The 72,089-nt window shown below is 44.5% G+C and overlaps 1 protein-coding gene across 1 annotated transcript; it reads left to right on the top strand.

Annotated features, from left to right (window-relative positions):
- Positions 1-29,459: 29,459 nt before the first annotated feature.
- LOC146177988 (dermonecrotic toxin SPH-like) lies at positions 29,460-61,897 on the top strand. The gene is made up of 6 exons (XM_084580690.1): positions 29,460-29,625; positions 33,609-33,852; positions 40,716-40,850; positions 50,411-50,536; positions 53,533-53,773; positions 61,534-61,897. The coding sequence occupies exons 1-6, from the start codon at positions 29,581-29,583 to the stop codon at positions 61,658-61,660; spliced, it is 918 nt and encodes a 305-aa protein (XP_084436816.1). The 5' UTR covers positions 29,460-29,580; the 3' UTR covers positions 61,661-61,897.
- Positions 61,898-72,089: the final 10,192 nt, after the last annotated feature.

Genomic DNA, 72,089 nt, shown 5'->3' with positions numbered 1-72,089 from the left:
GAATCAAGCGTCTTTCCTTTCTTTAGATCACTATCTTCACTCACCCGCTTCTCCCCTTCGGGCCGCGGGGTTACCGGTGCGAGGATGCCCCAATACCCTTGCGTTTAATAAGTTTTCTCGACGAGGTGCAATAATGCTATCGCGTTCCACTCTTCAAGGCGAAGCCTAAGCGTCCTCCAATTTTTTTTTTAATTGAGTGCGTGGGTACCTGGCTTACACATAGTGTCTTTGTCACTTTCTTTAGTTGTTTTATAGCGGCTAAGGAGTCTGTATAGATGTGGCTTCTTTTATGGCATTGAATATATACTCCAGAAGGAGACTGCAGCTATGAAATTAGGAGACGTCTGCTTCTGGGAAAGAGAGCCATGGTTAGCCTTGACCGCCTAGTAAAGAGCAGACATTAGTCTGCCAAACAAGATCCGTATAACTCGTGCTATGGGCTTTCCAGTTGTGATGTATGGATGCGAGAGTTGGACTGTGAAGAAGGCTGACCGCCGAAGAATTGACGCGTTAGAATTGTGGTGCTGGCGGAGACTCTTGAGAGTTCCTTTTACTGCCAGAAGATCAAATCAGTCGATATTGTCGACCATAAACCCTGAGTGCTCATTGGAGGGTCACAGTCTAAAGTTAAAGCTCAGCTACTTTGGTCATCTGAAGAGAAGATAGGAGTCGCTGGTGAAAGATTTGGTGTTTTGAAAGGTTGAGGGTCGCCGGAGAAGGGGTGGGCAGTGAACGCGATGGTTAGATGGCATCCTCCAGGCGCTGCAGATGAAGTTATGTGATGTTAGGAAGATAGAGACTTGAAAGCGTGGCGTGACATGGTCCCTGGGGTCACGAAGAGTCGGACACGACTGAACGACTGAACTGAATATATTTATGGCCTCCATAGCATCGCGGATTGCATAAATGTCCATCGCAAGTTGGTGCGGGTATTCTGATATATATTTATTATGTACTTCACTTTTAGTTCACTGTGTGTTGACCTAGTTGCTGTTCTACTGCCATTGTTTATAATTGAGGCGTCCGTACCTGGTACCTGGAAGTGCATCAACCAGAGGTCGAGATGCTAGCTTTTCTTTACGACGAAGCCGAGTAGTCTCTTTTGTCGTAATAGTCGTGAATTCCCACGGAGGGGGTTAGCCATTGTTGGTGTTTGCACTGTCACTTCGTCATACAATAATGATATGGACATAGCGTAGTTTCGTTTCATATTACTTGTTGCCTCTCGTTGTTCAATTAATTCTGTCAAGGTATTCAGCTGTGCAAACTCTTGGAGAATAGGAATAGGGGTAATTTTTTGTGAGGCCGTGATTGTGCGCATTGCGTTTCTATTTATTTTTTTCAATTCCACCCACTGCCGCCTCGTGAGTCTAATTGGGCTTGGGGCCGAATTACGGACTCCGCTCACAAGTTTGTGAGCGTGACGTCAAAATTACGGAGCTGTGACGCAGCCTTGAGACGTCAATCGTGACGAGTATGCGAAATCGTCCAATTACCAGTGACTTTTGGCGTGGCTCCGCCCCGGTAGTTCTGAATCCTCGGCAAACGCTGTTGCCACAGTGTGGCACAAAACTGAGCAGGGTCCATCTCCTAACTTTTTCTAACACGACGCAACTAACACGCAATAAACAAAACAAACAAAGATTTATTTTGGCAAGATACTATTTTTAGTATTGATTAACATTGAGCTTAAGTACAAGCGTTCTTATTTATGCAATAATACTTGTTATTAGATAACTTTGGTTGCCGCGAGGGTGTGCCGGCGGCGTCAAGGCGTGCACATGGCGGCCTGCAGAAAACAGCTGATTCCCAAGCAAGGTGCTGTATTTTTTTAGCGTCGTCTGAAATTGAAGCACTGCGCGAGTGCCATAAGCATGCTAAATATCTAATAAAAAGTAGCCGAAGTTCAGGGCCTACAGTGATAAAATGTCATGGAGCGCTTGACACATAAATGGACGAAGACAACTTGTGGAGGTGAGTGTTTTTCATTGCCGCTTACTATTGAAAGAAAAGAACTCATATTAGAGCGTGACTGCGGCTTTGCTAGCTTACCTTAAAGAAATAAAAGAGGACCGTAAAGCATGTAGCGTGTGTAAGAAGTGTGAACGCGTACTCACTTCTTGTTTGTATGTACGAGTACCTGTGCAGCTGGGTAGTTAGGAACAAACACGATCGCGTTAAGAAACAAGGACGAGCAGAAAAGAAATACACATTGGCAACAGTCTTTATCGTTCTTATTCGGTCCTAACTGTGATCTCCTTCAGTGCAAAGAATGCCTATGCACCTCCTTATGGTGTACCAACCAGCCAGAACCCAACCTAGTGAAATCAACTCCTATAAATCCCCGTTATTAGACCTAATTCCCCGTAGTTCCCTGATGCAGTTTCAAATCTGCTATAAATATGAGGAAAATAACGGACAAATTAGTTATTCGGTCAAAACAATGTCTGGCAAGGCACTCCGCATGTCCCGCGCCCAAGAGGAGCTGCTGGTCCAGTTCATGGAACAGCATCCCATCTTGGCGCGGGCCTCTACGGAGCTGACGCCGCAGCAGACAGCGGCCAAGAAGCGAGAGCTGTGGCAGCAGCTTACCGCAGCTCTCAACAGAGAGGGCCCGGCTGTAAAAACTGAGAAGTGGCGCCACACTTGGCACATGATGTGTAGCCGAAAAAGAGCTGAGGCGGCGCGCCTCAGAGCCGAGGCGAGGTTTGTCTTTCAGTATGTGACCGTATAGTGCAAATTATTCATGCTACTTTTTATTCTGTCGCATGGGAACCGGTGGTGGCGAGCTGTCCGGGCTGTCTGGCAGGGTCGTGGCTCTGCTTGGGGCAGCCAGCGCGACTGGCGTGGGGCCCACGGAATTCTTCCCGAGGACCCGCCAGGAGGTGGGTACACATTGCCATTTATAAACTGTGGTCACATTGTAGGTAGTTGAAAATATTCCTTCATGCAAATAATGAACAGATCTATAATGAGCGCCGTGCGCTGTGTCACTGTGTCCCAACCTGGCCCGCTAGAGGAAGCTGGCCCGTCACAGCAGCCCGGACCAGCAGCAGTTCCTGGGCCAAGCGGAATTCAGATGGAGGCGAGCTCGGCAGCGGGTAGGTAGACCATTTACCCAGGCGATTTGTGTGTCTTAAAATTTGTACACTTTGTTATGTTCGTTTATGGTTTATTTGGAAGGTAAAGGAATGCTCCCTGACAATGCAGCCTGTACTTGCGTACATCCCCTTTTCTTGCCAAGTAATAGCCGTGATGGTTCTCTTTACATTGTCTCTCACCTATAATCCTGCTGTAATGCATACTTATTGCAGTTAACTAAGTAGTCATGTCCTGTGAAGTAATTCCATCCAGAGGACACCCTGACGAGCCCCTCTGTCGGAAGCCCCTTCAGTGAGGAGCAGGAGGAGCTACAGGAGAGTGCCAGTGTCGCGACCCGTGAGTGTGCATTTGATTACCTATGCTCCGCTTCACTCTTTTGCAAGGTGCAAAAAGAATATAAAAACATTTCAAAGAGGGACAGTAGAGTGACAAGCAGTTTACAGTGGCCATGAAACTATTCATCCCTGGCGTTTGCACCGTGTTTCAGTTTTTTCTCTTGCAGTAGGGTTAGTGTTGTGTCTAAATGGTTCAATGAATTGCCACAATGAACATTCTAGAAGAATTGTACTATTGTTTCGTCACTAATTGTGTCTGTGTGTTGCTACTGTCCTTACGCACTTCACTAATTATCAAAGATATTACAACAAACAGTTTGCTGATTGCATTGTAAGTGCACTTTCCCCTATGTTAGCTGAGGAGCAGCCTACTGTTGCGGCCCCTCCGTACCCAAGCCCTGTTGACGACGCTGAGATACTGGACCAGCTGCTGAAAGAAGCCGAGTGATCGGCTTCCCTCACCGAGGCCAGGACCCAGCGGGAGGCTCATTTTCAACAGCAGGTGCTGGCCGCACTTCAGACGGTGATCACGGAGAACAGGCAGGCACGTACAGACAGTGCACACCAATAATTCATATAGTAGGGCATTACATATGAAATGTGCATGTACTTCTATTGGTTGTCTTGCATACTACACCTCTGTACAACAGTCTCTTGTGAGAAGTGATCCCAGTACACCTCACTGTCCCAAAGCGAGCATTGTCCCCTTAAAGGCACTTGTAAACATCCGCATAAGAAAGTATGTTTGCAAGCAGGCATGACTTGTGAAGTACCATTTACTGCTTGTCCTATTCTGAGGCTTTCAACTGTTAGGATTATGAGTAAATAGAGAAGAGCTCAGTAGTCTGTTATTCTGAGATGACAATGCCTTGCTAAGCATATCGGGGAATTCATTGCAATGGGTGAATATTGACCTAGGCAGGGAAAGCAAAATGTTCGTAATTTGTATTATGCAGAAGAGTAAGGAATGGCTAATAGCATCATCAAGGAACTGAAATTAAGGATGAGTTGCGAGGTTGTGGAAATGATAAAAAAATAAATGTTTTTGAAAAAGGTAGTGATCACAAATCTGTATCACGGAAGGGAATTGCATACAATTATATATTGCAACGGACCTCAGTTGGCTTGCACTATGATGTCATGAATGGTTGGTTGCTAGTATAGCTCAAGGATGATATCGGCGTAAACCTAAGGGAGAGAAGCATGGACACTTAACAAACAACGATGTACTTAAATTCATGACAGCATGGCAAGCTATGAGAAAGGACAACATAGCTATGAAGTTACAAGACCATAACCAGGGTCAGTGTTATTTGGAGGGAAATGTAAGGAGCCTTTGTAATGTGATGGGTACATTCAGGCTAACGATGATGACACAGCACCTGTCCTTAAGAATAAAAGCAAAGAAATTCTTCTGCAAGACTTTGCAGGTCTGGTTTTAACTTCAGCATCTTTTTCTATGCAGGAACATCAAGCTGCGGCTGCATCCAGGAATGAAACATGTGAAGCCCTGCGTGGCATTGAGGCTGCCATGCGGGAGGTGGCGGCAGCTATTCGCGAAGCCAGGGGCGACTCTTCCCGCTTCCATGAACTGCTTGTACAGCTCTTGGGGGCAGTCACCCTGCTTCTTCGAAATCAGCTGCAGCCACCTTCCACATCTTCGTATTTTTTTTCATGTAATTTTTTAAAGGTTTTAAATTTACATTTCTATGTACATTACCTGCCAGTTGCAGAATTGTTTTTGTTCAGTATCTTTTACATTAGTTACCCTCTGCCAGGTGCAGAAACATTTATGTCAACTTTTTTGTATGTTTTAATCTTTTTGCCAGGTGCTCAAACTTGATTACACTTTTATGATTTGGTTTGTGCTGTTTAACATCTCAAAGCAACTCAGGATGTGCAGGTCACTGTAGTGTAGGGCTCCGTAAATTTGCACCGGCTGATTTCTTGATGTGTGCACAGACATCGCACACTGAATGATCGTCTTGCTTTCACCTACATCGAAAAGCAGCCACCACAGCCTGGAATGGCTGAGTCTTTGGGTTTAGTAGTCGAGCGCTCCCTAATATTGAATTATTGCGGTGGGCCTTTATGTGTAGTGTTCTTTGCGTGCATTGGAATGCGTGTGTCGTGTTTGCAACCAATCTTCTTGGGTGTTTGCTTTTCTTTTGATTGGCAAAGCCTGTGCACATGTAACCTCGTTGCATCGGTGATATTTATGACGATTTGTACAACGGTGACAATTTTAAACTCGTTAGTCGCTGCGAGCTGTAAACCTCACACTGCATACTATGTATACATTTGTGGAGCCTTATCCTCGATTTGTTACAGTGTTTGGCATCAAGCAAGGCTTGCATTCTGTGCATAATACAGGTTTTGCAGGTGTGCAGAAATGTGGCCACTGATTAGCGTAGCATTTGTACACAGTGCCAGGTCATCTTATTGCATTATTCACCTCAGCTTACCTGGTCCTGGAGTGTGCTCAAGCTGTGATAACTGTCCTTGTGACCTCTAGTCATTTTTTTTTTCTCTTGGAATATGTGCCGCTCCTTCTCAAGTATGTATGACCGGTGATGTATATCATGCGAGCTTACAATGCACATATTCCCGTGACCACTGAAGTGTTGCGAAGTGCAGTAGTGTGAAAGCATTTTTTTATGTGATCTTGTTTTTGTTTTTTTCATTTTTATTTGCTCGCTTTCCATGTGTTTTCCAGTAGGAGTGTGGAGCAAAACTGTTTTGTTGTATCAAAAGCATATAAGTGATATGAGCAGAGCAGACAGGCATGTGATAGAGCCAAGAGAACTCAGTGTCTTCGTGTACCTTCTTACATGGCGACGTTGAGCTACACGAATGTAGAGCGAAATGTGATTCTCAAGCTACACATAAATACAGGAGGTGACCATAGTGTGACACACAGTTGGAACGCCAGTACCACAACACACAACTAGTACCTGCCGCGCTCGGCTTGGGCAAGGAATTATGTGGTTTTGGTTGGTGGGAAATGTTTTCTTGCACAATTTTGTTTTGCAAGGTGTCACTTATGTGGCCGTGCTGTGATAACTTTGTCCACACAGTGTAGTGATGCAATGCGCGGGGAATGCTTTTGTAATAGTAACCATCTAATTTGCGAACTCTATGCTCTGCGTTGCGTATTTCCACGTGTAATGCTTCTTGTCCTGCTTTAGAAGTGTAACGAACACGTTAGTGTGGCCTTGTAGTCATTTTCCGGTATCCTTGCATCATTTGCTCCTCTCAATCCAGAATATGCGCAAACTATTGAGTGCTGTTACGGGTTGTAATAATGAGAGCTATTTTTAATATCTGTGTCTGTGCAATACATTTTGTGTACAATTTATTAAGGTTTATAGGATTTACTGCCAATGTTACAGTTAACAGTTTGTTTTACTGCAGAATATTCAGATTTACGAAATGCAGCCAAATAAAGCTGCATACTGATTGCTTATCAACCATGCATTACAAGCAGTTGCTACCTCCTTGCGATTTGTTCATTTATTCATCCTCTCATTCATTATTCATTCCATCACACACACAGTTCACGCCGATACAGTTTGCACCAACACCGAAGCAGGATGTACGAAGACCCCTTTGACTTGCCCGACAAGGTGTTTCGACGGATGTTATGTCTCGAGAAGGAGGACGTCCACCGACTGTACAACGAACTCGTCGATGAAATGGGAGGAGTCCAGCCGCGTGCACTGCCAGTGAAGCAGCTGGTGAGGACGTGTGCTTCTTCGCCACGGCAGGCTTCCTTGCACGCACATGACATTGAGGCAAAGTTGACGACGAGTTGGCCAGCTACACGAGGCGGTCATGACCGGCTGCTATGCTGCACTTGGCGCCGCAGTTGTTGACGTACCGCGCGCAGGTGTGCAAGCCTTTGAAGAGGTGTTCTCGTGAACAGGCTTACAACACGACTGTGCTCGACTTAACCTTGCAGGTACGTATGGCGCGACCGTGAGCCCACCAAGTAGCCGGCACGTAGAGGCGGCCCATTGTCGTCGGAGCCAGCTGCCTCCTCCTCATCCAAGGGAACGGGGCAATCCAAGCAGACGTTATGCAGTGCGGCACACGCTGCAATGATGTATGTTGCACGGTCTGGCTGGTAGTGGAGGCACCTTTGCAGGCACCGGAAGCGGCTTTTAAGCACGCCTATGCAACGCTCCACCACCGACCGCATGGAGCCGTGTGCCGCGTTGCATAACCCCTCGGGAGAGCTCGGACTGGGATGCCCTGGAACTGGAGTGAGCAACCATGGCTCCAACGGGTAGCCGCTGTCTCCTGCATATTGAAATATGGCATGCAGTTAAGTACACCCTACGCCCACAACAGTCTCGCACCATGCTGCAGTATACAGCGCAAGGTTCATAAGAAGTACCCCACATTAAGGAATTGCCAAACAAGACATCCATGGATATGCTGACAATGCATGAATGTCATATTTATGCGAACACCGTATCAAGGCCAACCTTGCAACTTTTAATTTGCTGTAAGCGATGTGGCACTTTCGTACTAAAACAAGTACCACACAAACGCTTTCAAATGTTTTCTCTTTAACTAGACATGCATTTCTACAATGTAGTATGTCCTGTCCCACTGAGCACAGAATATCTTGTAGCTGTCTTGATATGTCTATATTGGTCACATATATCTTGAGCTATCAAAGACATCTACAAGACGTCGCTTGTTGCTAGTCTAGAAGACATCATCGGCAAGATGTCTGGAATCTGTCTTGTGAAGAATTTTTATGTCTTCAGCTACGCAAGACAGTTATTAGCCGGCTTACGACAGATGTCTTCTAGAGTTCTGCTTCAGAAGTCTACCATACTTCCTCATAAGACGTTTCAGGGTCACATATGCGCCTATAGTGCAATATGTACACAATTTAGCTGGACGACACTGTTCTACATACTCTAAGTATAAATTGTCGAAGGTTTCTTCTAGCAATTTTTCAGCTTGCAAAATGCTGTATCCAAAGTACCTGCGCTTTTGAATTAAGCATGCAATCTGGGTTGTTTCCAGCATGCAGGACCAATATGGCACCAAGAAATGCTGTTTAGGCGATGGGTATCTGAACATAATGTACAAAAGCCGCTGACACCTTCATTTCTGCATCGTTTAATTGGTGCAGCCCATAGCCACACGCGTACTGTGTTCGACCTCGCTGGGCGCAGTCCAGTCCGCCGGAAGACTCCAAACTCCGAGTGTTCACTACGACAAAGTAAGCTAGCGATGTATCCGTGTGTGATAAAAGCCAGTAGTTCGCACAGAGGAACGATTTGCTGCGCCGATGTTAATACGGAACGCCAGCCTATTCACGATCCGCCATCCCAAACTTCGCGCGCCGTGACCTTTTTGCACCCCTCCTCTTTACAGCGAGATAGAAAATAGTGCGCCAAAACAATTACGCAAGGCGCAGGTTGTATTTACCGTTTTGAAACAAATACGTCATAAGCAACAGTTACATTTTACTTGTATAGCTTGTTTTATGAAATATATTTCAGATTTCTATTGTTTTTAAAGTTATTGTATCAATGCGCTGCTCGGCCAGCTCGGCTGCTGGCCATTTCGTCGTGTCTAGTCGTGTCTGCACGTTAGTCCGTTGGTTCGTGACTGCGTTGAAAATCTATCCCGCACAGAGGCTGCTACTTCTGGCTGCAAGGCAAGCTTCGCTGGGTGAGTAAGAAATTGGTTCTTCTAAATGAGTGACTTAATGGAGCAGTAAAGTGACTGAGTGTTTTCTTTTTCCGATAAAAATGCTGCAAGGACCGTTGTGACCGTTTGCATCCGCCGGCGCAGGCTGTATGGGCGCGCAAGAAAGCGCGCGCGGGCCTTAGTACGAAAGGCGGTGTTTTATGGCGCATCTATAGTTTAGTGCATGCAGGAAGCTTTTGCGCTTGTAATTCCACTCGCCACGTTTCGTGAACTGCCATTGGCGGCGGAACCTCGCGATGTAATTCTTCAAAATGAGCTTGGCGATCCGACGTCTTTCGTTGATTGCCGCTGGTTTTAACACTTAACCTCGGTAGTGGCGAGGTCGCGCGACTACCAGTCGCGCGACAGAGGAGAGGAGCTCGCCACTACCGGTGTTCACACTTGCGACTGTCGCCTTCTCGTTCTGTTCTAGTTCCGAACGAGTTGGGAGTAGGAGAGCTGCTGGGCGATGACAGCGAACGTCGGTATACATGCCGCTTGCCAGACACTTAAGCTTTTTTAGGCGAGCCCGTGCGGATGCCGCGCTCTCGTGTTTCCAGGAGAACGCCGACCTGTCAATGTAAAATGTTGCGCCTGCGTGAAAAACCCATTTCTCAAACTCCTCCCAGGCCATATCCTGCTCCCTGCCTTTGAATTCCGGGTGCCGTTTGTTGAAAAGGTAGGGGTATTCTTTAATTGCATTGAGAAGGTGCTCGATCGAGTCCTCCGGGACCTCGCTGATTGGTGAAATGGTTTGCGACTAGTAGTCGCGCGACTGAAAATTCGAGCAGTGCCCGATCGGCCCGCGGCAGTCGCTTTTCGACCTATGCGACCATTTGCGACTGTCGCTTTTCGACCAAAACGGTCGCGCGACCGCTGCTAGTCGCAAGTGTGAACGGGCCTTTAGTGTGGCCTTCACTCTGCAGCAAGATACAGAAAATACGCACCGTCGAGTGGAAGCCGTGCATTGTGGCCACAGCGACTCTCCCAACTGCTAGCAAAATACTCTCGGCCTGTTCACAGGCACAAGATAGGAACGGCGTACAAACATTCTGCAGTGATTTAATTTTAATAGTTCATAAAATGTTTACAGTCAGCCATTATATTGCCACAACAATGCTATAGTCCATATATATTCAGTGATTAAGTGATTTTACATTTTCATATAGTCAGAAAGCACAATTTAGTTCTTTTTAAGTTCCTGGACTGCATGCTGTGTGATGTGCTAGTGCTCTATTTGCTTTGGTCCCCAGGCTTTTTTTTTTTTATTGGCGGAAATGTTTTAAGAAATTAAGCTTCAGTTCAATTGGCACAGAAAGAAGTCGAAAGCAAATCTTTCGGAGAGACCTCGTATAACGAAAAGCCTATTATTAATACACAAAAACATATCAATTTCATTTGTTTTCTTGCTTCAGGGCCAATAGACTCTTCCTATCCAGAACTGGGAGAAGAAAAGAGAGTACTGAATCTTAACTTACTTTTAAGGCGTATAGAATGTAGCCATGTTATAATATGGGTTCAGTGTATGCCTTCTGGCTGTCCTCAACAACAAAGCTGTGACTCCACGCAAACCTTTTGATAGCATATGGACTCTTCCCGAAGTGAAGGTGTTTGGCATTAAAGGTGAAATGCCTTCATTTAATTTAATGCTCTTTTTCACATTATGCTGTTGTGTCGGTGCTCTTGTTATTTTGTGTCTGCGCGAATTTTCATGTAAACAAAACACCCAACAGCTCAAGCAAGTGAGCTATGCATTCTTTTTTTTTTGCTCTGGGTGCATGCTCACTGTTTAAAATATTGCTTTCATTTGTTCTAGGAAAAACTGGTGATGCATACATACATAGGTACCTACATATATACATGCATAGATACATACATAGGTAATGCATCCATACATAGATACATGATACATAGATTTATTTCTTCTCTACATATGTCGAATGAAACACTTGGCAAACTCAGAGGCAGAAACCTTACCCAGCATAGAAAGTGACTCTCAATAAAAAAAAAAAAGAATGTATAAATCAGGAAAATGGTGGTTCTCTTCAGGTGTGTCTGTGGGTGAAGACAAGGAAATGTTTTAGCTTTCGAGGTCATAAAGGAGTTATTAATATACATATAATATACTCAGTACTATTTTGTGCTGCTAGTGCGTGTCTTGGTTAAACATATTTCTATTGTGTACTCAGTACTCTCAACCTTATGTGACATATTTTGAGGTTAAATTCTTATCCTATAGTGGAATTTGTGCCAGTGTTTTGTAGTCAGTGATTTGCTTTATTAAACTTCACAAGAAATCTTTAAAGCATTGGAACACCTTGCAGGTTGCCACCACCTCCCCGGCTGCCTAGCAACTATCCTTTTCCTGTCTGTGCTGCAGACACAACTTAGCGATGAGGGCCACAGGACTGACATCTCACTGGGCAATTGCGGGCTACTGACTAAATACACAGGTATGGTTTGACTGTGCCAAAAACTTAATTGCCAACAGTGGGACTTTTTCCTTCTGTTTGGGAGCTCATATATCTAAATCGTGCTTTTGATTTTAACCCTGGCAGGTGTGACATGGAAAGCCTTCAACACCAATGAAACTTAGTTTTGCCGACGTCACAAAAAAGTGGTTGGTGTTTGCCTTGTGACAAAGACCAAGTCTACATCTAAAGGCGCTGCACCGCCACCATGAACAGTGCCACAATAGCAAGCAGCTGGGATCAAGGCACCTTCTGTGCTCATTTACAACTCAAGTTGAAGCTTTGTAATTTTGCAAAGGTAGGCCTCCAACAATTGACAGAGAGGAGCCTCCCAATCAGTTGAGCCACAAAGGAATTCCCCCTTTCATGGCAGTAGGTGACAAAAAAGAGGCAGTGCAGCTGGTGTTCAGTACCGATAAATAAACAACTGCCCAGCCTAGTTAGCTGTGGACAAGGGCTGGAGTGGTACCAGTGTAGAGAACGATCTGATTATCAGAAAAGCCTCCTTTGAGGAATATTCGCCCCTTCAGTCTTAATTTGTAACTGACTGCAGTGGATCTGATAGCCCCGGAAGTTTTTTTTTTTTTTTCAATTTTCTCTGCCCTCTAGGGGTTGTACAGAATAACAGATGCACAACCCATGCCAGCTCCCTCATTTTACAATGCTTTCATGCCAGAATGTTGGCAGTGGTATTCAGACCTTGTTTGTTTGTTTTTTTTTTCAATGCCTTTTCTCCATGCATAATAACAGGCTATTTAGCATAACACAGTCGCACACAAGACAGAGGACACCATCAGCACTTGCAACTGTTCAGCGGAAAGCAGCCGATATACATAGCCTACTCAGGTGATGCGCACGGGTACAAGGCAACATGGAAACAGCACCAATTTTGTCAAACTATGCGTGAGGAATGTTTCTTCAGTCTCATAAGAAAAACCAATTTGCTGCTGACACAGCTGTAACCTGCTTTTTTATATGAAGGGCTTCTAGTGTTTCATGAGCCGTTACCCATAGTTTTCACAATTGGTGCAAACCCTACAGTATTGTCAATGTGTTTTGCATGTTCCCTAAGTTGGCCATTGATGCAGAATCCTGCCTGTGCAAAATAAGATTTTTCTACATGACAGTAGAATTTTATAGACAGTGGTGCTCTTTACGAAATGCTGGCCATGTCTCTTCTGACAGCCGACCTGTTTGCTTTCGTAGCTTATGTGATGGCTTAGCTGAGCAAGCTTTCAGGGAGCAGAGGATACCATCTATACTTTAAACAGCTTTGAGCTGTGTCAGCAACACTCCAGCTTTTCTTTGAGGCTGAACAGATATTCTCATACCTGCTTTGATAAGATTGGTGCTGTTTTCTTGTTGCCTTGTACATGTGCACATCAGCAGTGAAAGCTATGCATCGACTGCTTTCCCCTAAATAAACAGTTGTAGTAAGTACACGTGTCTTCTTTCTGTGTGTGTGTGTGTGTGTGTGTGTTATGCTAAATACCTTTTTTATTTCTCAAAACCAACTATCTCAGCAGTTAACTTCCTTCTTTTTATACCAGCAGAATGTGAAGAGCAGTACCGTGTGCAACACTGAATTTTATTCTCTTTTTTTTTTTTTTGCTGTGCCTTCTGTACTCCTCGCAAGCTGTTTGCTGCACTACAAAAGGTAAGGGCAGTTGGTGCCATCATGGCTGGTTCATGCTGCCCTTATCTTTTGTAGTGCTGCAAACAGCTTTTGAGATGGAATATAGTAGGTTGGTATGTACAATGACAGGGATGCAAACCTTTTACTCCTTCCTTTTTTTTTCGTTATGGTGCCTTCTAGTGTTTCTTGTAGAGTGATGTATGACCCTTACCTGCTACCTTTTCCTTAGTGCTTTTTAGTTATGATAGTAGAATGTAACTATAACAGGCATGCAGCCATTGCATTTTTTTTTCAGTGCATTCTAGTCATGCTAACAGGAACAGAAGCAGTGAAGCAGTCTTGGCTTTTTTTTTGCAGTGTAGATTTTTTAATAGATTTGATGTCGTGCCTAATGCTCAAGTGTTTATGCAGTTTCTACAAGATGTATGTATGACCAGCATTCAGTTGGCGACATGCATGCACATATAGTATTATGAAATGCAACACTGGTGATGATGGTCCTTTGTGAAAGCACCTTTTTCTGTATACTGAAGCTTTTTCATTCGAATTTTTTGCTTTGTTTTATTTTGTACAAACATTATGCAGATAGTTCGTTCAACCACTCAACCAGTTTTGTACACTTTTGCATACCTTTCCCTGTTTATTTCTAGTTATTTCCTGTTCTTGTTTGGAGTATGGATGTTTTCATTGTTTTTATAAACAGATCATTTTAAGCTTGGAGAGAACTGCATTATTATTTTGTCATTTTCATACCACTTGTAGTGTCTAGTTTCTGTGCTTTTAACTTCGTAGTGCATTGTTGAAAAAAATCAAATATATGATTTACACATTTTGTTTCCTAGCACCTTTTGCAGTTATTGCCGAATCACCCAAAGAGCACCTAACCATGGCTGTCCGCCGTGCAGTGTGGCATGTTTTGTAACAGAGAATGTGTACAGATCTCACTTACTGTTCGCAGTTTCAATGTCGGTGAGAATGAATGACAATGTGCATCATTCTTTACATGTCATGTGTTCATGAGTTGGCTCTTTCTGGTGTTTTCTTCCTTGGTACAATATTAGGCTTCAGAGACATTTTTTCATTTGCATACTGTTGCTTGTGGCTTTCCTTGCTTTTAACATGCGTGAGATTGTTTAAGTTGCCTATTTGCAATGTATAATGTTGAGGAAATTAAAGAGTTCTGTAGTTTACTGATGTCATTTTCTAGCATTGGGTGCAGTTACAACCAAACTTTCCAAAGAGCACCTGATGGCCATTAACAGTGAAATGTGGCATGCTTTGTAGTAAAAACATACAGTTCTCATTATTCGACAACAGTTGTAGTGCGTGAGAATTAATGATTTACAATTGTACATCAGTTTAGCTTGCATCATAACTGAATGTGTGAAAGAGCACTGTGGGTGTGTGACGGAAATGCAGCTTTAGTTGTAGCATCTGATGAGACTATATTTAATGTCTGGCAGTGGTGTTGAAAACCTCTGAAAATACATAAGCATTTCACAGTTTTGCGAGAAATAGCAGGGAATAAATAGTTTAGAGCATTCCAGGAGATTCTAGAGCTCATTTTAGACATTCAGAATCTATTTTAATGATTTCTAGATGATGACTTGCAAGACGTCTTGCAGCTTAAAAAAGTGGGTGCATTAGCTGAGCTAGAAGGCAGCTACAAGATGTACCAAGACGTATAAAAACGTCTTTCATATCTTGTCAAAGCATCTTTTAAATGTCTATCAGCTGTTTTGCGTGCCACTTCAGATGTCCATAAGGTGACTTGTTTATCTTGGGCAAGATGCCTTATAGCTATCTGCTAGACTGACTTACGTTTAGTATGTTATTTGTCTTCCAGATTTCTAGGAGATATCTTGCAAGACGTCTTGTAGCCTAAAAAAGGTGGGTGCATTAGCTGAGCTACAAGATCACTACAAGAAATATCAAGATATCTGGCAATGTCTTGCATATCTTGTCGAGACATATTATATACGTTTAGTAGCCATCTCAGAGGTCTACTGAGACATCTATCAGGCATCTTGCTTGTCTTGGCAAGACAGCTTATAGCCGTCTCATAGATGGGTTGGTGTTTACTGGGGTGTTTCAACTGTAATAGAAGCAATCCAAAGACGTCGTTGCACGTGAGATATGCTGCTCGTAATTTAATATGCATTTGCTTATTATAGCTTCACAGGAAGTGAGTTACTTTTCACATTAGCCAATGCATCGTCCGAAGACCGACAGGTTCTTTTACTGCTTACCCAAAAGAAACTCGCTGTCACGCAGCAGGCCTGCGTCGACCTCTTTATGAAGCGATGAGTAGCGCCACGAGAAAGCGTCGTGGCACGATCCGGGGCAGCGGGGGTCTACTGCGGTGATCCTCATGTTGGCGTCACAGATCTGAAAACAAGTACAACAGAAGCGTACTACTCGTTAGCTTCTACTATCGGGGTGCACACTACCTTAGCAGTGCATCAAGAAAAGTACTCACTATCATTGTGTTAAGGGCGTAGTACCCCTTGCGGCTCCAGAAAGCGGCTTTGTGTGCAGCATTGCCCTGGGGCGCTCTGATGGCAATGAGCGTGCCGTCGGCACAGCCGACGACGCCGGGGATGCTGCCGTGGCGAAGGAAGGCTTCCTTCGCCGCCACCTTCTCCTCGTTGTATAGAGGGAACCGCACCCAATTCCTCTGCGCGCCAACCTTACAAATAGCCTCCGCCACCCGTCGCACACACTTGCTCACCGTCGGCTGCGCGAGGCCGATATACGCCTCATTGCCAACGGCGGCTTGGTAGCCTCCCGTGGCGAAAAAACGTAGCGCACACAGTACCTGCCTCCGCACTGACAGCGCACCCGGCCGCACACTTGTCAGTTCATCACCGAGTTCGTTGCACAGCCACTGCACTCTCTCCTTCTCGAGGCGGAACATTCGTCGAAACACTTCGTCGGCCAAGTCAAAGGGGTCTTCGTACACCCTCCTTCGTCGTCGTTCGCGTCGACGCCGTCGCGACCGCCTCGACCGCCGCACAACCACGCCGGCCGCTGCATAAAGGATGGCGTCCATTTTCACTTTGTGAGCGCGCTCACAAACGAATTGTGAGCGGATCGCGTCGCTCACAACCCCCGCTCACAATTGGCCCGTAGTCGACGTCACCACTTCAAGTGTGTTCATGACGTAAAAAGCAGACGTCGATGACGTGTAGAAAGGCCACTCCCGCCGTTTTGCCGCTGGCCAATAGGAAGATTGTGAGTGTGATTGTGAGTGTGAGCCGTCTGTAATACGGCCCCTGGTATAGTATCCTCGGCTGTAACACCGATTGTACAAGACGTCTTGCCATGTCCGATCACGCCTCTCCTCCCATATATGAAATGCGTTTTGTCAAGTTTAAGGAAGTCGCAGCTGCTTTTTGCATCTTATCGAGCCATTTTGTTCCTTTGCTGGATTTGTGAATTTCTAGGCCATGAACTTTCAACTCATCCACCTGTTGCAATGCTTGATTCCCAACCTTTAGGGTGACTCTTTGCGTTACCAATTGTTTTCTTCCATTCTTGTTTGCAACATGAATGTAGCTGGGGTTTTGAGAAATGCATTTTGGTCGTACTCATCTATGGAATTTAAAGCCTCTTGCAGATAAAGATTCTGTCCCTAAAGTTGTTTATGAGCAAAGAGACCAAATCGTGGCATCCTCTGCGTATATCGTGAACCACACTTCTTGTATTTCAGCTAATTTCCACGCCAATGGGATCAGTGTGATATGAAATAGCGAAGGTGCTAACACTGACCCTTGTGGTGGTGGTGGTAAAACATTTATTGTGGGAACCAGGGTACATTACAAGGAATGAGGTGGTTCCTGATCCCGGCTGGTGTCTGTCAGGTCGTGCCTGGCAGCGAAAGCTTCAGGACTGTCAAGCAGCATCTTTTGCGCTGCTGGGTCCGAGCTGGAGACCGCTATCTCCCAACTCTCTTGGTTCGTGAGGCCCCATTGGGGCGGTGGCCTTAAATCTTCGCAAAAAAAAAAAAAGCATGTGATCGAAGGTGGCTCTAGGTGGCACGCCTCTGTTCAAGGTGTAATTGCCAATTTGTTTTCCGTTTATCCGGATAAGAGAAACAAATCACTTTATTTGCACCCGTCAGAGAGTATGGATGATCGGGTGAGACGCGGATCCCCCTTTCACCGTCTATAGCCCCCCCCCCCCCCCCTAGACGTCGGCCGGAATCAGTTGGCTTCCGGCGGTGGCCAAGGCTAAACGGGATACATGGAATTAAAGTCATGGGAATCCTCCCTTCACAGTCAGGAAGAACTACCTATAAAAAAAAAGCTCATCCGTCAGACGTTTTTTTTTTTTTTTTTTTTGGGGAGGGGGGGGGGCTTGCTCATCCTCGCTGTGAAGGAAGGATTCCCATGACTTCAATTCCATGTATCCTGTTTACCATTAGGCAAGTCCAGAGCATGTGATTTAAAGTCGCTATGCCTTCACAATTTTTGCATTTGGAAGAGTGCACAAGGATACCATTTGGGTAGGATATACGGGTTTGGGAAGGTGCGCGTCTGCAGTTTTCGCCAGATTACTTCTTGTTTTGTGGGAGATTTATGGGGTTGGGAGGGGAGGGGGGGAGGGAGGGTTCTTCTGGCCAATCTGTAGTGTTCTAGAATTCCTCTGTATGTGGTTAAGTCTCATTCTTTGGACAGGGAGCAATCTGCCCGCGCTGGGGCCCGGTGTGTGAGTCCTCGGGCGACCTCGTTGGCGATCTCGTTCCCTGTGAGTTCACTATGGGCGGGTGCCCATATTTTAATTAGGTAGTTGATTACGTTCTCCTTGCCTGCTTGCAGAATTTTTCCGGCCTCTTTGAACACCTTACCGTTGTCTGGACCGAAAACATCCTGTTCTTAAGCAGATTATGTACTGCTTTTATGACTTGCAAGGGAATGCCGATACATTCCATGTTGCTAAGACCCTTGGCACGTAACACGTTGTCGTATGCCTTCGCCACGTCAGTAGCCACTACAGGCGCACAAGGTGGCTATTTCCCCGTAATTTTGCAGACGCTCTTCTTATGCTCAGTGTTCGGGCATGGGGGTCTTGACGGCTACCCGGAAGTAGAGAGCTCGGGCTAGCTCGTGAGCCGCCTCTTTACCAGAGACGGCAGCGTGAGCGGGTGTCCAATTTAACTGAATTTTCCTATTCAGCGTTCTTTGGGTGAGGATTTTGGCTGCCACCGGCGATATCATCCGCTTTCCAAAATTGTGGATAGCAGTTTTGCTGTCACTAATTATTAACATGGCTTCCGTTCCGACGCAAGCTAGCGCTATCGCAACTTCCTCCGCAGTCAATTTTGCGGCTTATGATGGCTGCCGCGGATACCGGCGCCCTTCAGTCATCGATTACCCAAGCTACCGCCGCACCTGTTCTTCCGCTCGCCGCATCGAAATAGGCTACTTCCTTCGCTTCCATGATTTTGAATCGTAGTTCTAGAGCTTCGGCTCGTGTCGCCTTTCTTTCGACATTAAATTTTGGATACATGTTTCTAGAGCGAGGAGGGGGTGGGGCGGGTTGACTACTAGGGCATTTTTGCTTTCCCTACTAATTGTGACTTTTTTTGGATTCCTCTGCCTGGGCTAAGTCTTACTTTTGCAAAGATCACCCTCCCCGTCTCGGTCGTGCTTAGTCTCTCTAACTGGGAGGCTCGCACTGCCTCCGTCATTTCTGCCCACGTTTCGTGCACCCCGAGTTCGGGACGTCGTTCGGTCGAGGTACTCATGGACAGTCCTAGCACCTTGTTAATGCATCTTTGGATCAGCCAGTGTAAATTCTTCTTTTCTCCGGAGACAATGCCGATGTAGGGCGTGGCGTAACTGATTTTTACTAAGACCCTCTCCTTGAGGCCCCTTCCTTTAGTGGCGACCTTCCTCAAGAGCCCGAGGATTTGCATCGAGCAACTTTCTTATTTCTTTAGGACTTCTCCGTTACGCCCGTGAGATTGGATGACCATCTCCAGAATCCTGATCTGATCTACTTTTGGCACCGGTTCGCCCTCGACCTGAATATAAAACTCCCCTCTATTCTTGCAGCGGAAGTACTTTGGGTTATATATGAACTGCGATTTTTTCAGGAAGCATGAAAGTCCCCTTTCCGCCGCGTATTCGACAGTGATGATCGCTGCCTGCAGGCTTTCCTCCGCACTCTCATCGCTCCCCTGCTTAATCCAGAGGTTGATGCCTTCCGCATACATGCTAAAATGTACCGTCACGACTGATCATGACATCACCAGGCGATTAATGCATATAAATAGTGGAGAAGCCTGGGATCTTTAGTCGCGGAGGCCTCGGCTTCCGTCCCATAGGTGTGCGCGCCGGCGGGGTGCCTCCTACATCGGTGGGAAAAAAAAGTTCTTAACAACAACATGCATATACAAAACAGCACACAGCAAATAGTAGCACTCAGATGTCTAGGAGGCGCTAGTACAGCAGGCATTGCGTTTGAAATTGATTTACATATAGAAAAGGCGCAGTATCTGTCACATATCTCCACGGACACATGTACTACGCCGTAAAGGAAGGGACGAAAGTCGGAGTGAGAGAACAGACGGAAATAGGGGTGCAGTAGCGGAGGGCTACGATCGACCGCGCTATAATGGCTTCGCCTCATCGCACTTTAGCGGTGCAAAGTGCCCAGTAAAAGTTTTTTTTTTGGCCATGGGAAGAGGCGCTTCTGAAATGAGCGCTTCTTGAGAAATACGGTGGGAGTTCGCTCATAGCGGCATAACTTGCATAATTGTCAGCTTCATGACGCTATTCTTTGCCGCGAGTGTGCTGAACGGGAACTGCCAAGGCTTGGGCTGTAAATAGCGAGCGGCAAAGTGACGGCTTTTAGGGTTCCGTTGTCTGCTAACGCCTGCAGCCAGGATCTGGAGTCGACCCTACTCCCGAAGTCCAAGTGCCGCTTTGCCCACCTCAACCTTGACGTCAAGTGGGGTTCAAGGGATCGAGCCTTCCCTTGACTGTATCGCTTGCCTCGAGACGCGGCCGCCACAGCCGGGATCCAGCCCGGGAGAATTGAAAACCCAAACTTCGAAAGTTCGTGCACCTATAGATGTCGAGATGTAAAAACATCTGACTATTGCTACCAAATTCCGGCTTTCTTTGACAAAGTGGATGGTCGTACATAATATTATATTATCTGATACACATGCTAGCAGTTGCTGTCAAAACTGGCCGGATTTTCGTGGATATGTTGTTTGAGTTTTTTTGCGAGTTGCGTAGGTCATCCGAAAATAGCTGTTTCAAATAACTTGAAGAAATGCAATTAATTAAGCAAATAACATTGTTCTTCTGATATTAACACGCTTCACCCGTTCCGAAAAAAAAAGGAAAATAAGTGTGTCTCGTTGTGGGTGCTTTTCTTAAAAAGTTTTACGTTCAATAAAATCCGTTGATTATTTGGAAAGGGTATATCGGCACGTCAAAAGCCATCCAGCGCGGTCATATGCTCCGCGCCGAGACCCTCGCTGCGCCCCCCCCCCCCCCCCCCCCCCACACACACACACCTTTCCGTCAGAGATCGTAGTTAGGCGAAATAAATGACATAACTTTAAAACTATGTTCAATTTTCTTAAAGGGGAGTGGGATTTACTCCTTAATGTATCTTAGGAAGGGTCAGTTTTGAAGAGGGGTAGTTTTTTCTTGTTTACCGTTCTCCTCGCTTATAAGAGCAAATATTTGTCCCCGATGTCTTCACCGAAGCTTTGTCGGCCGCGCAACTACATATTCGCTCAGCTCACTGATATGTCCTTAACGTAACGCATATGCAACACGAAGAGATGAGTTCACTGCGTTTCACAGCCACAACTGTAAGCACATTTTTTCTCTTTACTCGGATTCTGCGGAGCGCTAGGAATTATTAATTCTTTTTTTTTGTCCAGCTAAATGAAAACGACAGCGATTGAAATTTCAGGATATTGATCAAGACTTAAGATCTGCGCTACTCAAGCAGGCGCGTCAGGTCGAGTATGATTCGACAAACTGCTTGGTACCTTTCACAATGTACAATGCATGCCGCATACTTTTTGTGTTGTATCAAGACTTAGGGGCACAAAGCTTTGATGCCACTATATCAGGTGTGTCATGCCCCCGCCATACAGTCGCAGGAAGGGGAGAGCCTGCGCGCAGAATTTAACCGCACTTCATATCCCGTAGTTCGCTAATATTAGACGCTGATTACGCGGTCTTTGTGTGAACCATAACGATTGAAATGTGAGGACTTAGAGGAGGTTGAAAATAATAAGGCGTAATAAACAGGCGTGTTACGTAATTAGAAGTAGCGTTGGACGGCAGATGTTGCTTGGATAAGCTGCCTGGGTGGTTAGTTCACGAATAAAAATGTTTCAAAGTCTTTCGAATAATTCAATATTTGCTCTCAAAACCAACATGAAACCCGTAGAAAAGGACGTGAAAACTGCGCACCTTAATGGGAGTGGGGAGAGTTTGGGGAGTTGGATGCCCTTCTTGCACTATGCAACTGACCGAGCGTTCTTCTTCTTCTCTTTTTCTTCTTCCTCAGCCCACATATACAGCCCCGCTTTAACCAAGCCGTATTAACGTGCCTTAGTGGCCTATAGGGGTAACGTTAATGCAGGGTACTATGAGGCCGATTTTGACATAACCGTCCCATGTAAAACGAGAGACCCAAATTGGCAGCTCCTGCCAGCCCACACCCTAGTGTCACATGGGGTGTGACGTCATAGCGCCACGTGGGTAAGACAGGGCTACTTGCCGCGCTATGCTGCAGGCTCTAAACCTAGAGCAGTATTGCTTTCGTAATAAAAAATTCAGACAGGACCACGCAGAACATTGCTTGACTGAAAGAACTGTTAAAGACCTGCGCCCACGGTACCACGAAAACACGTGTATGATAATCTGGTATGCAAAGCAACAAACATTCAAAAACAAGCTAAATAACAATCAAGCCATAAACCTTGAAGTACACTGAGAAAGCCCTTTTGCTTTATTTTTTTACATTATACTTCCGGGAATCCGAATTGCATGTGCCTGAGTGTGGTGAATGATGCGCTGATGCAAACTTATCTGGGAGCCATTTTCCAGCCCTAGCTCTCTTATTAGATTGGGAGTTCACTGCACTGCCACCCTTACAAAAATGCATGTTGGGTGTATATACAAATTCGGACCAGATGTGTCAAAATACGTTGCTGGAACCCTATCCATATTCATCATCTTTGAAGGTGCAGTGTTGACCGCATGTTGAGCGCTTATCGAATAGTGGTCCATGTGTTTCTTAAGAGCGTTTGCCGAATCCGCACCACTGAAATTCTGTTGATTTCAGGCTCAGATTCCTCAGAACTCTGCAAGTGACGCTTTTTGATTTTCTGCTACCTTTCTATTACACAACAGAAAATAGTGCACGACCATCGGTTTGGCAGGAGCAGACTCGAGGTGGTCTGCATTAAGGCAAAAGTAGTACGATAAATCTCCTAGCTGCGATAAGTCACCACATTCTATGTTCTGCCCGACCAATCAACAATCCTGTCAGCTCAGTGCTAGTTAATGATAAGTATAGTAAGGCTTGAAAGAACAAAAAAGATCTTGATATTTTAAGCCCCGTTATACTTACTCATTAACCTACAGTGACCTGACTAGATTGTTGATTCGTCGAGCAGTACATAGAATTTGTTGAGTGATCGCAGCAAGGATATGTGCAGTACTACTTTTGCATTAATGCAGACCACCTCGTATTTATGTGCCTGTATGCACTGCTCCAAAAATATTTCAGTACTAGAATCTGTTTAAAAATATTGTCAAAAGAAGGGAAACCGGCTGTTCTAAAGACACTGCTGGGCGAATTCTCCTGTGGCATGCAGAGGACGCTTGTAGAGATGTTTTTCAAAATCCTATTAACTCGACATTTCCATGTGAAAGAGCAGTTAAAAAAACAACACATGCCGTATCTTAAAACACTATACCCTAGAGCCTGGGTGATTAGTTTTCTGATAGAAAAAAGCGTCATGGTTTTCAAATTAAACAACGAACATGCAACACTTCTAAGTTTCGTACAAATGTGGGTCAACTGAGTATTCCATGTCAGATCGCTGTCTATATGCACACCAAGATACTTAACCGACGGGACGCTAGCTGTAGGTTGACAGGAACAAAAAGAGCAATATACAAGAGCAACAAAAAGAGCTGCACACATTCAGACAATTAACAATGTGTGACCGAGGCACATTATGATCTCGATAATGTGTCCGTCTCAGCGCGAGTACCGTATCGAAAGAGTACATCACTGTGCCTAACAACCCGTCAAAAGAGTCACCGGTTAAAATAAAAAAAATCTCGCCACCCCAACTGACGTTCCATCAGCCCCAGCGTCCGCGTTAGAGACAAGCCTCGTTCTCTCTCTCTCCCGACGAGCCTGGCTTGCCTGCTAGAAATATGTACATGCGTGCTTCATTATCTTGTAGCACATATGTACAAGACTGGCTCAAACACGAAAAAGAAAAAGCAAAACATTCACCAAAGTGCAGACGCTCAGACCGCGCCAGCTTTTCGCCTTGAATCCGAAACGCCTGCGTCTGTTGAATTTCGTAAACAAGTCTTCCTCGCGTGGAAGCTGCCGCCCAACAGCGGAGTCCTCCGAAGAGTTCAATGAGCAAGTTTCTAACTTTAGTTTGCGTTCCTATTTGAACAAAATGGTGTTCTTGATAATCCCCAGCGAAGAGCCTACATACGGTGCTTCGCTCACAGTGCAAGATGCGACCACGGTGGCGGGAGAACGCCAACTGAACTGGCACACCGCCACACTCAGCGTACCCGCGTCGGCGTGCAAGGAAAACGGGGTGCAGAAAAACTTCGGTGAAAAGGAAAAGCCGCCGTCACCGCCGCGCGAATCCGGCCATGCTGAAGCCAAGGTCGTCTCCGTGACGAGAAAGCACGGAAAAGGCAGAGCAGCAGAGATCCTTCCGAGAGCTCCCCCCCCCTTTTCTTCCCCTAGCGGACAGGAGGCGACCCTCGACCCCACCCTACATGCTGGCGCCGTCCGCGGGGCACGGAGAGAGTGGGATAGGGACAGGAGCAAGGCGGCGGCCGAATGCGTGTTTGAAAAGAAGTGTCGCCGAAAGAAGACCGCGCAACCCTGTTTTTCTTTCAAGCGCGAATGTTTTTCTTTCCTATTCTTGTTAACTCTAGTATTTGTGGGATCGATCCGTGATTATTAAACCCCCCAATGCTTAAACTGATTTAATTTTAGCATGGCGTCTACTTCAAAAAAAGGAAAGAAAACAATAACAATAAACCTCTCCAAAGAGACACAGCGATGGAGGATTCTAATGCAGATTGCACCTCATTTTGTGGCAATAAGCTACGGGAAAAACACCTAGGCTTGTACAGAATGTCAGACCCTGAAGCGTATAGTGAACTTTGCAACTGGTTTAAGAATGCTCTGTCCTTCCCTACATAGTAGGTTCAATCTAGGATCCTGTTAGTATGATGACTCACTGAACTTGTTTCATGATAAAAAATATGTCCTACTGCTAATTGGCTTCTCAAGCGAGTGCACTGCAGGCTGCCCTCTTGCAAGCGCCTCAGAAATGTTTCGTGCAAAAAGTGCAATCCTGCTCTCTGCTTCAACAGGGAGTGAAACTGCTTTGCATTGTTTCATTAGGGGAACCGGTAGTATGAGAGATGCGAGTGACGTCACCACGCTGCAGGAGCTTCACTGCTATGTTGTGAGATTCTATTTTCTACAATAAATTTTGTTATTTCACCTACTTTCAACGTATTTGTCAATTTTCCTTTTTGTTGCTCTTCATATCCTATGTTTTTGTGTATATTGTTAAAGAAAATGTACACAGCGGTAACCGCTAGTTCACTGTCAGAAGCACTCGTCACCAGAACGAACCCAGCTTAGCCTGAGCATCGTCTTCTTCACAACACGACACCAGCGCGTCGTCGTCATCTCGATACTGTGCTCCGTAACAATATGCACGAAATATAGCCGTAACTGCATGGTGTATCATATATGATATGCGAAGAAAATGCTGTTATAAAAAGCAACTGCGTGATTTTTTTCCTTAAATGAAGCTTGGCAAGGATGCTTCTGTCACAAATCAAGACCGGGAAAATTTTTTGCGCAAAAATAAATCAAACATAATCGAGTTCGAATGCCCTGGTATGAACATAGCCTAATTGCGGCAAAACTGATTTTGATATTTATCCCTTTGATGAGAAGTATTTCTGAATGCTTGAATATGCTCATGTAAGTCTGTAAGCCTTACTTTCCACTGAAAAACATGTCAGCAACTCATGTTTTCATCTACCATTATGATCGAGGCTATATTCAGGCAAGACATCAACGGATGCGAGTATCAAACATTACCGATCACTTCCTGTCACTCTGATAAATGTGCCCTATGCAGGCGGCAGTCCACGCTGTACATTTTTGGGTTCGGAAATCACTTACCACCATATCCTCCTGTCACCAAGGTATGACCAAAGTGCGTGTACTTGTAAGCATCCGCAGCATCGGGCTGCGTTTGTCCTTTAACACTGATTATGTTTTTGCGCTCTTTAACAATGGTATTCGAATGAGCGAAGTTCCGTAGCCATTCTAACACGTGGATAATGTTCTGACCAAATGCCTACAACATGCTTTACAAACACGCATGCTCGCTAAACAGACAACAAGCGGCTTCTCCCGCGACTGTACCGTGACGTAACGTAACACAATCATGCACCCACCAGGAGCTTCCACCGACAGCGCTGTCAGCGCCACCACCGACCAGTTTGGTGTCAAGAGTGGGAAGCGCAGCAGGCATGGCAACAGGAGCCGGCGCGCCGCTGCTGATAGCTGCCGGATTTCAGTCTCCCTTGGGGTTGACAGGTTTTTCGGGGCTCATACATATCTAAATGCATGAAATATTTTGAGTCTGCACATGGGCACAATGTGAAATGCTTTTGCAGAGAAAACGGAAGCGAAGTGTTTGGCCGATGCATCGCACAAACATGTGTCTCAGCGTCCTCGAAATGAATCAAACTGACTGTAATATTCTTTCGTTTCCTGTAAGCATGGTTTAAATTTTACTTTTTGTACTCAGCTGTCAACTGACCAAGCACCTCTGAGAAGCCACCTGCAGCTACAAGGCAGGCATTGCAGGAAAACGAAAACATGTTGCTGCTGTGACAGTGTTGTTAAAGCGCAGCGACAAGTTGCCGAAACCTAGTCATCCGCAAGCATGGGGAATACCAAGTTCCAGAAAAGTCTACCCGAAGTTTTCGAAGGTTACCAATTCAGAGAAACTATAAGGAATCAAAAATATTACGACATCCTTCTCTCGCGAATAACTATACGCTTATTTTAAAAAATGTGTAAATACTACTACGTAGGACAGTGAGTTTTCTCCTGCCCCCTCACTCTGGCCACCTTCTGCAAGCTGCTATTCGTGACGTTTCTGCCAACGATGGCGAGGAGTGATGGAAATAGAGTCGATGGCGAAGGTCATACATAGCCATTGCACAGCACATCGTGGGAGCGCACCGCCGACGGGTTTCACTGAGGTGACGACGAGACGCCTCATCCGAAACAAGAACAGCCGGCGCCGATCGCTTGCTTCAAACAATCACTGCCGTCTCCACCAAGAACCAAGAGCCCTTCCCTCGCGGTGTTGCCTTACGCGTGCTGCGGCGTCGCCTCCTCTGTTTTCGAGGTCTATGCAATGGGCCCCGTGGCAGCGTGAAAGTAAACAGGTGCATGTTTTAGAGGTCCTCCTTTTCGACTTTATCGTTTTGCCCACTTGACATATTTACTTTGCCTTATTTGGTGAGTTTGTTGCCATTTATATTGTGTATCAATGAAAAAAATGCAACACCTAGCCCATCTTTTCATTGGTTTTTCGGTTGCGTTTTCACAGAAAGGTGAACAGGGGATCGGAGCACGTGAATGCTACGCAAAAAGTGTTTAATGCTTCAGCAACAAAGCATTGCCCTATCAAGTTCCTCGGAGGCGCAATATACAGGGTGAATATTTTTTTAACGTTTACAGATGATTACTTTGAAATCTGACAGAGACGCCTAACCAGGTGGATTGCACAGCTACACGGACACGTGCCTGATAGAACTCAGTGATTGGACAATTACGCAGCAAGCTGCATATAAATGGCTGCGTGATAATACTGCACAATCGAAGGCTTTCAATATAGACATTGAGTCGAGTTCTAAGTTTTCCATGATTAGCAGTGCAGTTACAAAATTTGGATAAAATGTACGCATTTCAGAGTTCGTTAAGCTCATATCCTGCATTACACATGTTTAAAATGGTCTCAAAAGCACTTGGATGCAGAAAATACGGAATACGCTTGCCTATATCATGACACCGATGCAATTAACGTGACTTCAACGACAATACTTCAGCGTACGTGCAGCGATGTCCTGTTATCAATCTGGAAGGCAGAAATCCAACTTAACGAGGTCCTAAATGTCTATGGCTGAAGTTAAATTTTTTTTTTTAAATGCGTATTCATTGCGAAAGTTTTAAAACTGAACTCAGCTGATAAGTTTACGGCTTTCAGCTTCACGATATATTTCCCTCTCAAAATGAAACTAAAAAGGTTGCCTAGCTAATTTTACTTAGTCTTCGAGCTTTGTGAAGAACATAATGTCCGCCTTGCTGTACAATCCATCTGCACAGGCCGCACGTAGGTTCCACTCTGTGATTTTAAAAAGAGCCCATATAGACGCCTAAAATATTTCATGTATAAAGGGATGTTTCCAGTTACTAACTTGGGCACACGGGGTAGTACAGAGATGTAGTAGTAAAAGGTTAGTAACGGCCCAAGAACTTACTAAGAAGTTAGCAGCGGGAAACAACAGGTTAGCAATCGCTGCAATTACTAACTTTTCGCTTGTCTAGAACGTTAGTAACGCTGCTAGAAGTTAGCAATTGCAAACAAAACGTTAGTAACTCCAGCCGTTACTAACTTTTTGCTTGCAGTTACTAACCTTTTACTAGCCTTTTTTTTTAAGAGTGTATGCGCAGTTTTCTGTTCAAAATGTTTGTATTGAAGACTATGCCGCCATGCGACACATAGTTTTGTGTTCGAAATAAACGCATTGGAAGATATTCTTCTCATCGAGACACATGTAAGGATATTTATATGCAAATTGTACAGCGCTAAACAAGATAGAACTGCGCTCGTACCAGGAAAATCCCGTAGCAGCACCACAGGAGTGCACAGAACGGACGTGCTCACAAGCCTTGCGAATGCAAGAAAAAGAAAAAAAAATTGAGCCACTGCCAAAGTCGATCAGTGCCGCACTGCGAGCCAGTATCATGTCCATATTCGTTTTTTTTTTATTTGTGCACGCCGCATCACCTGGCTGACGCGGGTAGGCAGCGAACTTTCAGAGGGCTCGTGTTTCCGGTATTTACTTCCATGTTACTCTAGGGGTATTGCGAAGGCGGTTGGAAGGAACGCTCTTCCCTTCAAAATCTGCCGTGGCTAGAGCTCCTTTTGCACCGAGACAGCACACTCCAGCCGATCAAAATTTGCTTCGACCAGGCAGGACGGCCACCAGCTTTGTGTTTCGGTAAAGCTTCTATAATGTCCCATAGTAATACGATGAAGTCGCAGGGGGGAGCGCTGTTATGTAATCTGTACTATAATCTACATGCATTTTGAATTGTTTACTGCATTTCTCTATTGGGCGAAGCAGCGATGCTTTAAACGGCCTCTCTAAGATGACTCGCAAAATTGTGCAGTCACACAACCTTGACGTGCAAAAAATGTTCAATTACTATAATTGACGGCGCTATGCAAAAGTTAGAGTCCGGCTGTATCGTTTCTTAGCTCTGTACAAGCTGATAGCTGGCTAAGCGATGTTATCATTCCGAGAGTTATCGTTCCTTCAGGCTACAGTACCGTTATCTTATCGCCTCCATAACTATTTTGTCCCAACCAGTTCAGTTTTTTTTTTTTCACTCGAAGATATCCTTCTCTTAACAGTGCAGGATGCCCCGTTTACACATGAATGATGTCAAGCCCGAAAGCCTTGACACGTTCTGTTTCTTATATGCCCTCTTTTGCTATCTCGCCTTGCATATATCTATCTGCACTTGCACTTTTATAAGCGTGGTTTCAGTGGGAAGGGCGGTTGACATGAGTAGGCGACCGGGTTGCTTTTTACAGTGCCACTTCAGTTTCCTTCTTTGAGCAGAGTAAGACGCACTGCAAACGGGCCGGTTGCTGCCGAGTGGAATCTTGCATATTTTGTTTCACCAGGGCCGTGGTGGTGCTCCAACGTCACATAGTCCAAGTGTACGAGTTGCAATGCAGCCGAGCTTCCTCTTCATTCTTGCTGCTGTCATCTGCCTGGTGAGTCGAAAATTATTTAGCGCTTCCACTCAAGCGCTCCTTACAGAAGCGCAATATTTCAAAGCATTATTAGCTAATGGTAGACACTTTCCTAGTGTCCTTGTCTGCCGGGAGTTTGACAGTGTCATGGTAAAAACTATAACGCTTGCAATTGCAGCGTGTATAGCTTTAGGCCTGCAGTAGAACAGTTTGTCGGCCTATCGACATTTTGCACGGAGTCGCCAACAAACTACTGCAAGAACGAGCAGAACTACGTTCTTTGAAGCGTTGCCTCATTCATCAGAACATCGTGCTATTATTACCACAGTTTCAGTGCAGGAAATCATATCACAAGGATTTGCTAGAAGTCTTTTAATGTGTGCCATTAATGACGAGGAAGCATAGCAGGATATTTCTAAGCTGTAATGCAGCGCTTTCGGGGCTATGAGAAAACGGATCTAACGAGTGGATGGTGCCAGTATCTTTACAAATGATTTTCTTCAACAAACTGAGCTATGTGAACACGAGGCGCTTCTTCTGAGGAGCATCTCTGAATACATATGACTCAGGCTCATTCAAGCTCGGAGAACGTTGTACATGTACAATATGGTCCGCTGTTAAAGGGAACACCCCGCCGCGTGGCCACCGCGCTGCGCGGAGCGCCACCTTTATAGCCGTCGAGATTAGGAAACGCCAGGAACATGCTCAGTGAGTGCGGAAGGTGGAGCCAGCCTTCCGTCGTCTGCTACGGTGCTCTCCTGGTGTTTGCCTTGCGGAGGGGGAATATCTGAAATGCGAAAGAAACTATATATATAACGCGTATTTGCAATAAAGAAGAATATCTTTCTTTGTTTTTAGTCTTCGAAAGGTTTCTTTTGCGACACAGCCGCAGCGGATGAGAGTCGTCTTTATCTTTTTCTCATCATATATCTGCTCGTAACATACGACGAAAACATCGTGTTTCTGCACGGGGGCGAGAATAATTCGCGAACTTAAATATCCTGAAAGCGCGCTTTCCTGGCTTTGTGCTTTTTCGAGATCACACTCGATTAGTCCTTCGTGTATTTCGTATTCGCAATTTCAATCAAGGTATGTGTGGGTGCGTAAAGTGCATGATTATGCATATCTAGTGTACGCGGCCATTAATGACAATCTCATGGCATACATCGTTGCGGCTAATAAATTTTAAGAGATAGCTCATACAACTCATTCGCCCGTAGAGCCGTCGGCGTCGTTTAAGTAACGCTCGACCCCATGTATTGAAATTAACCGAGGGCTGCTGCGTAAAAAAACAACAAAAAAAAAACATCGTATCATCCTAATTTGTTGTTCTCGTGTTGCTTATTGATTGGTGTGTGATATGCGATGCCGATCTAATTAAATCCTTGTGTATATGAATAATGAATGGCTCAAATAAAGACCAACGCTTGGAAAAAGGGCATTGGCAGGTGTTAAAATAATCATATTGAAAAGCCTTAGCTCGGTGATGCTAATAATAAAAATTAGGAGGGTTTAATTGATTTATTAAATTGAAATATTTGAGAAATTGTAAAACGGGCGCTTCAGAGGAGCGCCCTTAAATGCTCAATGAAACGCCAATGCTTCCTGAGGATAAATGCGAAAATATATTGTGTAGTTATTGAACTAATAGCAGTAATTGTACAAAAGAGAAATTGGAAAAAGGCGGTTCGAAGGCATCAAAATCTTCAAAGGTTCAGAAATAAACCAATGCGTAATGCCGCTAACTAAGAAAGATTAGTGTTTAATTCATCAATACCCCATTACAACTATGTAAATCTGAGTTAAGATGGTGGACCGCTGCACTGAAGGACACCGAATCTGCTAGTACACTCCCCCCGCTCTCGTTAGTTTAGGCTTTTTTTTTTTTTTAGTATTTCCGAGCGGATGTGCCCAGGCGCTTGTAGAAGTTGTCTCGTTGACAACAAACGAGGTATGATTGCGATCCCGCACCCGAGAGACTGGATCCTGCGAGGTGGTTTGTGGGGGCGTGGACAAGAGCCGGTGCGGACCCATTATATATTTAAGAAGCACTTAGGTATGGTGGGACGCGTTGCGCGAACGTTCGCATTGTGTCCCGCACTGGCGCTCGTTATTGGGAGATAATTTTAAGTTGCCGTTCCGAGCAGTCGCCAAAGTCGCTGTGGGCCATTTAAGTACATTTTGTTGGAAGAGCGACTTACGGATCGTCCGCCGGGAGTATGCGCGAACGTGGCTTATCGGGCGCTGGCTTTGGTACAAAAAGTACTGTGCCCCGTCTTCGTGTGTGCCGCGCGGACGCCGCGCGCCACCGTGTGCTTCGCTGTTTCTTTCCGGGGCCTCTGCAAGCGGCGGCATCAAGAGTTCGTCGAAAAGTGTCGGGGAAGCGGGAGGACGACGTTGGCGTTTATGGTCGCTTCCGCACCACATGTGGCATACAAGGGCTCGCAGAATCTGTTCCTTTGTTCCCCACTTTGCTTACGGCCAGAATTCCACAGGTCCCCCCCTATGTATCGGGTGTGAAGGCGGGGCTGTGCATTTTTATTAGCTTTTTTTTTCGTCGCTTCTTGATGTGAGGGTGTGTCCTGTATTTAAGCGGAGAAAGAGCGTGCAACTTGGTTGAAGGTATGCGCGATGCGGGAGAGGGAAACAATCTCGTTAAAGCCGACGGGGCAAAAGCTGTTTTTAATTTTAATTTTGTCGGTCCGATTGGTTCCGCGAAGTTTCTTCTTTTATTGGTTAAACCTGCGACTGCGTATGTTGGAAATTTACTTAAACGGGTAATTTGCCGCGATAGGAGGTGGTCCGGAATTCGGCTGCCTTATTGGCGGGCGGGGTTTGAGCTCCGGTAAGGCGAACTGTCGGGCGAGGCCAGAGTGTGTAACTTACTTGCTTGACCTGCATACTGAAGTGCCTTTAGTGTCCCAAGAAAGTTACTTGCTTTACCTGTGTACTGAAGTGCCTCCAGTGCCCCAAGAGATGTCCTGTCCATGTCCTGCAACGTATATGTCGTATCCATAAAACAACGGAATTGCACTTACTGATCCATCCTTGAGATCCTGAAGAAAATTTAATTCCCCGCTTTAACGAGCCCGTACAGGAGCATGAGCACGTGGCCTAGAATTGACGGTTCCGACAAGGGGTGCAATGATTCGGGAGGGTTGGTTATCCAATCAGCCTTCAATGGCTTGTTTATCCAAATACCCTCTAATCTCAAACCAGGAAGGGTTCGATTTCAAACTTATACTCCAATCTCAATGCAAAAGCCAGCTCCAGACATTTCATGTTCTCGTGACGTCACGAAACCACTGAACCAATATGTTCCTGGCTCTATCAATTTCCGCGTACCAGCTATGTCCGTGATGTTTTGTTGGCAGCGCAGTGCCGACCATATCTCGTTTGCTGCAGAAGGGGGCCTTTAAAGCGGTCACGCTGAGATATGATATGATGTGAACATGAGATATGATAAACAGATGTATAAACACAAGGAGCGACCGAGAGATAAAACCCACCTTTAACCAAGTCGTACGAGCATGCCTGCATGGTTAAGAATATAAACATGATATATAAGATAGGATATAGATATAGAACATGTGGGATATAATTTTCAGATAGGATTTACAGATATAAAAAAGGAGGGAAAGAAAGAATAAGTCCCGCTTTAACTAATTCATACGAACGTTTCTGCGTAGCCAACGGGAAACGCGTATCACTTGGAATACAAGGTTCTCGATGGGAGCAATTCTCATCTCCTATATGCCAGTTTGTCAGCCAGACTCACTGTTTGCATGTTGAGAGTAGAGGATCACGTTGTGGTCTACTTCACAGCTACGTAGAACCCTCCTAGTCCTCTTTGCCCACTTTGCGCACTTTCTTCAATATTTCTTCCAATCTCTCCCATGACCGAGTGGTGTGCTTGGGGAATGGATTCGTTTCTTCTATTTGCGCGTAAGAATCAGAAGTTATAGGGAAAAGGGGCTTTGACCTGGTTCCCACTTTACCTCTAGGTGGAGGCGTTCTACGATTACCGTCGGCCCGTGTACGTGTTCGGGCATATGGCTAACAGCATCCAGGAGTTGGACGATTTCTTGGCTCAGGGAGCGAATGCTATAGAAGCGGATGTAACCTTCGCTCCTAACGGGACCGCCCTCAAGTTCTATCATGGCCCGGGCTGCGACTACGGTCGATACTGCGAGAATCAGACGGCCATCGACAAGTACCTCGCCTACGTGAAGGACACAGTCAGTGCAGGTATGGAAAACCCTCTTTACTATACCTTCTTCAGTTTCTATACCTCATCGGAGGTACTCGAATTTGCACCACCAAAATTACAGGGAAACACATCCATATAATTCCAAAGAAATAAGCTACTCTCCAAGCAAGGACCGTCTTCTTTTTATCTGAATACCAGGGAGGAAATAATTAATCTGTTAGGAAATCTTAATCTCGTTAATACTAATCATTTTGTAGTCGTTGCATATATATTGGCCGCATGTAGACTATCATTACTGGTGCCCTTGGCACAGAGATTGGCCTCATATCACCTACATGCAGAGAAAGCAATGTTCATTTAAAACAAAATAGTGTCGTTAATTAGATTACAAGTGTTCGCTTCATAAGTCGTGATATATGTCAGGTATACATGCAGGGACCGCGCAAACTGCTACCCTTAGTATAGTTGAACGACCACCCGATTCCCAAAATCAGAAATAACATATCCAGCACTTATAATCCGACAGTGTTTCTTCACCTTTACATAAAGTGGGATAGAATAAAAAAGAAAGCTTCACATCACCTTCCAAACCCTATTTTGCAGTATAGTAAAAAGGTGAGAGTTCTTTAATAAAAGCTTCCGTAAAGATCGTACTGATAGTTTGCTTTAACTGGCTTTTTATTCATGTAAATTAGGTTATTGTTGTGCATATGACCATTTTGAAGCGTAAGTTACTAGATTAGTCTACGATTCTGCGAAGAAAATTTTTTTTTTTTTGCGACACTTTATGCTAGTAGGTTGTGGAGGGAGTTGGGACATGGTTCTATATTACGTGTTCCAGTCTAGTGTTCATGAGTTTATAGTTGTGTCTCACTGCAAAAGGTTTGTCAATTCTTTGGAAAATTGTAGTCCAGTTTTGTTAGTTTCTGCTATTTAAGTATGCTTCCCTTAATGGGCCACAAACCCTCACGCGGCAATAGACAGGCGGTCATTGTGTGGATGTAACTTGAAGCCAGCAGCCTTCGAACAGTGCCTCTAAATTTTCCAGTCAGCGCCGAACACCTGCGATAACTTGCAGTCTCTGGTAATCGGTGGATTAGAGCCCTTGCATCTCAGTACGGTGTGTTAAATTGTGATTCAGACTTATCACGGATCAATGTAATCGTAACATGCCCATAGTGCTCACTAACTAGGGTGATTTTTCTTTCGCTCATTTATCTTCGCGTTTAAGCATGTGAAAGTGAAAATAAGAGGGCAAAAGAAAGACCTGATTTTACCGTGATTCAGACTTTCTTTGTCAACCCGTTTGCGTGGTGTGATAAGCCTTGAAGGTTACTTTACGCCTAGAACAATTCCGCAGTACTTTGGTAAGTGAATTATATTGCCCGAGGCGGAGAACGTGTTGCCTGCAGCAGAACCAATCGCAATTATTTCAACGACATAATTGGGACACATAAATAGCTTTCCTGTTGGATGCTGATACAGGCCAGTTCATAATTCGTTGCTTATGTCCTGATGTCCGTAGGACATTAAGTAATTTGATTCTCTTGAGTCATGGGCCGCGCTGATGACACAAGTAGGCGCAGATATGTGTTTCAACTCTTTTTATTCAAAGAGGCACCATGATACAAATTGCGGCGCCTATAGCCGCCACAAGCAAGGTGGCGAGGCGCCGAGAACGTAGGTATATCCTACCTCCCTCCTAGCCTCAGGAGAGCAAAAGACTTTCAGTGAGTATAAAGTAAAGTAAATACTTGGGCTCGTTGGTTTGCAATCTGTTATGAAGCAGCGCACCAGGAAAGCACACATAAAGAAGATTTGCTGACCATGTCCCCTTTTCCGAGGTAATTCACCCCAGAAGAGCCGAGTAACAGGCCGGGGGAAATCTTGTAGTACCGTGCCTGATGGCTACCCGGTGGCACCGGGGATCGAACCTGGTACCTCCCGAATGCGAGGCGGATGCATTTCCACAAGGCCACCGCTTTGGTTGAAAAAGGGATTCTTTAGGGTTGCCAAGTAAAAACGTTTCATTACCCATCCCAAGCATTTCCCCCCACAAGTGCAGAGCACCAGGCCAGGAGAAATCTTGTAACCATTGAAACACCGGTGCTACCCGGTGGTACCGGGGATAGGAGAGGGGGTACAAGCGCTGAACCCTTGTTCCTCGTTCCTTTCTGTGTTTTCCTGGTGCGCTGCTTCACAATCAGTGCGAATAAAGGTATGTGCTAACCGCATCCGGGCCCCGTGGCGCACAGGAAGCAAGTTGGTCCGTGGAGATCATAGGCGGTGTTTGGGAAGGAACCTGTGATTGGAAACGCAGTAGAGAGAAAATAAGCAATATTGTGTTTCCGGAATTGAGCTGGCGGTCTTCCTAGTGTAAAATCTTCATTCATTCATTCATTCATTCATTCATTCATTCATTCATTCATTCATTCATTCATTCATTCATTCATTCATTCATTCATTCGTACATGTTTGGTACAAAGTGGTAGAGTATTCCTCCTGTCGCTTTGCTTCTATATGCGTCAGCGTTGGATGTAGTGTTGCTTTCAAAGGTGCGACCATGTTATATCTAGAAATGGATGATCCTGTACATGCATACTTACCTCAAATGTTCCGTTCTGCCTAGATAGCAGAGGCAAAAGGCCAATACAAACGCCTGACGAGGTCTCTGAACCTATATGGCACACAAAGCCTCAGATAACCGCGGAACGATAAAAAATAACACCCTACTGGGCGATAGAAAAAAAAGCAAAAGCTGAATTGCTATCAGTAGATTCAGTAGTAAATAACAGTTACACGCTATAACGAGAGCAAAACGACAAAAAAAGGAAAACAAACGACCTGCGCAGAGAATGCACCTTTGACTTCCGATGATATCGTCAAGAACGTAGTTTTGTCTTAAACTGTGGGTAGCATAATTTTAAACGTGAATATAAACTGCATTGCACTCTGGTAGAGAGAATAATTTCCTATGCATACTCTTCACTGAGAAGGAGATCGTTTACCCGTTTCTTGAAATCAAGCGGTGAATTTGATACGCGCAGGGCCTCGACTAGCTGGGAACAAGTATTGAGCAATTCAGTAATCTGATGGCTAACTAGCAGTGTTCTGTGCGGTGTTCGAGTTCTATTCTTAACATACTTGCCATCACGTTAATAATAAGTACCATTCTGGTATCGATAAGATGCAAGAAATGTAAACCCCAGATTTCGCAACGTGGTACACCTGCATAGAGAGGCTGGACCGAAAAGTGTTGAAAATTGCCAATATCTTATATTAGTGGAAAATATGTGCAGTGTGTTCATTAGTGGTTTATTTGCTATATTGCTTACAGCCTTGTTTTCTGCCACGTGTAGTGTTTCAAGATAGGTACTCGTTGTATATTCCCGAACTAAATGCAAATAATATAGATGGCAGTAAATTAAAGAGTAGCAACGTTCGCGTTTAAACAAGGGAGATATCATACATGTAAAACAGCGCTAAAATTAGAGACTGAAAGATGCATACAAAAACTCAATCAAGGCCCAATGCGTGTCTTTCAATCCCGTCTTTTTCGAGAATGTCTACTCTTCCGTTTACCAACTTCTTTCTTTTACTTCATGTATAGTAAACATCAGTTGATTCAAGATGCCAAGGATTTTAGAAATCTCTATACTTAACCCTTCCATGCTCTAAACTCTGAAAGTGCAAACGAGACGTATGGTTTATTTTTTGATAAAATAAGTAACATGTAATACAAACATTTCCCCATCAGGCCAGTAAGAAAATATTGAAAGGTTACAAAGCCATGAATCATAAAAGGACTTGTGAAAGGAATGAAGCTACGGGACGCAATATTCCAGGTGTTTTTGCTACAAAAGACTTAAAGGAGCCGTCAGAATATAAAAGATGAAGATAAGTTAAATTATCATCTAAAGAAAGTCCGCCGAAATGTGTATTACATTAATAAATTTACAGGTAGCTACAGCTGCTCCCAGACAACTTGATGGAAATGAAATTATTACATTCGAAAAACTGCTGCTAGATACAAGAATTTAGCATTAATGACGTCACTCACCATTGGTCTGACCTGGGTTATAAATTCAATGCTCACTTTTTAGCTTTTCGCACATCGGGTATAGCTGCACAAATAGCCCGAAAGTTGAGTTTCCCACTGAGAGTAGAAGAAAGCATATTTCTGCAGCCAACTATACCGAATGAAATCGCTGCTTTGAAATTGAAATATTGCTGCGCAAGTGGCCTTGACGATATGACATTCCGTCCGACAAACGCTATGCTAGATATTTTATATGTTCCTCTTTCCCAGATCTGTAATCTTATTCTTAGAGATGGGTTGTTTCCTGACAAAATTAAATTTGTTAGTGTCTGCGCAGTTGATTAGAGCGGTGATAGAACAGTATTTTTTTTAAATTGCTGACCTATATTCGTGTTAAAAGTATTTTAATAAAATAGCAGAGCACGTAATGAACTTAAACTTTACTTGACTTTTGTTAATAAAGCTACCACATCTTTGTATAAATACGGGTTTGACAAAGGAAAGTCAGTTGAGTCTGCCTTGCTCATAATTAAAGAAAAAAAAAATCATTGTGAACATAGAAAACAGACTTTACACACTTGAAATGTTCTAAAATTTTTAAAACGTTCCTGATTTCATAAAACATAACATTCTTTTAACAAAGCTATTTTGATATAATCTTCGGGGTAACGCACTGCACTTGATTAAACGTAATCTCCAGAATTGCTTCCAATTTGCAAGCCTCGGGAACAGTAAATTGATCTTGTAAATGAAATGTGCTTCCCTAATAGGTTCGATTTTGGGACCAATCCTATCCTTAGTCTATACAAACACTATTTTGAAAATACCTGGGGCATTGGATATTATATGCACATGACATAAAATTATTTTAAAGGAAGCAGCATATCCATCTTAATAGCACTAGCAAATATATGGCTGCAAGACCTGTCGTCCTGGCTGTGCTGCAACTAGTTGAACAAGCATATTGGAAAAAAAAAACCTAATTTTATTTCGTGCAAAAACAAACTTTCTGATGCCTCTGTCGTCTGGGTTTTCAAGGAAAGCCTCTGAAACATGTGAGTGCGCAGAAGTTTTTGGGAGTCTTTTTTGAAGAATACTTGAACTGTATGCAAGGCAGTTAAGGCAGTAACACGTAAGGAAGTAAAGTATAGCCATTTCTAAAATGACTTGGTCACCCTCCTGGCACTGCTCTGAGAAAGCTGCATACGACATTTCTTGAGAGCCCGTAAAAATCTTTACGGTACCTTCAAGTTGACGCACCAAACGTGTACCCTGAAAGAAGCACCGTTCCACAAGGCCGAGCATTGGTGAAGTTACATATAATGAGTTTATATGGCGGTACTCTGACAGAACGCAGTGGGGCTGCTGGTAGCATGGCATATTCACATAGACGCCTTTGATGGCTGCGGAGATCCTGGAGTAGCTTGCTATATGATACGTTCTTGAAGTGGCGAAGAGGTTGCCATATGCGCAGCGGAGATCTGGTCTCATGTGCTCTGTCTGTTCTTTCGGGATCCAAAGTATCACTCCGCCAAAGCAACCAAAGACCAATATTATATATATATATATATTATATGTATTAAATATATATATAATATATTATATTATTCTATTAACAATATAAATAATTACTGTAATATAAAAGTATGCTAATGTTATTATATCATATTATTATATTAAAAATATGCTGGTATGCCGTCCACGGGCTCCGCAGAGGCATGAAGATAAACACTTCATGCACAGCGGTTCGTCGTTTAGGGAACGTGAGCAATGTGTAGCGTGGTCTAGCACTTCTTTACGTGAGAACAAGTGGCGCTGCACGATTTGGCATGATTAGTTATGACTAGGCGGAGGTCGTGTACTCTACATCGCTATTTACCAAACGAAAGATCGGTTTCACCTCATCGCGTTCATCACATCGCCTTCTTCACCACGGAGTGAAGGGACTTGTTTCTTATGAGCAACAGTGCGCCTCGACAGGGCGCGACAAACAATCAGGGGGGTAGCTTTGGACTCCATTTTTTATTCAAGGGTATCTGTAGCGTATATGCGGTGTCGATGCCAAGCCCCGTAATCAAGGCGGCGGAGGTGCCTGTGTTCTCCCCCAGGGGCAACAGCCGAGATTCGAGAAGCGTGAGTCTTTACGAATGATGCTGCATCGCACCCCCTGGTGTGAAGATAGGGCGGGAAAACTGCGGCAGCTCGGCTGCTGATCAGAATCCTAGCGTCTGGCTATGGCCAAGTTCCCCGGATCGAGAAAAGGGCAGGTCTCTCATCTTTATTGCAGTTCAAGTTACGTAATAGAAGCAAATTAACGGACAACCTAGGTACCACCTGTATACCCTCCACGGGCTCCGCAGGGGCATGAAGATTAACACTTCATGCACAGATGTTCGTTGTTTAGCAAAATTGAACAATTTGTATCCCGGTCTAGCACTTCATTGTTCATAAACCACGAATACAACGAATAATGTAAGACCAAGAGCATTCTCATAAAATTTGATTTTTTTTTTAAGGCGCACTAAAGTATCTGAAGCAGTGGAACGACCTGGCTGTAAATTTTCAAGCGACCCCATTAAAAATGTGCGCACCATGTGCAGGCAAGGTTTCCAGGATGCTTTAACTGCGATTCAGCCCTTCTTTCGCTGAGTTCTTTATCTAAACATTTTTTCATTTATTTTTCTTTCTCCCAGCACACTGCAAGACGTGGTTGCACCAGGTCGCATGATTTTCAGCTGACATTTACACATATCTCACTTTTCACCTCTGTTTTCAACGTGTAAGAAACAGACGGTGCACGAACGGTAGTTTCGTCAAATCTAGTCTCACGTACATTGTCTTTTCTCACATTTGTTTTCACAGATGGAGGAAAACACAAGGACAAAATGCTCCTCCTCTACGTAGACATCAAAACGGGAAACCTGCGCGGAGACAAAGCAAAATACAAAGCTGGCGTCAGTCTTGCTGAAAACCTCATACATCATCTGTGGAGTGAAGGCAAGTACCAAGCATTTGCCTTAAGCTATAGCGGCGACGCCTTCACACCGCCTGTGTGGCAAGCGTGCTGCTCGTCCCTGACCTCTTTTTTTTTTTTTTTTCACTTTCGAGATGGAAGGTGTTTAGCTTATCACCCTTCGCTCAGATAATCATCACTAGTCTGATACTTGATATTTTCCTGCGTTTGGCTCCTAACGTTATTACCGTTTACTGAGTGTAAGGTGCTGATTACTGGGTAGTACGGTAACCTTGAAAGAAGATAAAATATTCCTGGTGCTTGTCTTTTTTTTTTTTCGCTCTTTACATATCTATATTTTAATCCCTGTGAGGGATACGCAAGGGCGCTCTGCGCAAGTCGATTGTGCAGTAAGGCGGACATCACGTACATAACATAGCTTATTGATTTAGCAATTAACGGACATTAGCTAATAAACTTTTTACTTTATATCTTACGGGCAAACATTACATTAAGCAAATGAACGAGCGTCACCATAAAGGTTGAGCCAAGCTTTATTTTTTTTTTCATTGGCAATTACATTGAAAACAGTTAACGTAAAACAAATACGCATTTCTGGCTCGTAAAGCTTACGCTCCGCACTGCACATTTTAGAACATCATCACTGGGCGTGGTATTGCCGAAAAAGTCAACTTCGCTGCTTGCATAAAATGCGCAATCAGCTTTCGTATTAGATGTATTATACGTAAAAGCGACGCCGTTTTAATAAAGTGAACCGCGGGTAGTTAAGTTTGAGTTAGAATTGCGTCATTTTTATAAGTGAGATGCTGCAAAATACACTGCTCATAAAAAAAAAATAAAAAACTAGTCCCCGCTCTGGTGTGAACGGCTTTCTTAATATAATATTAGAACCTAAAATTGAAAGTAAAAATTTTATTTATTTGTCTTATTCAGCTGCTTAAAAATGAGATGCCACGCAAATAGTATCTATGTTGCTGCACATCAGCCTTCACCGACTTCTCTGAAATATATTTGAGTTCAAAAAATAGTCTGCAGACGGGTAAAAAAAAGCACCTGGTGTATCGGTATTTGAGCCCTTCGACATCTTAGGCGAAGTCAATCTTTCTGTATTAATATAGGCACAAGACATGAAATTTTGAATGATGCACGCAACGTGAGAAGAAACCACATTAAATGCTCGAGATGACCTGGGAGTTCAGGAGCCTGACCTCCCGTTTTGTAGAAGTGTTCAAAGCAACATGAGTACCGTCTTTCTTCTCTGCTCCGCCGGCAACAAACGGGGTCAGACCAGTATTCGGCGGCTAAGCGCATCAGGGGACAGTGCACCGGAGAGGTCTACTAGGCGGAAAGCAAAGGTAGCAGCTCTTACGGGCTTCTCCGCTTTAATATCTCCAGGAAAACTGCCGAAGAGCGTTGTTGTGTGCTATTGCAAGATAGCATCTTTTGAGCTGGCTGGATGGGGAACAATTTGCGAGGAATATTATTCTGAAAAGCGAGACCTCGGGTGGCCGCAGCTACGCCGTGAAGATGAGCCGTGAAGAGGCATAACTACAGTCCCCTCATACGAAACTCCGCCTGACATGACACTTGAATTCGCGTTACCCCTATGCCAAGGGCAAAAGCAGCCAACTAGGGTCGCTCCTTTCATATGGGAGGGTCATATCAGAATCAGCACGCAGGAACCATTGGCATTCGTTAACCCTGCGTGACTCAGGCAAGTCCATACGGTTCTGTTGAAGCGTAGCTTTATATGTGGGCTGGTAGCTTACGCTCTCGCGTCACACACTTGAAGGATGAGCTTAAGTGTGCCCAATAATGTAGCAGGCGAAAGAAGCTCCGCCATTGCTTTCGCAATTCAACTAGGGTTAAGCAGAGCTAAACAACAACATTTTTTTTTATGTTGCGCAGGTTTACCCATTTATTTACTACGATTCAAATATATTCTACATCCGACATAATCACCCAAAATTGACATAAAACCACGACACACTATGCACTGTCCCACTACACTGCTTGTCCCCATTGGTTGTCATCGCGATTGCGGTGAACTGAAAACCTTTTTCTCATAAATGCTGCGTTGCTTAGTTGTACACGGCCAAAGGAACCGGACAAACGCTGATGTATGCGAAATTGTAAAGTAAAATTGTATGCGAAAGGGGACCAGGAAATCTCCAAAGGGAGCTCGTATGATCGAAGTGGAGTCGCTGGTGAATTATAGTCAAAAAGGCAATCAGATGCTAAAATAGCCGAGCGAGCTAATGTCGACGTCCAAACGGACGTGATACTACGCTACCGCTAGACGACGTGTTTTCAAAGCCAGAGTGAAAACGGGCTAATAAATGGTCGAGAAGATCACAAATTGTATAATAGGTGTCAGATAATTAAAATAAAATACACCTATGTCAAAAGATTGCGGGGAGGAGCAAGCAATACTAAATAGAGACGGGCAAACATTTCCATGGTGAGCGCTGCCGGCGCCCCCATGGCGCCACTAGCAACCGTGTGCCGCCGCCGCGCTTCTACCAATGGTGACGTCATGAGAACCGCTTACGCGACACATCTGGTGCGTTAGGAAGGAGGCGCGCCGGCACAAAAGACATCGCGGCCGTCGAGTGCTGTGCAACGTTGACTTTACGCCACTTGAGGATTACTGCTGAGCTTGGTACACAATGTCGTGCACAACACAGCTGCTATCATAATTTCGGCAATGTGAAATCTCTACTAGTGGCGCATGATATACTGTGTGTAGCATCAAAGCTCAGGCTTACGCATTTCTCTAGTGCCGATCATGCAGCCCTCTCTGAATTTTTAAATGGTTGATTAACTGATGTGAAAGACGGAATAAATTAGAGGTCAATAAACCTTCGGAAGAGGGTACAATGTATTCATGGCTTTTGAAAAGCGTTCGCTTAATTTCAATTTGAACAAACGTTTGTTTTGTTTTCTTCTGTTTTTTTTTTTTACTTTTTTTATCTAGGTCCGCTCGGATGCCGCAGGTTTGAAGGCTATATTCTGCGGAAAATCCAGATCGGCGTTTGCGATGAGATTAAAATTTATGATCATGCCTACGGCAAAAGATAGTTGTCAGGGGACATGAGAGTGAACTTCGTATTCATTGCGAACAACGTGAAATCACTAGGCAACTTGACCAGACCGCTGTCAGGAGCTGGGAATTTTGGTAGTATAGTGCTTGTGAGATAGGTCAGTGGTTACGTGGTCGAACCCAGCACTTCTGAGTTAACGTCTTAGTTAAAGGAACACTTTATATGTCGCGCGGACTTACACATAACGTAGATTACGACCGTACAGTAATGAGCATCTGTGAGAAACAAAGGTATAAATTAATTGATTGATGATTCAGTTCAGTTCAGGCGTTCAGTCGTGTCCGACTCTTCGTGACCCTATGGACCATGTCACGCCACGATTTCCGGTCTCTCACTATCTTCTTAACATCACATAGGTTCATCTGCAATGCATCGAGAATGCCATCTAACCGTCGCGTTCGCTGCCTACCCCTTCTCCGGCGACCCTCAACCTTTCCCAACATCAAATCTTTCTCCAGCGACTCCTCCCTTCTCATCAGATGACCAAAGTAGCTGAGCTTTAACTTTAGAATTTGACCCTCCAATGAGCAGTCAGGGTTTATGGTCGACAATATCGACTGATTTGATCTTCTGGCAGTCCAAGGAACTCTTAAGAGTCTTCGCCAGCACCACAATTCAAACGCGTCAATTCTTCGGTGGTAAGCCTTTTTCACAGTCCAACTCTCGCATCCATACATCACAACTGGAAAGACCATAGCACGGGTTATACGGATCTTGGTTGGCAGACTAATGTCTCTGCTCTTTACTAGGCGGTCAAGGCTAACCATTGCTCTCTTTCCCAGAAGCAGGCGTCTCCTAATTTCATGGCTGCAGTCTCCTTCCGAGGTAATCTTGGCGCCCAAGAACAGAAAATCTGTCACAGCTTCCACTTCTTGTCCATTGATTCTCCAGGACTTGATAGGGCAAGACGCCATGATCTTCGTCTTTTTAATGTTCAGTTTAAGCCCAAACTTCTCACTCTCTTCTTGTACGCGCATCAGAAGTCTCTTGAGTTCCACTTCACTTTCTGCCATTAAAGTGGTATCATCCGCATATCTAAGGTTGTTGATACGTTTTCCAGCAATCTTCACTCCAGCTGAAGACTCGTCCAGACCGGCCTTCCTCATGATGCACTCTGCATATAGGTTAAATAGGCAGGGCGACAGTATGCAGCCTTGCCTCACCCCTTTCTCAATCGGAAACCAATCAGTAAGACCATGCCCAGTTCTGACTGTGGCCTTTTGCCCTTCATAAATGTTCCTGAGGAGACAGATGAGGTGAATTGGAACTCCCATCTCTTGGAGAGCTTGCCACAATCTGCTGTGATCTACGCAGTCAAACGCTTTCGCATAATCAATAAAGCAGAAGTAAATGGGTTTCTGGAACTCTCTTGCTTTTTCCATGATCCAGCGAAGGTTGGCAATTTGGTCTCTAGTTCCTCTGCCCTTGTGAAACCCAGCTTGCACGTCCGGAAGCTCCCGATCCACATACTGCTGCAGCCTACCTTGCAGGATTTTTAACATCACCTTGCTAGCATGCGAAATAAGCGCGATCGTGCGGTAGTTGGAACAATCTTTGGCACTGCCTTTCTTTGGGATGGGGATGTAAACTGACCTCCTCCAATCCTGTGGCCACTGCAGGGTTGTCCAAATCTTTTGACATAATGTATGCAGTGTGTTAATAGCGTCGTGGTTGAGGTTTTGAAGCAACTCAGCTGGAATACCATCAATTCCGCTAGCTTTGTTCTTAGCAAGGCTGGCTAAGGCCCATTCAACTTCACTCTTCAGGATGCCCGGCTCGAGATCAGTAATCACAACCGTCCTATGTTGGGTTTGCACATCCGGGTCCTTCTTGTACAGTTCTTCTGTGTATTCCTGCCACCTCTTCTTTATCTCTGAGGCTTCAGTGAGGTCCTTGCTTGATTGATTGATTGATGATTAGGAGAGCAGCATACTGCATTACGTGAGCGACTGTGCACAAGGATAGCCGCAGACGGGAGCATAATGTTATCACGTCATACCCTTATGGGCGCAGCTGAAGCGCTTCTAACTTATAGCTGAAACGGGCACAATTTCCCCTATAATAATTAATTGAAACATGCATTTCTGCAGTACGAGAAATTCCCTGTCCAGAAAGGACCCTCAGTTCTGAGCAGCGTTTCATTTCAAGGATAAAATAAAATATAAGAATAAAGGAAACTTTTAGCTACCACCTTAAAGACTATGACAAGCCATTTTTCTAGGGGAGAAAAAATAAAACAACGTGCGTAGCGATTTGATTCTCTGCGCTGCCAGAGCCATAATGGTCAGAGCGAGGACGGAAATGTTTTGGAAATACATTACGAGGCCGACTCAGTCGTGCGTCAGCGGATGCAGTCATCCACGCAGACACTGACGTTGCTACATCTTTCATAGCATTAAATACAATAGTGTGATCGCTTACAATAATCCGCCACCATGCATTACACTGCGCATGCCCACACCGCCTAGACAGCGCCAGATAGCGCTACACGCTGGACATCGGCAAGCAACCCCTGTCGTGTCGGGACCAGTCAGCGCTTGAGCACTCGCCGCGGTTGGAAGCGGGTGACTGCTATGAGTCGCGCTATACTGTAATCAAACTTTGGCACTACATACAGAGAACGATGCGACTATTCCTGGGTGGGCACTATCACTAGCGCGCGACCGGTTAGCTTCTCGCTTTATATAAGCTCAAGGATGATCACTTGCGCACAAGGCTGGTCCAAGCTGCTGACTACCGCTTCACCAGCTGCGGAGTGGCTCCTTGAGGCTCGCCAGGTCTAGTGCGTAACCTCTGGCCCCGCAATACCCAAATAAAGATCCGCGTTTGAACAGGTGAAACCTGTCGTCGCTGCATCCGTCGGCGATGCGGATATGACGTCGGTTTTTCCTGGGACACGCATCAACTATGCAACCGTTTAAAACCAGTGGAGGCTAAGGGGAAGATAAAATGCAGATGCCAGAGGTAACCAGCCGAAGCGCCACCGCAACTCACCCTGCGAGGTGGTGAATAGAGGGAAGGATGGAAAAAAGAGGAAGCACTATGTGTTATGAGACGTAATAGTTTGCTTTGATTTATTTTGTCAAGTGGTGGTGAGAACACGGTAGGTAATAAACAGACGCTAGCTTTGCATTGAAAGAAACTATTGGTTTGACTTGCGCCCGAAATATAATTTAGCTACATGGCGGCGGTGATAGAAGCAAGCGTGCTAGTAATTTTATGCTCGTTCGTTGCCAATCTTCGGAGGGGCTGAAGCCTGTCCAAACGTGGTCATTCGGCAGTGAAGAAGAAGTAGACAATGATCAGATGATGGTAAAGAGGAGTATTATATTTACACAAGAAAAATAGTATACATTGTCAAACTGTAAACTACAGTAACAGTAGTCACACAGACAACTGTAACTTAAAAGAAAATGAACTCTCACACAGAGAAGTCACTCTACAAGCCCTTACTTCTCTACCGAGCGTTTCAGTTAAAGCCTAGGGACTGTAAATACGTGCTAAGCACGGAGCTTCAATCTTGACTGGCGAACATGGTCCGAGAAACGCTTTGTGATGAAACACCAACAACAAAACAAGACAATGAAGCAGCCAATCAAATGATTGAAAAACATGCCACAACCCAAGTGGGTTGGGAATTATCTTGGACCCAGGTTCTTAATTACGTCAAATAAAAATACAACATTCAAAACACACACTCTCTCCACTCGCCGGTCCTCAAACTCTCTCACACGGTGCCTGTCTTTTTTTTTTCCCTCCCCAGCGTTTGCGACGCGACCTTGCAGCTGACGCCTTTCTGAAAGAAACGCCGCGGGGGATCTGGGGACTAGGCCACCATGCCGTCCCTTTCGAGAAAGGGGGGGGGGGGGGGGGGCACTGTCCCAGAGCAGTGTAGAGTCGCCGTTGCTAGATTCCACCGCCAGCTAGCCTCCACGCGCGAGTCGTTTTTCACTCCGGCCTTACAGTGCTCCTGTTGTCGAATTACGAATGACCGCAGAATTCGGCAGCTTTCAAGTTAATGTCGGCACAGAACCGTCTACAGAACTGGCCGAAGGAACCAGTAAAAGTTTGAAACGTTGCGAGAACTGTGCGCTTTGCTGCGATCACTCAGGAAAACTCTCAGCGCATCCCACGCTACACAGAAAGTGGTAATGCCGCATCTCATGACATCGAGCATAGAGATTGTTCACCGCGCTACTATCAATAAGGGTACAAGATGGTGCACTCGAAAAGAAGTACAAATAAAGCTTTAAACGGCTCACCGAAATATAGTTTAAAGATCTCATGAAAGAAAATTTACTAAAAATGTATGGAATGCGCGCGAGCAATGTCTATCCTATTAGTCCTATCTATGGAGTAAAACGTTCTAAGCTAGCTTCCTTAGCCCTGAACATATCGGCGATCTAGTATGGTGCTCATCACCTCCCCCCTTAACTCAGCGGAATAAAAAAAAGAAGGAAAGTAAGTCACGACGTCGCCCTACTGCGACCCGAACCGCTTGCCTCACTACGGAGGGTCCAATGAGTGGGCATACCAAACACGTATTACGTCACCAGGGAATAAACGCGTAGAGACGCCTCGCCAAGTTCGGGTTGCGAACAGTTCTCAGGAGCACTTAGTAAAAAATAATTCTAAATTACGAGTTTCACAGGAGTCTCTTGAATTTAACTAATATTATGACCATCTTTATGAATTGCTTACAATAAAATATTACCGCAAGTAAAGATAAAGGGGTAATTTATTGTCTCCAAGCGATTCTGGCAATGAGGAACGTCACAGTGGAGGGCGCGAGAAATGTGACCGCCTGTGGTGATTTACGTGAACTGATGTCAAGTAATACACGGGCGCCTTGTTTTTTGCTTCCGTCCAAAAGAGCCTTGGCTGGGATATAACCCGCATTGGGGCTTCAGCAGTCAAGCTCCCTAGCGTTGCCACCGGAGGAGGGTGTGAAGGGTAATAACGCGACAGCATTGTCTCCGGTTCAGCGATGAATGAAGAACTGTTTAGTGTCGGCTCAGTCATTAGTTTAGTGTGAGGAAAAATCAGCGTAGAGATAATTGGTTGGACGTCAGAGGTGGATAGGCAGAATTGAAAGGCAAACATTGCGTGGTAAAGATAAATCGCGATGGGTGTGATGGAGTTCCAAAACCCGGAACTTGGATCTCGAATCGCACGCGTAAACCTTAGGGCAGCAGTTATGTTAGCCTGACTTGCTTAAAGCGGGCTTTTTTGTTCTGTGGAGTTTCACACCGTGATTTTATCCCGGCTATATTGTCCCATTTTTTGTCATTCCGACCTCATAGTGCATTTGCGGCTGTAACAATCCACTCACCGCTCTTTGGAGCTCACGAGCGTCGATCCAGCAGTGCATCGCCACACTGTGAGAGGATCACTGCTTCAACAGGGTAAACTATCAAAGGTTTCAAGTTTGCCTTTATGCTGTTTGCCCTGAAAGTAGTCTTTTGTACTCTATGTTGCACTACGCGTCTCTCAGTGCATTTTTATCTTTTGGAGAATAAAGTTTAATTGGAAAATAAGTTAACAAAGTTAATATAGGGTTGGCTAAAATTTATCGAAAATGCTTGAAAGAATATATTCTCAATGTCCTTTGAGTCTTGTGTTCATGAACAGCTGTGACTCACAGATCGCTTTCGAAAGGATGAGCATTATATCATGCAGATGCAAGCGATGAAGCGTTACAGCTAGTATTTATGCTGAAAACAAGTCTCCTTTACGTTCTTTCATCAGCTAATTCCAAGCGACCTTACTTTTCTTTTAGAGTGGCGATGCTGTGTTAAGTATGTGTTAGGCCCCAGTGAGGGGTCGTCATTGCGCTTAGCTTCAGCTGAAGCCGATTTGTCGTTCGTATACAGCCTGAATCTGCTAGTTCTTCTCATGTGATATCTCTAGTAGACCGTGTGAGGTGAGAGGAACATTTGAGGACAGAATGGAAGGGAGCAAAAGGGCGTCGCGGCACCGCGTTGTCTGGAATTGTCCGCTGTGTAGCCGCTTGATGGTTGCCAGAGGGCGCTGCGTAATCACCCACATCTCTCGTTTTCTCTCACTATGCATTACTACACAAAACGCTGCGCGCTGCTCAGCAGTGGCGGTTCATTCGATCCCCTAACTTTTTTGATGTTTTATAATAATAATTGGATCACATTAAAGGTGCAGTATCTGTCACACCTGTTTCTCTTGACAACTGAACCACGCTATAAGGAAAGGGGGGAGGATGAAAGTGAAAGCAGAAAGAGAAAAAGGGGTGCCGGTAGTGGAGGGTTCCGGAGTAATTACGATCACCTCGAGATCTTTAACGTCACCTGACATCGCACAGTAAACAGGCGCCTCTTCGTTCCCTCCATCGAAACGCAGCTGCCAGCGGTTGAGATCGAACCCGGGTACTCAAGCACAGTAGTCAGGCATCTTAACCACTGCACTACCGTTGCGGGCTGACGAAGTTTTGTGTACCTTTTTTGCAGTTCCTTCAAGTCACATGGTGAATGTGCTGCTGTCGATCTACACAACGACTGACAAGGAAGTCTTCAGAGGGGCACTGCATACACTGGCGTCGCGTGATAACAGCTCTGATTTTATTGACCACGTGGGTAAGATTAGCATCTTGCTTTTTAAGCTTCTTTGCACAACTGATTATTTCCTCTCTTTTAATTATAAGAAGTTCGAGGTGGAAAGAAATATATATCAATAGGCATGAAAATAAGGGTATGTGGAACAGAACATCACATTTCAAACGAAACAAAAAATTCAGCAGCTGGTGCCCATTATTCAATTCACTTGTCCCCTGTGACAAAACTGGGGCATTATGAAGTTACTTTGCGAACGATAAGCTAGTGTCGATGCCTTATGCAGTGACGGCGCTATGGGTGTTCTTTGTTTCTCTCGGCAAGCTGCTCGGCCTACTGTGGTAGCAAGAAAGACCTTAGAACAGATTTTGGGGATAATCACTTCATCTGCTTGCCTGAGAGAGCTGTGACTCATGTTATGCGCAGGACACACCAATTCGAACAACGCAATTTTTTATATTAAGATATTACATTCGGTATGTAACCATAGAGCGTGGCCGGCTGTATCGAGAAGATATAACGTCTAGGTATAAACATCTTCAGTAGCAAGGCCGCAGGGCTTAGATATCCTGTGGCAAAGATAGCAACAAATTTTTGTCTTGTTGCAATAAAAAATACAATTGTCTAGCTAGGCGGAACATACCAGATCGAAGCAAGAAGCCACAACCACCTAGAGTGAATGCACATTGATATTTTCTAGTACCCTCGAACAAGGTCTGCGTTTAGCCACCAGACAGAGTACGGATGAAGAGAAGGACGCGGTTAAGTTATGCACCTTCTTCACATCCCTTGCGTGACCTCTGCTTTCTTTGCATCCACTCAGGCAAAATAAAATTCCGCGCATCCCAGAAATTTGGACAAACTCGGACACATGTGTTTCGGGTGAGTGTTGCTGCAACATTCGGGTGTCTTTGTCCATATTGCTCGATTATTTCGAACAATAAGGTAACAGCCGTACATTCGTGATAGTAAAGTCCAACTAGTAGTTATTGAAATAATTGGGCGCGGTGACTTTCCCATGCTTTTGCTTCGAAGGCAGAGCATCCCAACTATAGAAGATATGAAAACAATAAACTTCATGGTTTAAAATCTATTTCGCGCGCGAAAGTTGACAAACGCTTCAAACACAAGCCGACGCAATTTCAGCCGCACTCAGAGATAGTTCTAGGACTATGAACTAGATACAGGGGAACCATGTTCAAGAGGCTGAAATATGCTCATTGAACCCCCAATATCAATCTCTGAACAAGACATTGCTATTGGGCTCGGTTAGGGGAATGGGGAAGAAAGATAAATGGTGGTGTATTTGAAGAAGCAACTTTCGTCTTTATCATGACCTTGAAAATTGCGCGTTGCAATTAAATGTCTCTTGCACAAATCAAAGCAGGTCACTCTGGCTTCCATATGCCGCAAAGGAAAGTTGTGTTGCGATGCTCGATCGTATCTGGTGTGCTAGAGCGGACATGTTGCCATGCCAAATTTGCTCAATTTTGTGCCTTCCTTGTGAAAACATGTGCAAGATGCTTTAGGTGTGTTGAACCCAGTATCTGTCATTGGGTTTACGTGTTCTTTTTGGTCGTTTCGTGTCTGCCGAAAAACGACTTGTGAAGTATTATGCGCATTTTCCTCTGCGCTTCCTATTACTTTGTTTAGAAAGATTTCTTGCGAAGGAATAATCGACTTTGGTGCTCCATCAGATAACCGACACTTGCCTTTGTATTTTACGCTGTTACGCACGAAGTGTATCATTGCCTTGCCAGGAGGGTCTGCAGTGAGTATTTTAACGGGGATTTAAGTCAGTAGGGTTGGCAGAAAATTAGGGTATGGGGCGTCGTATTTTTTTTTATTTTTGCCGACTCCATCCACTTGCGTGGCTGCAATTCTCCTGTCCGTTCCAGTATATCCCAATGCCCATACAATCTGAAAACTTTCCAACGACCTGCATTCACCTCAGCTTTCTCCTGAATAGTTAGCAACCGCGTCGTCTGTCGCTGAAGGCAGAGAGCGCTTAAATAGCTGCGTATGAGTGTCTCAGGGTACCCTGTTCTCCAATCCTAAATATTTCTTGTGGCCGTCGTAATGCTGTTGACGGCTCCAGCAAGGCAAGCAATTCGGCTTGTAAAATCCAGACCCTGGGTAGGTGGCATGTAGGCTGACCCTTATATTGGGGCTCTGGCTCATAGACCCATGCCACAAGGGCTTTAAGCTTTAATATCAGCGTCAATGTGTATGTTCACCTGCCTTGCCATCGCCATTCCTTTCTCTAAAACCTGGCTTGCCACTGTTTCGTATACTAGTATTTCGTTGTGGCCTTAAGTTCCGTTATCTCCAGTTCCCACTAGTGTCATGTGTTTGTCCCCTAGGGCCCTCGGTGCCTTTTGGTTGATTTACTTGTCTCGTTACATGAACAGCTCCTCGTAAGTCATGTTTTCTAGCCGGGGTCGCACTCGTATTTTTATTTTATTGATCATGTATCGCATCGCTGGGAGGGTAAAAAGGGTAAGCAGCTCTTCTTTGCTCATACAGAATCCTGGTGACCAGAACCGCTCTAGAAAGCGTTTGGTACGTTTTCCCACGCTCCACTATAGTGGTTTCGCAGCTGGTAAAAGATGTGCTACGCCGGAACCCAGTTATGCTGCAGTGTATGGACCTGTTCGCGAGTTAAAAATAAAAACATAACTGTAAACATCACTCAGAGCTATGTGCCTTAAAGTGCAAACCAAGCCGTGATTTTCACACTTCTTGCTGATCGTAGCAGTGCTGCTTTATAAGGATATGCCATAGTAAACGGACCTTACGTTCACAAGAATACCTTTCCCTAAACCTCTCACGCCATGAGCAACACTTGACTTTCTATGTGCTGAGTGACTAGGGTGCTTTGTACCATCGTCGATCTTGCCTGTTTTCGTGTGTGGAGCGGTGCGTTGGAGGCTGGCTGTGCGTCTAGTGACATACAGTAAAATCGCACTCTCGCATGCAATTCTTTACCGTGTGCGATCTTCTCCCCTCCTCTTATGCAGGCTTGGACGTAAGCGGGACTAATCTCCTATCTACGATTGCGAGCATGTACAACGAGCTCGGCGTGGCTCGCCATCGCTGGCAAGGGGACGGTGCAAACAACCTGTTAATCAACCTCTACCCGACGTTCAGGATGTCCTTCATCACGGCTCGACGATCGTACGATCTTTCGGATCAAAATTACGTGGACAAGGCGTACGTCTGGACGGCCGACAACGCCTTCACGATCCGTCGATTTTTGAGGTGCCAGTTCTTGCCTGTCATGATCGTTCGTTATGCATAAGTGGGTTTGAAGCTGCAACGGGGCGGCTCTTTGCTGTGCACAAGGTTCATGCAAAAGGTGTATTCCAGCACGTAGGCGTAAAGCCAGAATATATTTCTATATAATGGCAATATCGAACAAACAGTGTCCATTTAAACGTTTGTGCGATAAAGATGGGAAAGTCTTACCGTATATTGTACCTAAAGTTTACAACTCGTTCAATATATGGAACAGTGGGTCAGAGAAATAACTCAAGTTACCGACATTCTAGTGGAAATTAAGAAGAAGAAATGGACATGGGCAGGACATGTAGTGCGAAGAGAGGATAACCGATGGTCGCTGAGGGTAACAAACTGGATTCCAAGGGAAGGAAAGCGTAGCAGGGGGCGGCAGAAAGTTAGGTGGGCGGATGAGGTTAAGAAGTTCGCAGGGGTCAAGTGGATGCAGCTAGCACAGAACCGGGCTAAGTGGAGAAATATGGGAGAGGCCTTCGCCCTGCAGTGGGTATAATCAGGCTGCTGCTGCTGCTGATGATGATGATGTAGAAACAGGCAGTTCACGGAACTTCGTGTTTTGTTCACCATTCAAGGGTTGAACTGGGTCGTCTGCGCAGCCTTGGACCCTTGCTGATAGTGTTAGTACTGTGAAAGTGCTTGAAGCAATGAGCTCGGAATTCTGGAAGACAGCATTTTGTCTGTCATTTTACGGGCCACATCGCTGCTATTGGGCAAAGCCTACCTACTTACAAACCCTAGCAGCGAATATGACTAGGCGTGCAAAAAGGCTTTCAGCAAACCTACTGTATCTTAGTTTTATCAAGTAAATATATTGTATTCGGGCAACAGTAGGAAACATCTTAGGCTACAGAATGACTAGTTCAAATGCATAGTAAACTGCTGTTTCAATGTCCAGTTTATGCCGAAAATTATACATCAATATCCTTGTTATCGATACATTCAATACTTTGCGATCTCTTCCTAATTTGATATTTATTGGCTCTACTGTGCAGCTATTGGAAGAACCTGTTTAAGAGCAGACATTTTCGGACGCTTTTATTGCCCAAACCGTGAACCTATGCCTAAAGAACACGTTCACCATGGACAGTAGATGACGTTGCCTTTATAGCGATGCCCACATAGAACTTAGCCGGGTATATAGAGGAACAGGACTTCCTAATGGAACATCCCAAGGCCGCTTTAAATGCAAATAATAATCGACATTGCTCCAGGCAGCTGCGCTTTTTCTGGGAAGCACTTCTGTGAATTACTTATTTACGCTTAGATATTAATAACCCGGAAGTTATCAAATTGTGTACATTTCAAAAGAGAAATTAGCACAAAATAATTATAACGGAAGTTAGGAATGATATGAAAAAATAGGCAGAGGCTCAACTTGGTTAAACCCGGTAGGTTGCGAAAGCATCCTTAGCATTAGGCGGCATCGTAGTCAGGAGCACCGCCGTCTCTCACGGACGGCGAGAGTTGAGGCGTGACGTCACACAGAGGTCATGCGAAAGGTCATTTCATGTTGACCGCCGTCGCATTCAAAGGCTTGAAAGTGAAAGTAATATTGCTTTCGCAATAAAAACTGAAGTCTGTGCTCATCTGAGGTCTTGCCGCCACAAAAATATCGCCAGCTGGTTTTGCCTTTCGGTTTTATCCTGCGTATTTGGTACTCCCGAGAAGGCCTATTGGGTAACTTTTCATATATAGTGTATTTAGTTTTGATTTCGTTTTAATTACTTTTATTGCAACAGGAAGTGGTAAAATAAAATGACCAATGGTCGGCACGACCGCACTAGTCGGTGTGTCGTCGATGGTAGCCTTGCTTCTGCGGCTTTGTAAAGAAAGTAAATGTTGACGGAAACGACACAAGATGGAGAACTCCGATGCCTAGTGACAGACACGACAGGTTTAGTTGGGGCGCAACAGATGGTTAGCCTACTAATGTCTTTACTCGGCCAGGGCCGTAAAAACCATGCTCGCGCCACTGTCTTTTCCCAGACCGGATCAGTAATAATAAAACTAGTTAGACTTGTAAGATATGTACATCGTAAGGCCCCGTCATTCAATAGAATTGGCAGCTTTCCGACACTATGGTGTAGGTCTGGCACGCGTTTAGGTAGTTGATTTCATCTGAGTGTATTTTGGAGGCTAACGTGGTGTAACGCCGTTACCTATGTCGCCGGATGGGTTGAGAATCAAATGAAGTAAATAGAAAACGATTCATAGCAAAATGCAGTTCTGCGAGATTTGAAGCTTATCCCGTTCTTTACGACGACACGGACCATGAAATGTTTCCTGACGTGACAGCCACTTAGTCTGCAACAAGCATGACGATGCACGATACAGACCTGGGGTTATTTAAGGGATGCATTTGTTCCAGTGTTGTCGCGAGAATAAATGGCGTTATGGCATTGAAAATCCCAGCAGGCTTCCCTGAAGAGATAGCCACCAAGTCACATATTGAATATACATCCCAAAGGCATAGCTTTTTGGGCTATCGAAGGTTGTAGTTTTGGAAAGCTTTAGTAAAAACTAGCTGTTACCTTTTTGTGCTGACAGGCGTGTTTATTTGGTATATAGGGCGTGTTTGTTTTCGAAAGCGTTGCTTACCCATCAACCCAATTCAACGCGAAGGAGGCATTTGCAGTAGGACATCTATTTCTTGTATTTACATGATACTGCAGACCTTTTCTGCCCAATCAGGATGGGCAAAATCAGAGGGAAAGATATGACATTTATGCATGTAATAGAAGAATATCACTAATGCAAATAACAATGAAGCATGACTTTGGACATATATAAGCCATTTTGATTACATCCCTGTAGCAAACATATAGAAAAATACAGCTGGTTGAGGACTCTCTTAATGGTGAAAAACATTCTCCGTGCCAATTTCGAAAATTTCACTGATAAAACATCTCCACGGCCAGTGAATTCCAATCATTGATTGTTCGTGGCAAAAAAATAAGAATATTTGTGAATGTTGCTTCTGCTAAATTGGGGTTTTATGCTATAATTGCGTATGTGTCTTGCTTTTCGAGTTAAGGAAGGTGTGGCATAAATTGTTCCTTAGATTCCGAAGTTTCCGTCCTTCAGAAGTGTAAAAGTCCTAATCTTACTATCTTTCGCCGGGTGCAGAGCTGTTTTATTTGGTTTGTTATGAGAAGCTATGAAGAATCAGAATTTCGGCATTTATTACAAATAAAGCACGCAGCTCGGCTTAATTTTTCTACCCATGCGATGTCTTTTATTTGTGTGAGTCTCACGCCCATTCAATGTATTCAAGCTTTGGCCGATTGACAGATTCATAAACTTTTTTGTTTTCACGCTGCTTGGCCCGCCTTTTAACTTGTCCTAAATAATTTTATTTTTTCATTGTACATTTATTTACAAAGCAAGTATGGTCACTCTAGGTCAGCTGCTTACTAAAACCAACACCTAAATACTTGTCTGTTTTTACTGCAGTCGCAGGCATATTATTGACAGCGTAAAGTTCAGAGGCATCTTCTTTATTGTAGTAAGCATGAATACTGTTTGTCAACGGTAAATTACATTCCCATTTGTTACACCAACCGGCAACATCGTTTAAGGTTGTATTTAGCAGTGCTTGATCTCAACAAGAGTGAGGTTTCCTAAAAAACGTACAATCACTGGCAAAATGGCTGACATAACATTATCATAACAAAAGAAACCAAGTCGGTTATATAAACCAAAAACAATAAAGAATCACACTCTCTTGGGGCACATGGGAACTAATAAGTAGTGGGGAAGAATATCCGTCAATCTCTACATGCTGTGTTTTCTGTTTTAGGTAAGCATCGACCCAATTTATTAATGGCGCTGGCACTCTAGTGCTTTCGAGCTTCAGAAGTAGTTTGCTGTGAGCAGCTTTATTGAAAGTCTTGCTGAAATAGGTATATCGCGTCATTTTGTCCGCAGTTTTCTACTACTGAACTGAGGGTTTGACTGGCTGTAATTGCGCAGCCATTGAAAATCTTTCTGAGGCAGTTCTGGAATGGAGTAAAAGCTGAATTTGTATTTTGAATCTCCATTATATGATTTATCATTTCGTGTTTGATCAGTTTGTATAAGGTCGAAGCTAACAAGATTGGACGGTGGTTTTCTACCATTAAGTGGTCTCCGTTCTTGTGAGTAGCATAACCCCTGCTGGGAGCTAGCCAAAGGGAATGAACAGACATCAATACTTAATAAAACATTTTCACCGGGAAATGTGCTACGTATTTCGCATAATGCAATAAATGTGGATTGGGTACATTATCAGGACCAGACGAACACTTGAGATCGAGTCTAAGGAGCACCTCCACAACGCCTTCTGTATAGAACACAACAGTTTCGTTGGAAGAATCGCAAGTACAATTCACATTACTCTAATCTTCATCGCAGTTAGTCGACAAAAGAATTTATATAGAAATCAAAGTGCACCGCCATTTCTCCTGAAAAAGTGAAGGCATTAACCATGCAAAACTATCTGCTCGATGGGCTTCCTAGCATCCCGGATGTGGTTCCGAAATTCACCTGGATTTCTTGAATTCTCTGATCATTTAAATAAAGTGAACCTATCTGACCGACCACCTGTTAGTAGATAATTCCAGCATTAGTGTTTCTATGTTGCGTGATTCTTCTCTTTCGTGGATTATATATCGGCTGATCTATGGATTTACCTTCTTCAAGCGTAATTTTTGTTTGGGATAAAGTTTTCAATCCAGTAATGGCAGCGTTCCTTGAATTTGGATAATAATTTTGCTAGTTATAAGTAATCGAGTTCAGATTATTTCCTTGCATTTGAACAATATTTTATGTGTTCGATTGCATCTTTCTAACCACTTTTTGATAGAAGGAAAGATACAACGACAATTTTATGGTACAATTTCTTCATGCACTCTGCTTAATGTATTACAAATAACGTTGTTTGAGCACGAAGTTTCGAGTTTTAAATAGACATCTTAGCGTAGTGGGTTGCATAACAATTTGTTTCAGGTTATGCGTAATCACATTGCGATTCCAGATTTTTATTGTGCAAATTAATGATAGTAGTATTGAAGTCATGGCAAGTATTATGTTGTTCTTGCCGGCCAAAGACACATGGTCGCGCAGCTGGCGCAGGCAACCATGGTTGGATTTTAGAGTTGATAAAATGTGCCGAAGTATGAAAGTGTGGTCTTGGTAGAAAATCTTCAGAAACAAACTTTCATGACTTTCAGTCCGGTCTATGAGTGTCGGCGTAATGTTTCTTTTCGGCAGCTTGGGCCGACGTCCGCCCCTTCCACTCCCCCTGCCATGCATAGATGCCTGGCATGCAATGCATAGCAAGGTTTTAGTTACGATGGGTACTTGCAGGGTGTGCGTAAGTAAAGCTATTTCAAGAGCTTCAGTTCTACTAACTATGATGATGCCCTGAGGCAATAAATATCGATTAAATAAAAAGCTATGCTTTCCGTATTGTTACTTAGAGTAATAAAAGGAGGGTATCGGTGACCTTTAGTACTAATGCTTCAGTCTGAGGCGTCGGTGCCCGGCGGAGAATTCGTTTGCTTGTAGCATCAATCGATATATATGTCTTATTGTCAACTATGAGTTTGTCGTAATAAAGTTTCCTTAGGGTCAGTTTTTTCTCTGAGTAAATGCAGCTTCCTGGAGTAGCTTACACCTTCTAGATGTTTCTTCAGAATAGCCATTCGTGATGAAATATTTTGATTATTTTAACTTGCTTACGTTTGCATATACACTTTTCTAGAGAAACAAGGAGCACCGCGATTATAGCACGGCGGTATCTAAATAATGCGAGGCTAAGGTTTGAATTGTTTGTTGTTGCCATTGTGACCTGTTGTTGCGACACTAGATGAGCTGTCAATACATTCTGTCAATATGTTTGACGGCAAGGCAACGACTGACACAAACCGGAAGCGCCTGAAGCGGAGGCGATGCGCACGAACTTTCTAGGTTTTTTTCATCGCGCCACCGCTCTCTCCCGAAGACGTCATCACGCCGTCGCCCTCTCCCATAACGTCACGCTGTGGACCGAATGCGTAATGAAGCCAGCGACGGTACAAACCCTCAATAAATGACGGCGGTCATGATGTCACCAAGATGGCAGCTCGTTCTGACCTGGTGTTCAGCAAAATTTGTCTTAATTATCGTTTACTGATTATCAGACTTTTTTTTTGCCGCGATATCGACGACGTCCATACACTATTCGCACGTGCAAGGCTATTTGGACATCTAATTGGCTTTTGTCTCAAATTAATAACTCCACATTCAACAAACATGGCGCGCAGCGACATTTTGTCATCCTGTACCTCACAAATCATTCTTTTACTCCTAAATCTTTAGTTAACAACACAGGGCCTAAGGACATGTTTTGCATCCATTTCCAACTGACTTGAAATCACGAACATTATCAAGGCATGCTTCCGCTTTAAACTGCAATGCTTTCTTTAACCTTGTCGCTTAAGCCTTGCTTCCCGTTTCGAGTGGTCAGCCTCTTCAGCTATTCAATTGACCCACCTTTCTCGTCCTGTCCTTCTTTTCCTTCCACTTCCCGGTTAGGGGGAGGGCACCTCATCTCTTCCATCAAATTGAGATTTTGCGTGTTTTCCCTCAAGTCAGAATCATGACGTTAAAAAGTTAAGCACCAATTCCTCTATCAGCTCTATACCAGACCTCAGACATAGCAAACCCTTTATAAATATTCTAGTAGATAACCATTAAAATGTTCGACAGTTATCATTTCCTGGGAGAATGGTGCTGTTTACAAGATTTTGCCCTTCTATGAGAAGGAATGCTTGGAGATTGATGTCCTACTTAAATTGGTAGATCAATGTTATTATCGCTGAAAAAGGAAGCACTTTGTAGAAAGCATGAATGTCAAGGAAGCTGCAGCTTAAGCGTGTTTAAACTGCTTTTCAGCGCCGTGCTGAATTACGCGATCAAAAACGCGCCATTGATGCAGTTGTCGATAAAAGGCCTAAGAATTCAGGGGACTCCATCTAAGGCGTATCCTTATCGCAGGGCTTACAAATCTTGTCTTTTAGGAGGTATTCAAGTGACGTCACGGGACCATTTTTTTTTGGTCCAAAGCACTGCTTCAGTAGTGCAAACTGGAGTAGGCAATGACAACGTGATTAGATAATTCGATGCACTTGGAACCTTTCAATTGTTTCAAGAACGACGAAATGACCATCACTGTGGCGTAGTTGCTTACTCCTGTTACGTCTCACCGCTAACCTCCGCTACTCAATGCTGTCTTCCCCTCAGTAACAAAATATGGTAGCTGCGTTCTGCTTCAAACAAGCTGTACGCGCTTGTTTACTAAGGGAACAAGAAATGACGTAGAGGACTACTGGTATTCCCTGCGATTGGGCGCCAAAACTCCGTCAGCGAAAGAGTGTGTAAACATCCCGCGGGGTCGGCGAACACTAATAAACGCTGGTTTTAGGAGCGCAGATATATCAGTGTTTTTGGCGACACCGGCATAGCCATGTATGTTGGGAAAGAAAGCTTATTTTCTTAACAGGATCAAGGTAGTGTAGTCTAGAAAAAAGTATGCGTGTTCGTTATGATTCTCCTGTGTTTGGGCCGCAAATTTATGTTGCTATGCTGGTGAAGCGCGCAAATACGTGTGTTTATATATTTAATATAACATAATTGCTTTGTTAAAATAATTTATGTACAGGACAAAACAATAATCATGCCTTTTTGCCTTTCCTCTTTTTCAGACATGACATCGATGGAATTGTTACGAACTACCCCAGAAATGTTTTTAACGTTCTCAGAGAGCAAGAATTTGTGAGTAGGCTTAGGTTCGCAAAAAGAAGGGATGATCCCTGGAAACGTCTATCATAAGAGAACTAAGACGTAAGCTAAGACTAAGACTAAGAACTAAGACGTAAGGAGAGACATTGCTGCCCCTCGTTTTTCATGTTTTAATTCCTAAGGAATGACAGTTTGTACAAAGTATAAGTCTGTACGCCACATCTTTCATCAGCATAGCTGGTGGAATCTCGTCCCGGTAAAATGAAATGTCATGACATCCTCATTTACAATCTGTTCGTATTCCCGCAATTAAATCGGTCATTCCCCCCCCCCCCCCCCCCGAAAAGTTTTTTGAATAGCTAGGCATGGGCTCAAACGGTGACTACGTAATGAGCAAAGTTTGCAATATGATATATATGCAACAATGTTTGCTCTACTACAAAATATAACATATTACCATAAAGTAAAAGTGTCGAGAAATGTTATAATCTGGACATATTTGAACCCTGAAAAAATGCATTTGTTCATATCATTATTCAGTAGTAGTCAAATATGTCATCATTTGAAGATTGTGAAGCTGGTCATTTTCGCTAATCTAAGCGGCTCAAGTCGCGAAAATAGGTCACAGTGTATTTGCGCAAGCTACTGTTCACAAACTGTGCGTTTGACATCAATACTGACGCAGTGCTCTCACGTATTCTGCGAAACGACTAAGCTCAGTTGAGCGGTCTGATGTGCTTACGGATCTCGGACATGATGAACCAATAAATATTCTACAATACTATGTATGGTGTCAGAAGTTTCGGAAAACTGCACTGCACGCTTCTCTTCAAAACCGTGTGGAACTACTAAAACCGCATACCCAAGACGTTTCCTCGAGCAAGCATGCTCTTTGAATGTGGTGGTGTTGTGGTTCAAAGTGGCGTGTTAAAACGCAGAATCGGTCCTAAAATTACACATGAAGTTGCTGCAGTCAACACATTTCACTTTACAACCACAATGTGATCCGTATAGACCAACACCATGTTTACAAACAAGGGAGGCGCTCGCGGCGCCGCAGCCGACTGGGGGTGAAAAATAGGGTTAGCGTCCATATGAATACATGGATTTGAAATATTCCAAAGCAGTTTTTTAATTCACGAGGCACTTGTGATGTCGTTATTCGGTACAAAGCAACTATGAACATCCTAGAACAGATCGCCACAATATGAAAGCTCATTACCGAGGCGAAGTATTTTTAAAATACCGCGAAACATATTGGGGTGTGAGTTGGGAGGGCGACCCGTAGAAATACATGTAAACACAACTTACCGAAACATTTTTCTCATTTCGCAGAGCATGAGAAGTGGTGGCCGGTCGTTAAATGTTGACCAGCGCTTTGAAGACGTGTGTGATAAAGTATGGTGCGTCATTACGGAGGCAGTCTACTTTTAAAACTTCCGAATAACCTGTGTTATGAATCCAGACACTGCCAAAAGGCAAGCTGGGTGTAGCGAATTGCGCAGTTTTGCTTAGTCTCATATGCTGCCGCATAGGGTAAATAACCTTGATAATACTGTCGCTCCAGTGATACGTGCTAGACAGAATTACATTAGGCCCCATTAAAATCCGCCCTGATGGGGCCAGGATAGGTAGGTCACCGCCGCTTGCGCCGGGGGCTAGCCTGCCACCGAATTTTTATCTGTTGTAGGCTCTCATTGCACCCGCCACCACTTTGGTGGTGGACGACGGCTGTTGTTGCGGCGCGCGTCTTTCTCTCCCTCTTCCTTTTCTTTCTTCTCTATTTTGTCTTCTGTCTGCACGAGGTAGCGGAGGTGGCTCAGCTACAAAGCCAGTAGCTTGGATAGCATGGGAAGAGGTGGACGAGTTGAGAGTTCTTGGCCTAGAAATTCACAAATCCGGCAAAGGAACACAATGGCTTCATGAGGTGAAAAAAGTAGCTGCGACTTCCTTAAACTTGATAAAACGCATTTCGTCTAGGGGAGGAGGAGCTCGAGCGGACATGGCAAGACGTCTTGTACAATCGTTGTTACAGCCGAGGATACTATACCAGGCCCAATTCCAAAGACTCACGAGGCGGCAGTGGGCGAAATTGGAATCAATAAATAGAAACGCAATGCGCACAATCACGCCCTTACCAAAAATTACCCCTATCCCTATTCTCCAAGAGTTTGCACAGCTGAATACGTTGACAGAATAATTGAACGAGAGGCAACAAGGGATATGAAGCGAAAGTACGTTACGCCCATAGAATCCTTGTACAACGAAGTGGCAGTTCAAACACCACCAATGGCTGACCCCCCTCCGTGGGAATTCATGACTGTTACGACAAACAAGACCACTCGGTTTCGTCGCAAAGAAAAGCTGGCATCTCGACCTCTGGTTGATGCACTTCCAGGTACCTGTATTGCATATACGAACGCATCAATTATAGAAAATGGCGGTAGAACAGCAGCTACTAGTCCAACACACAGTGAACTAAAGGTACATAAAGAATATGTTTCAGAATACCCGGACCCGCTTGTTATGAAACTCTATGCAATCCGCGATGCTATGGAGGCCATAAATAAAATAGATTCCATAACAGAAGCCAACATCTATACAGACTCCTTAGCCACCATAAAACAACTGAAGAAAGTGACGAAGACGCTATGTGTTACCCAGGAAATCCACGCGCTCAATAAAAAAACAAAGATAAGCATCCAGGTACATTGGACACAAGACGATGCTGAGAACGCTGAGCAGAGAAAAGTTGACCACCTCACACACGAAGTTCCAAACATTAAAGCGCCCCCCCACAAGGCTCCCTTTCGATGCCCGCTCCGCTGTTCTCATCTTAGCATCCTCTTTAAGGAAAAGTACACGTGCCCTCATTCCCCCGTGTACATTCCCACTCCCTCGTAACTTAACGAGATTGGAGGAGGTTTCCCTTAGAAGGATAAGAGCTGGGACGGCCCTTACCCCGTCGGTAAAATGCCGATGGGAATCGCAAGCTGACATCGGACCAACCACATGCCCAAAGTGTTCCACACCAGCTGCAGAAGTGGATGTTCGCCACCTGCTATGGACTTGTGCAGGGACAAGGGCATCAAGGACACAGATTCTGCGCGAAGTGGGACTAACCACAACAAGGGAAGAGGACTTTTCTAAATGTCTCCCCGACAGCGCTAAGAGCGGGAGCCTGCTCCGGTTTTTCATGGAAAACCATTTACATGAGTTTATATAATATGCCTTATGGCAAGCTTGCGTACAAAACAAAAGTAGCAGGCCCGTGCATTTTCTTTTCCTTCTTCCTACTGCCACAACAACAGACTTCACACTTCCACGATCTATTCTAGGGCGTTCATGGTTGCTCTGTACCGAATAACGACCTCACAGATGAACCGTGAAATTAAAAAACCTGCGTTGAAATATTTCGTTTCCATGTATTCCTATGGGCGCTAAGCCTATTTTTCACCCCAAGCTGGCGACAGAAGCGCCACCGTATCGTGCTTACTTCACACATCGGTGTTGGTTTATACCTCAAACCAAACCTAACGTTTACATTTCACGATTTATACCCGCTTTTATAACTGAGCCATATTAGTAGGTTATTTTAACGTTCACTCCACTACTTAGGGAAGTGAACAAGTACACATTGAGGTACAGCATTACTTTATGAAATAACTTCAACGTAATTCATAAAGGAAAGCACATCAATGTTTTCCGCGCACGGCTGGTATAAGAAGCTTACATTTAGTGCACATATGGTTTTCTTCTATTTTAAAAACAATTTTCTGCATAGCCTACATGCAAGCGGTCTCCGGCCTGGCGTAATAAGTTTTATCATTCCATCCACAATCCCTCCAAGAAAACATCGGTAGTGAGTAGCCTTTCGATAACTGGACGCTATATCTACAAACGACCATCGCGGAAACGATATTTTCGGACACTGTTAGTATTGATGAGAAGATTAAGATGTTAACATACTGTACAGCTGCACATTCATCTCGTCACCAGTCCTAGGCCTGATACAGCTTTAAAGATTTGTATTCAAGAGAATAAAGAAAAAAAATTAAAGCCTTGTGAATTTTTCAAATCGCCCACTACAAAATAACATACTGAATTTTGAATGGGAAGAGCACCTTATTCTTCGTAGTGCCGAAAAAAACATCGTGGCAAAGTCACGTGTGACCAGCGTAGCCAAATATAATGTCCACACTCTCCTCTCGGCTCCTAATAAGGTCAGCAATGTTGGAGCAGCGGTAAATAGAAAGGAAACAAAAAAAGGTTGTAAAATAATTATAAACACAACTTTGTCCCATGTAAGGTTGCCGCGCTCTTCCAGATTCCTCTTTCCTGAGGCTAGACATACGTTGGCTATACAGGCCGGTGCCTTAATGCACGGCTTCTGGAGCACAAAAAAATTTCCTCGCGGAAGTTTTTAACAAGTTTGGCTAAGCATTGCCTTAGAGTGTCAGTGCACTCCGTTCCTCGTCGGCCCCGAAGTCCCGTTAATTCGTGAAGATCGCAGCAAGTAACCAGGGCGTATCATCATGAGGAATGGAAATCGTTGTCAGCCAGAAATCCGCAGCCTTACCTACTAAGGAAATGGAGATGTTAAACAGAGGGGAATGAGGATGATCATTCGTGTGGATATGAGGTATTTATAATTACATAAGAAGCGCATTTCTGACAAGGCATTCGCACATGCTTAATCAAAAATAATACGGCGCGACGGACGAGGACAAAGAAAGCACACAAACGACAGGACTAGTGCTTTATTTGTCCTCGTCCGTGGCGCAGTGTTATTCTTGATTAAGAATGTGCCAATTAGACTCAACAGGGGTTCTATTCGCACATGCTTGATGCCTGCCGTTATAATTCGTTTTTTTCAATAAAAGCAGTTGAAGTTCAGCGCAGTCTGTCTTTTCCTTCTTAGTCCTATGACCAAGAGTTGTTTTATAAGAAAATAATATAGCATATAGCTCTTTGCAAGAAACCATTGGACAAGCAGAGAGACAGACATATACTGTCTTGCTTTAACATAGCCGTATTAACGTGCCTCCTCGAGTAGCGGGCCACGCTCAGCATCCAAGTGCACTGGAATGTTCATTTTTATTCTACCTTTCAACATCAAATGAACAACCCCAGTTTGTAGCCGGAGCTTGCAGCCCGAGTCAGCGACCAGCTAACAACTTCCAGAGAAATGCTCGTGGAGACATGCGCACATTGAACGTATATAACAAACTGCAAAAGATACAAAAAAAGATAGTAAAGTTTTCGTTTTAAAATCGATGACGCGCAGTACAACGGGGAAAACTCGTTAATTCGAACCTCAATACAACTTTTTTGATAGTTTGAACTGCGCTAGGTCCGGGCACGCCCCATAGAGATCTGTGTAGAATAGATCTCGTTAATGCGAACGTGGGTCTGTTTCGCTACGGAAAATTTGAACTACGTGCGTCCGGCTGGTTTGGCACACAGCACGTGGCCGAAAAAAAAACCTCCTCGAATGAGCGGGAAAGGTAGAGGCTGCGCACGTCCGAAACAGGCAAAAAATATGACACCTGGTAAAACCATGCAAGAGTGGGAAAAACCTATTTGGCGCCATGACTGGCTCGGCAGCCGGCGCCGACGGACGGTAGGGGCAGCGGTTGGGAGGGGAATGGGGTAGGAGGTAGGGCCTACTCTCTCTTCTACGCAACCTCCAAAACTCCAAAATATATACTCACAATTTCAAGCCCTGGTAATTCGGAAATACAGATAAGTACTGTCGGTGCGGTGTCAGCCAACGCCCATGCAAGGCTAAGACATTGGACGGGGCTACAAATTGCACCATCAGTAGGAAACATAAGCATGCGATCAGCCGCTACAATGAAACAGGCCTTTTTCAGCATTTCTCGGTTCAAAAGACTTTTGTTGCTATGGTGCGTTCTAGTGACTGAGTGGCAGCAGGTGGCGCGCGCCCTAAATAAGGCAAACGTACGGAAAACAATACAGTTACGACAGGTAGTAACCGCAGGTTCGGATCAGGAGGAAACAAGGAGAAAGAGATTGGAATGGAGCGCATTTGGGAAGCACTCGCAGATTATGACTAGCAGCTTACTGTATCGCTCAAAAGGAAAGTATACAACAGTTTCATCTTACCTGTACTCACCTATGAGGCTGAAATGTGGAGGCTACCCAAGTGGGTTCTACTTAAGCTGAGGACAACTAGGAGGGCTATGGAACGAAAAATGGTAGGGGTAACATTAAGGAGATTGGAAGCCTGCAGAGTTTCTCAGAGAAATAATTCAGGTTGCTGGCATTCTAGAGGAACTCAAGAAAAAATGTGTATGGGCAGGACATGTAGTGCGAAGAGAGGATAACCGATGGTCGGTTAGGGTAACAAACTCGATTCCAAGGGAAGGACGTCATAGCACGGGGCGGCAGAAAGATATTTGGGCGGATGAGGTTAAGAAGCTCGCAGGGGTCAGGTGGATGCAGCTTGCAAAGGACCAGGTTATTTGGAAGAATATGGGCGAGGCCTTCGCCCTGCGTGGGTATGAGAGAGAGAAAGAGAACACTTTTTTTTCAAAAAAGGCAGAAAAAAAGGGGGAGGGGCACTGAGCTGAGTCTTCATTTCAAGGAGTTACCAACCAACGCTGGGTCGCTAGGTCAGGGCATAGCAGAGTGACCTCCCACTGCGCCTCGGGATGGTGTGTGTTTATGTCTAGAGGTTTGGGACCCGCGCACCCCCATGAGATGTGATAGGCAGTGGGCTCGTCGTTGCACCAAGGCCATATGTCTGTGTGCGAACCACGTCAGATTTACCCCCCTGCACACAAGGGGCTCTATGCACAAAAAACGTGGAAATAGAGACAGCTCCAAACCAACACTTCTCCAACCTACATCAATACAGCATCATTTTCCCAGAACGGTACACATTGAGTGGAGTCAGGTTGGGGAAGATGATGATGATGACTGAAAATGAGGCTTGCGCAACCTGACAAACGCTGGCACTACGCCGAGGTTGCCCCCGCCCCCCCTCTCCACCCCCCGTGCTACAGCTACCGTCAATAGTTAAGCGCACCATGATGTCATCGCTGCGCACCTTCTTGGCGTACTGCCAGCAAATGCGTTGTGGACAGTGACGGCGGAAACAGAGGGAAGTGCCAAGGACTGCTGCCTTTTTTTTATTTCTTAGGCAAAAATCGGAAGTGAGTGGGTTCAATATGCGAGGGGGTTCGGTTGACGAGTAAATACGGCGCATTTACCATAATGCAAATGGTTCTTGTCAGCTTTTTTTGAGGCCATTCAATAATTCTAACTTTTTCCGGGCCCCATGATGTTCGAATCAACGAAGTTTTACTGCATTAACTTTTTCACAAAATGAATGCAGCACGCTGCTGCTTGCAGTAAAGATACACGTCGCACAAATGCTCTTAACATACAGTCCTAATGACCAGCTAAGCAAAACCAGTTTTCAATATAAAATAAAACAGAGTATGATTAACTACTGCGATATTAATTACACATATGCATGACAAGCCATGCCAGCCACTGCTGGATAACACAGAAAATTTGAGCAAAACCATTACAGGCTGTACGTGAATCTGGCAAGGCATTTTTCATGGGCACAAAGAAAAGGCTTGCCCATATTCCTGCATAATTGTTTTTTAGCGTAGCATAATTCATGCTGTGTTTACGCGAGTTTTAAGATATAAATATGTGCTTACTTTTAAATACAAATAAGTGTAAATATCGTTACACCACTGAGAGACTCATACTAATCTATCAAAATAATGATGCTCTTAAAGGCAACTGCAGTCAGCTCTAGCTTACATTGGTCAAATCAAATTATTACATAAACATAGTAATTCTGCAATTTAAAAATGAGCGTATGGCATGTGCGCCACTTCAGGCATTTGCATCTTCTCCTGTGCCAGGTGGAGAGGGAGTGGAATAGGTTCCACTGAGGTTGGCGCGGCTTCTGCAGGCTCCACGATTATTGCATCAGTGAAGGCTTGAGGCTCGGAGGATGCATGGTCTTTTCGGTCATGGCTCGTTATCGCAGTAATGCCCGAGTGCAACACCCATACAATGAAATAAAACAGGAGTTCAGAAATCATGTGCGCCAGTAAATGAACAACACTAGTCCAAAATTTATGCACCTGCTGCTTTACACTGCACTGGCACCTCCTTTTCGTTTGCAGTTGTCGCACCACTCTTGCATCATTAAGCACATTGCATACTGATCTCAAAAACACAACAATCACCTTGTCACCACCCATATAAAATCAATGGTTACAAAAAGGTACACAATCAGTTGACTAAGAATTCAATATTTGTCACATGTCAAACATAACTAATAGTTTTCCCATAATTAATAGTTCTCAATTCCTTCCTTTATATATGGCCTCTGTAAAGTCTCCCATACACGAGCAGAACTGCAGACTTTGCTTGTCTGCAACTGAGACGATAAGCATAATGTAAAACAAGCCCAAGAAAGCAGCCAGAATAGAAGTTTTAACAAAAAAGCATTAAGGGCCCTATTCTGCAGGACATGCCGAATTTGGCAGGATATAGAGACTCTGGCAGCTCTTAGAAATAACCAACCTATTTTTAAAACCTCTATTCATGGCTTATTTTTCTGCCGTCTTCAAAGCACACAGGAAATGACCTTCCATGTGACAGCGAAGCCGAAAAAGCCATAACAACGAAGGCAGAAAACCTACCCACCTCAATTTAAAAAGGTACAGTCATGGACAATATTTTGCGAGACGCCGGAGCCCCGTTTCAAAGCTGCCTCTGGGCCACTAGGCGGCGTGGTGCGCGCGTCGAGGTTGCGCGGGCCGATGACTAGGCGCATGCCCGTCCTATATGCGTCCGCTGGCCTTTCTCCTCGCTCGTTTTGTTTGAAGCGCTGCTTATTCCGCACTTGGGCGCGGCTGGCGCTGTTTACTGCGCGCGCCGCTCGAGCTATCGTGCTCGGCGTGCAGCCAGTCGAAAGCGATAACAGCGCTCATGCACGGGGCCCGCCACCTTTATACCGAATCATTTAGATCTGTTTCTTTTTTTCTTTCAATAATAACATAACTTCTGGCATGCGATAAAGGTCTCGTTTCTGCAAACTGCCCACTGCGGTGAAAACATCTCGATAAAGACACTCGGTCCTTATGCTTCAACTGCGAGCGTTAGCGTGCATCGCAACTCATTCATAGTTATTGTGCCGACCAAAAGCGTAAAAGAGAGAAATAATCCTTAAGCAACAAGTGTATTGTCATAAAACAAAAAATAAAAATAAAACAATGCAGACATCACTGGCAAACGAAAAATTCCTAATACTTGGTGAAACCGCCATCAGCAGCGATGACGCTTGCCAACCGGCGTGGCATCGATTCGTAAAGGGAACGAACCACATCTGTGTCCGCACGAAGCCTTTCCCATTCACCTCTGATCGCTTCCCAGAGTGTGTCTGCGTTGGCATTCCCAATGTGAGACCTCATCAGGTGAGCTTTCAATAGGCCCCACACATTTTCAATGGGACTCATGTCGGCTCCCTTCGGAGGCCATGGCAGCTGCCGCACGCCACGAGCGTCGAGAATAGCGCTCACTTTTCGAGACGTGTGTACAGGACTCCTATCTTGTTGAAAAAGGTAGAATCCATCTGGGAATGGTCCGTCAAGGACATAGGGCGTTAACACACTCTCAATGATGTCGACGTAGGCGTCCGAGGTGAAGGATCCATCGACTCTCACCAGAGGCCCCAGTCCATTTCTTGACATGGCGCCCCATACAGCCACGGAACAGCGACCACTGGAGAACACATTTTGCACGTATGGCGGGTCGTATCTATATAGGAGAAGAAAATCAGTACAAAGTTATAATTTGGGTCTTATGCATCAGGTTGAGCGCGAGTGAAAACTAACTTTTCCGTGTAAAAAGGTTTGATTAGCAACTGTGAATCGTTTCTAAATAGTTAGTACTTGAACCACGCTACTAAATGACAAGAGTTGTTTCGGAAGAGCAATTACTTTAGAGTAAATTGCGGCATCGGCACTAAGAAGCGTTTGCTAATGGACTCTCTTCGGAAGGGCGCTTCTATCAACATCGTGCACCTCCGAGATATTGCATGCTGAGGAGGAGTATTCGGCATTGTTTACGACGTATATTTCATTTGGGAACACGAAGACGGCAGTTTGCCGCTATATCCTACTTTATTCGTATTCTTCATATAAAATATTCAGGATTTACTTAGACGCAAAAAAAAAAGGGTATCCATACCTGCAATTCACTGGCCTCCAAACTCGGCACTTCTGGTCCCAGCAGGTGGAAAAAGAAGACTCGTCCGAGAATATAACTTCGGACCAGTCGTCCACAGTCCACCCTTTCAGAGAGTTGGCGAACTCGAGCCGTTCCTTGCGCTGTTTAGTTGTCAGATGCGGCTTCTGGGCAGCCATGCACGATCGGAGACCAATTTCTTTGAGCCGCCGCCTGATAGTTTTAGCAGATATATTCAGTGCAAGTTCCTTGCGGATTTCTTCTGCAGTCATGA

This window comes from Amblyomma maculatum, chromosome 10 (assembly GCF_055883805.1).
Source record: "Amblyomma maculatum isolate TAMU_Amacu chromosome 10, ASM5588380v1, whole genome shotgun sequence".
Taxonomy (NCBI): domain Eukaryota; kingdom Metazoa; phylum Arthropoda; class Arachnida; order Ixodida; family Ixodidae; genus Amblyomma; species Amblyomma maculatum.
The sequence above is the reverse complement of the archived record's forward strand: the minus strand, read 5'-3'. Positions and strand labels throughout refer to the sequence as shown.

What these genes read in the sequence shown, in the direction of transcription:
- LOC146177988 (XM_084580690.1), top strand. Translation starts at nt 29,581, where the DNA reads ATGCAGCCGAGCTTCCTCTTCATTCTTGCTGCTGTCATCTGCCTG. An exon ending in GAAGGACACAGTCAGTGCAG is followed by an intron (nt 33,853 to 40,715) that starts GTATGGAAAACC and finishes TTGTTTTCACAG; the next exon opens with ATGGAGGAAAACACAAGGAC. An exon ending in ACGATCCGTCGATTTTTGAG is followed by an intron (nt 53,774 to 61,533) that starts GTGCCAGTTCTT and finishes CCTCTTTTTCAG; the next exon opens with ACATGACATCGATGGAATTG.